The following is a 72,089-nucleotide window of genomic DNA, read 5'->3' on the forward strand; positions in this document are numbered from 1 at the left end:
TTCTAGACGAAGATATTCTGGAGGAAGAGGAACCTGTACAGATTAGAAAAAGGAAAAGGAAGTAAGAAAAGAAGGAAACTCATACTGGAAGGATGATAAAAATTTATATCGAAGGAGAGAACCTAATGGCTACCAAGATGAGGGTTTTGGAAAAGATAATAGAAGACAAGAAAACAAAGTTTTTAGAGGAACTTTCTTTAAGTGTGGAGGAGAAGGACATCATTCTTTTGAATGTAAGAAGATAGAGAACACTGGGAGAATAATATTGGTAGAAGAAATCCCCACTAGATCAGCTAGCAAACTGAAAGATGTAGAACTGTTGATGATGAGAAGAGCTTTGTGCCATGCCAAAGAAGATGAAGAGCCCTTGCAAAAGATAAATTTGTTCAAAACCAGATGTAAGATATCCGGTAAATGTTGTAAAGTTGTTATTAATAGTTGTAGTTCAAATAATGTTGTTTCATAAGAGATGGTGAATAAATTAAAGTTGGAAAGATTGAAACACCCTAAAACTTATCAGATAGCATGGATTTAGGATGATCATAAGTTGTTAGTAAGTCAACAATGTTTGGTAAAATTGAAAATTGGGAATTATCATGCTGAAGTTTTGTGTGATATTATGCCTATCGATATTTTTCACCTCTTGTTGGGTAGACCTTGGCAGTTTGATAGATAGGCAATACATGATGGGAGAAAGAACATATGAACTATTGTAGAAAATGGGATGAAACAAACCTTGTTACCCTTGAAGGAACCCCTAAAGAGTGAAGTCTATACGAATGATAGAATATGTTTGGTGGATGGAAGGAAATTCTTTGATGGAATGAGACATGAGAATGTGTGTTTTGCCTTAGTTCCTAAAAAGACTAAGAACCTGGAGCATGAAGAATAACTAGAAGAGATAAAGAATTTACTGACAGAGTATGAAGACATCATTTTAGATAATGTGCATGATGGATTACTACCCATGAGAAGTATCAGTCATTGCAAGGATCTAATTCCCAGAGCTAGTTTTCTTAACAAAGCTACACACTGGTTGACATCGACAGAGAATGAAGAGTTTAATAAACAAGTGCATTAATTATTGAAGAAAGGTTTGATCAGAGAAAGTTTGAGTCCTTGTGTAGTACCAACAGTATTAGCACCTAAGGAGAATGGAGAATGGAGGATGTGTACCAATTCCAAAGAAATAAACAAGATCATAGTGAAATATCAGTTTCCTTTACCTAGGATGGATGACATAATGGAGTATTTGAATGGAGACAAATACTACACAAAGATAGACTTAAAGAATGGATATTATTAGATCAGAATCAAAGAAGGAGATGAGTGGAAGACAATGTTCAAGACAAATGAAGGATTGTATGAATGGTTGGTGATGCCTTTTGGGTTGACTAATGCACCGAGTACTTTCATGAGATTGATGAATACGGTATTGAATAAATTATTGCGTAAGTTTTTTATTGTATATTTGGATGACATTCTGATTTTCGGTAAGACAAACGATGAGCATTTGTTACATTTAAGACAAGTTTTGCAGAGGTTGAGAGAAGAAAAGTTGCCGATAAATATTAAGAAGTGTACTTTCATGAAGGAAGAGTTAGTCTATTTTGGATTTGTGATAGCTACAGATGGATTGAAGATGGACCCTAAGGAAGTAAAAGCAATTGTTGAATGACCTACACTAGAGAGCATTGGAAAGGTAAGATCATTTCATGGATCAGCTAGTTTCTACTAGAAGTTCATAAAAAAATTTAGTTTAGATTGTAACCCTATGATTGAAACAATGAGGGGAGATGGGAAGGAATTCAAGTGGACCACCAGAGCAAACAAAAGATTTGAAATATTGAAGCAGAAAGTGTCTGAGCAACTTGTGTTAGCTTTACCGGATTTCAATAAAGTATTTTAAGTAGATTTTGATGCAAGTGGAAATGCAATTGGAGTAGTCTTGAGTCAAGAAGGGAGAACAATATCTTATTTAAGTGAGAAGTTGAATGATTCCAGGAGGAGATATTCAGTGTATGATCAGGAATTTTATGCCATAGTTTAAGCCTTGAATAAATGGAGACATTAACTTTTGCCTAAGGAATTTGTGTTGTATACCAATCATCAAGCCTTGCACTATTTGAACAGTTAGAGTAAGTTGAATAAGAGACATATGAGATGTGTAGAATTTTTGCAGAGTTACACCTTTGTGTTGAAGTATAGGAGTGGGAAGTCAAATAAAGTTCCTAATGCATTAAATTAGAAGGAGAAATTTGTTGACAAAAATGAGAGTGACAATGCTAGGATTTGAGTTGAAGACCTTGCATGGTGATGACTCTGATTTTGCAGAACCTTAGAGAGCATTTAGAGAACCAGTTATGGTAGATAAAAGAAAGTGGTTGGATTACTTCATTCAAGATGGAATGTTATTCAAAGAAGTTTAGTTGTGCATACTTAAGAGTTATATGAGGGAGAAACTGATAAAGGAGAAACATAGTGGAGGATTAGCCAAACACTTTGGTATTAACAAAACAATAGCATTGGTAAGTGAATATTACTTTTGACCTCAGATTCATAAGGATGTTAGGAAATTTGTGCAAATTTGTAGCCTTTGTCAAGTTGTAAAAGACAGTAGTCAGAATGTGGGATTGTATAAGCCTTTCACAGTACCAAAAAGACCTTGGGAGTATATAAGAATGGATTTCATACTTGAATTGACTAAGACATAGAGAGGGAATGATTACATAATTGTGGTAGTTGATAGATTCTTGAAGATGGCTCATTTTATACCTTGCAAGAAATCATCAGATGTAGTGCATATAGTTAACCTATTTTTCAAAGAAGTGGTGAGATTGCATGGATTACCTAAGATAATAGTTTCAGATAGAGATACTAAGTTTGTTGGTTATTTTTGGAGAACACTTTGGAAGAAGATCAAGACAAATTTGAAATTCAGTTCTACTTTTCACCCACAGACTAGTGGATAGATCAAAGTTGTAAACCAAAGTTTGGTAAATTTGTTGAGATTCTTGGTTGGCAAAAATATCTGAAGCTGGGATTTGATTCTTGCACAATAAGAGTTTTCCTACAATAATTTAGTGAACAGGAGTATCGAAAGAACACCTTTTGAGATTGTTACTAGAGCACACCCTAGAGATATATCATAATTAAGAGATGTCAGTAATGAAGACAAGTAGAGTTCAGAGGTAGAAGAATTTGCAGATCACATTAAGGCCTTGCATATTCAAGTTACACAACATTTGGAGGACATGAACAACAAGTATAAGGAGAAAGAAGATTAGAAGAGAAGACATAAGGAATTTGAAGTTGGAGATGAAGTGATGGTGTATCTAAGAAAAGAGAGATTTCTAGTTGGAACCTATAACAAGTTGTAGATGAGGAAGTTTGGACCTTGTAAGACCTTGGGGAAGTTCAATTCTGGAAATGCATATGAAGTGGAGTTACCGGATAATTTGAGTATTTTACCTATATTCAACATTACAGAACTACATCAATATCATGAACCCGAATCTAGTAAGGATAGTATTGCAGACTTGGAGAAACAGGTGCCCTCAAAGAAGCCAAATCAAATTGAAGACATTTTGGACAATAGGATTGGGCGTAACACCCAGAGCAGTTAGTATAAGGAGTATCTTTTAAAATGGAAGGATAGATTAGTTGAAGATTCATCGCATCCTTAGTTCTTAGCAATCTTACATCAACCAAAAATATTTATTTTCTGTTTGTTTCTAGTTTTGTAGTTTCAACATTTCATTCTACATTCGCTCACTAGATCTTGCGGAGTTGGATTTTTCTTCAAGACGTGATCATCTTCCTTATTCCTAAACCATAGATAATTTGGATCATTTTTTGACAAGTTATCAATTCTGGATTCTGAGATAGTTTTTTGGTACTAGAACCATTTGGACCTATTTGCATTGGTGAATCTATAAGATCCCTTCTATAGCTTGCAGATCCCTATGCATTGATTAAAATGTTCATTGGCATGTGGACGACCTTCCCTTTGATTTGCACTTCATCCTTTGGATTCTCCAAAGCAATATCTTTGGATTCTCCAAAGCAATATCTTTGGTGGAGGTTGACCTATTGGTTTAACACAATTGATCTTGTTCTTTGGCATTTCATCCTTTTTGGGTTGACTGGACCTTCTTGGATTATATAAATCATTGTAATTGAGCATTAGAAGTTAGTTAGAAGGAAATCAGATAGAACATAGTAGAAAAATCTTAGGTTTGGAGGTCCAGGAGTGACCTATTCTATAATTAAAAATGTTTGTAATAGGCCAGTGAGATGAATCTTGTAACTTAGATTTTATATAGCAGCTGAGAGGTTACTTAGATTTAGCCCATTACAACTTAGGTCATTCTCCCCTAACTTGGCCTTATGGGCTACTTGGGGAGATAGGCCATCTACCTAAAAAGAAAAATCAAGCATCGATAATACTTTTCTCATGTACCTAATACCATGAGGGCCGAGGAGAGACAATAGTGTGTGTTAGTTGTGGGATTGCTCACATGCACAAATGTGCCCAAGCAAAGGAAACACAAAAGATAGATGTTCTTTTTGATGCCCAAATCAAAATGTTTTCTAACTACTAAAATGAAGACAATATGTTTCAAAATTTATGTCTTCGACAACGTCCGACATTAGATTGCATTATTAGTTTGTGTTTTAGGTCTTATCCCAACAATCACTAAATCAATGTACATAGATTATTAGTAACATAAAAATTGAAACCTGAAAATAAAGAGAATCTGCATGCATATAAGACTATAATTTGAAGTGAAATGCAAATGTTCTTTCCTTCAATACCCTAATTTGGCTACAATGTGTTTTTTTGTTCTTTCTCATCCCTAATTAGGCTATGTGAGTTCATTTATCCTTGAAAAATTCTAGTTAGACTAATTGCAATCAAATTGAAAGATTTGAGTTCATTTTATACCAGATTGTGATCAAATTCGTTGTTCTTTTTAAAGCCAAATGCATGAAAAAGTGAATATGATATTTTTTTGTTCATTAAACCAAACACTTAATTAGGACTATGTGAATTCATTTTAAGTAATTTTGAATACTTTAAATTCCTAATCTAACCATGCAACTTTTGAAAAAAATAAAAATAAAAATTCAAAAACCCTAAAAATTAGAAAAATATCAAAATCCAAAAACAATCACTTTCATTTTCTTAATAAACTATCCTATTTGTACATAGACAAAAAATTGAGCAAACATCCAATAGAAAATGTATAGAACACTACTCTTAATGAAATCACACATCAACAGATGAACTATTCAATCAACCAAGCATTTAAGTTGATTCAAGTCGTCCTATCAAATTACATCAATATCTCCGTCCTTTTGTCAATATTATCATGAGTCTTATATAGGGTGTAGTATACTTGAAAATCGATTGTGCCTTGTCTTAAATGAGGTAGTGCATTCCTTGAAACTAGACAGCATGATGATCCTTTTATCACAACATTATCACTTTTGACAACGTAGATCAAAATGGTTGTTTGACTTTTTTGAGTTTGTGAGTCTTATAATTCACAGATTTTACCTTCGACCATGTTCTTATGTTTCTCGATGATGTCACTGAGCGATTTAGAGTGGTTGGTATGGCTCATGGTCTTTTGTTTCTATTTTCTATAAGTGGAGTGTTTCATAGCATTCTGGGGCAAGTATGTATTGGGTGTCTATGTAGGCACGTCCACATTGTGGTTGTCTCGCATATCTTGACCTTTGACACAGTTCACATTTTAGGATGTTATGACTCATTCCTTGTCTACGACATGTTTGGTTTATGCAAAGGCATTACATTATCACCTTGACCTTCATTGCCATGATTCACTGCATCCATTTTGCCATAATAAATAAAGGTTCTCACCTACTATTTTGTATTTGTGAAAGCAAGCTTTTTGTCATCACTAACTATTCTTGGTATGATTTCCTCTTACTATCACTTCTTCCATTATTCCTTACAGTCACTTTGATCTAGTGCTTCGGTATGCCAAAAAAAATTTGCATCCTGCATCCATTGGTTAGTACATATGCATATCATCATTATTCATTACATTGCATAAAAAACCAAAACAGAGCATTTGCATAACATTATTATTCATTGCATCCCATAAAGCATCATAAAACCTTAAGTGCATCTTTCATTTATTATGTTACATGAAATGCACATAAATAATACATACATGACATCATAAACATAGAAATGAAATGCATATCATAATATAGTTGCATATCATATGTATATCAAAAGTGTCAAAGTACAAAATCGGACTGTTTGTCCCAAGTATCGCTTGCAGGCTATGTACATAATAGAAAAAGGTCTCTAAATTATAATGAGAAGCTAAGTCATTGTCATTGTGTTCTCCCTTTGTCATCCTAACCTCTATCCTATCCTAAGGATGAAGCTCCTCCTATACTTGTTGTTGTTTCCTTTTCTCTATGAGCTCCAAATTCTCCAAATTGAAAGGTCAAATGACCCATTTTCACCCCTCTCACCTCCTATTATAGCCTTTTCAAGTGTCTAGATGGACATGTACCCTTCCTAAGTTGTATTGGTCATGGTTTTTTTTGCCTTGTAATTCTTATATCTTATGCATTTGATCTTTGATTTTCCGTCTGTTTGAACCAGTGGTTTTCTGTCATCATTGTCGATCAATTGGCCTCTTTTCTGGATTTTTTTCTAGCCAATTCCTTGAGGGGGCATACATATACCCTATTGTCATCTTGGGCATATTTCTTGATTGTTCTTTGAAATAATACTTAGAATCACATTCTCTTAAAGAGGAGAAAAATGTAGGCATCTAAAAATCGTCAATGCTTGTGGCACCATACCTTAACATGTCTCCATGACATTAATTTACATTTTTCACATCTTATTAACATTTCTTCTATGTCACACATTCGATATTTAGAATTTATCAACATTGCATCATTCTTCTACATTTCTTCCCTTCTTAGTTCTGATTTCTCTCATTTCAATTAGGTCTTGTTGATATCATTTTTGAATGCCAATCATTGGTCGTGATCACCTTATTATATCAATTGGACATTTTCAACCCTACTAGGTGTCAAATTAGAGTTTCATCTTAGATCATTATAATTTCAATCAATTTTCAATAATCCTTGATCAATTATCAACCAATTGAATCATTTTGGATCTCGCTCAATAGTGAATTATCAGTCTCCTTATCAATTTCAAGCGATTCATCATCAATCTTTATCAAGTCAACCTTCATCAAATCAACTTTTTTGTCAGTCTTTGATCGATTTATCATCGATCTCAATCAATACTAAATTCTCATCGATTTTGGGTCGATTAGTCATTGATCTTTGTTATTTTTGTCTATAAAATCAATTCTTTTGTCATCTTTGACCAATTTGTCATTGGTCTTTTTCATGTTCAATGTTATATCATTATCAAATCTTTGTCATTTGTCCTTCCAATTGTGATCCTTATTATTTATTGACTTTAATCATGTCAAGACTTAATTCATCTCTAGTTCCTTTTCCTAGGGTTTTATGATTTACTCATTTAATCCTAGTAACATTTCTTTCCTTTAGGTTAAATGAATTTATTCATTTATCCTAATTATCTTTTTTGAGTCACAATTAAATAAATTATTTAATTGGCTAATTTGTTTCCTCTTTTGTGAGTTAATTAATAAATGAAAATTTATTAATTAATGCCTTTTTAATTTTTCTAATTTTCTAATTTTCCTTTTTCACATATTTTCTCCTAATTTTCCCCACTAATTTCTCCTATAATTTATCTCCTTCTTTTGGAGATAATTTGTCATATGTTGAAGGCTATTTTTGTGCTGAATTTGTCATTCAATCAATGAAATTTTTTTATGGTTAATATGTCATAGCTAAGTGGCTATTTTCCCTTCTAACCATATCATAATTGATTAGTAGATTTGTCATATTTTCACATCGCAACTTGCCATGAAAATTTTCATCCAATTTGTCATACAATCATGTCATAGTTATTCCAATTTTTGAATTTGTTTCCCTTTAATTGCTCATCAATTTTGGAGATTTTTGTCCTATAAATTGAGTCCTTTTCTTCAATCATTCCTAACCACAATTCAAGTACCCTAGTACGTTGTCACTTTCAAATCCATCTTTTGTAATCCAACTTTCTTCCATTTTCACTTTCATTTGTATTTGACACCCACATAATTTGAAGGAGAAAGAATGCCAATGGAGGCCAATGAAGGAAACACCTTGTGATGGTTTACATTTTTGTTTTAGTGTTTTTCCTTCAATCTTTCATTGAGTGTATTAGGACTTAAACTCAAAGATTGTTAGGTTTCTGGTTTTCTAATTATGTGCTTTTGATGCCTTTACCTAAATTCCTAGTTACAAGTTAGCTTCTAAGAGTTGATTAATAGTAATTTTATTTCTCATAGGGTAGTTATGCATATTTTGATGGCTTTATAAAGTCAACCTTAAGAAATGTAATATCATTAGATTGAAATTAATGAGTATATTTATTTCTTTAATAATAGTATGACCTATGATTTATTTACTATTTTCCATTAGCTGATTGTGTTGTGGTTTAGTGGATGTGATTTTATGGCTTGTGTAATATTCTCAATTTGTTTCTTGAGTGGTTTATTTGTTCCACAAAAGTGATTTGTTGATTTATGTTCGATATATTCAATTGTGTTATGATTTGTCATATCTGATTAACTTATCTTGATTGGATCATATTCCTTTGGTCTGGATATGTATTGGAGGATCTAATAAGAAGTTGTTATGGGTCTCACCATGGCATCTGAAGATCCATGTGAGGTATATCACATTAGAAGATGTTTTTTGGGTGATTGATTGCAATATCTAAATGTTATGTTACGTAACATCTTTGAGGAATGTATTATCTAGTATGGATCATTAGATTCATCTTGGAAGGATGTATTGTGATGTGTTTTCATTCCCTCTTTCTCATGGAGTGGACTGCTTTGATTTATTTTACTTCAGGGTGCTTATTTTGTGTAATAATGTTTATTTCGTTATTGGCCAACCCTAAATTAAGTTTTTAATAATCTATCTCATATTTAAGGAGTGTTGTTCGATAATTTGTATGATGGATTGTGTTTGAATTGATGATAAGTGTATGCAAATGATGTACACAAGAATATTTGAGATTACAAAAGTGAAAAATTCAAAGCTTTGAATATGATATATTTAGTGAGATAGTGTGTTGTGATAGTGGTGTTTGTCAAGGATTTTTTTCATGATGTTGGTTGCTAGCTCGAGTGGTTCAAAGATTATTTTATGTTCAAGAGATCCTTCTCAATTTTAGTTCAATTATTTCCTTTGTTATTGATTTAAAGTGAGTCCTTCAGTAGCAAACTGTATCTTGTCCTGAAGTAGTGAGTCTCAATTGTGAAAGTCCTTGTATCTTTTCTTAAGGTAGTGTGCCTTAGCTTTGCAAGTCCATCAAGAGCTATTTCTACTTGGTAGTGAGCCTAAAACTTTGTAATCATTCATATTCATATTATGGGTTAGTTTCTCACCATGATTTTTCCCTATTTGGGTTTTTGGCATGAATTTGTTGTTCATGTGTTGATGATTTATTTGTTATTGTTATGTTAGTTGATTCTATTTATAATTAATTTTTTTTGAAGTTCTAGACTGATTCATGCCCCCTCTCAGTCTTTTTGTGTGTTCAATATACTTTGTTGCTAACTTGGGATTATGTACACTATCATGTTTGGTATTTGGGTTGCATGGAAAGATGTAATAAGTTAGTTTAGGTCCACTCTATATCCTTTTGGAATTATTTCACTATAATTGTTGGCCATTTGGAGGAATTGATTATGTGTTGCACTGATTTTTTGTCATTGATGCCAACACTAGCTATTTAGATTCTTTACTAACACCCTTATGGTCCTGATAGGTTGAGTAGTTTCTAGTTTGTTTGGATCTGGCATGATCCGGTAGGTTTCAATATGATTTGGTTATGGAATTGGCTTATTCATGAGACTCATGTTCATATTTAGTCAATTGGTTTTGGTCTAGTGATTGGATGCTATCTTGTTTACTTGGAATCTTGGTGTGTGGTTCTGATGAGCATTTCATCGGCAAAGCTTTTGATGAATATATTTGATGATATGCATAAGTAGTGTTGGTGCAGCTTCTGTGGAGTTTCAAGATGTTGTTGGTAATCATGTTTGAGACTTGGCGAATGGAAATCATTTCTTTAGCATGTGGACCTATATTGGGTCCCATTTGGTCTAGGTTATGGATTGGTTTAATGAAGCATGTGGATTGGACCCCTCGATGTGTTTTCGGGATATCTTATGTATTGGATATTATTTGTTTGGTCTAAAGCCAACATATTTTGTAATTATGTATTTTGTTTATTATATGGTGGCCAACCTGATTGCTTATGGTCAAGGGTTTGTATATATAAATTTGTAAGATCTCATTGTAGATCAGATCATGGGAATGGGATATGGATGTAATGTTTGAATAATGTAATATCATTCAAGTAGAGGATTTGGTCAATCATTGGGATCAAATTGGGTTTATGTAGAGGATTTAGTCCTCCGGTATTGAGCTTAACCAAAACTACACTCAGGCATAGGAGATGCTATCTTTGCAGTTCAACCTCTTCTCCGAATTGTAGTCTGGATATCTATCTAGTCTATGAGACTCCTTTTATGACAAGCACTATGCTCTAGTCTGTTGGCCTTTCTACAAGTGTAGGCCCCTCAATTGTAATTCACATACTTATTGTAGAAGTATTATTTGACTGTGCATAGGCTTCCCACTGTGGTTTTTACCTTTACTAGGTTTTCCATGTATAAATATTGGTGTCATGTAGATGGTATTTATTCTATGATTATTTTTTATGCTAAATTGGTTTAACTGCTATTCCTTTATTTGGTTTAAGCATTCTGGTATTAATGCTTTGGGTTCTGGTATTAAAGTTTTAATTGCTTAAGGTTTTGGTAATCTATGACAACTGATTCACCCCCCCACTCTTCTCAGTTGTCCTCCAGTTATTTGAACTGTCTAACAATTGGAATCACAGCTCTAGTCCTCTCTACAAAAAGCTTAACCACTTGAGTAAGTTCCTATGTCGACTAATACTTCAAGTCCATCCATTTCATCTGGAGCTATCTTTCAGAGGGATATTGCGAGGCTTGATGGAACAAATTACACATTATGGAAGATTCGAATGGAGACTCATCTGAGATGTCTTGGCAAGGATATTTGGGAGATCAAAGAGAATGGTGTCACACCTTATAATCTGACATATGGAAATCCTCCTCCTACAAACCTGGATAAGGAGCTAGAGAATGATTGTAGAGAAAGAGAAACCCTATTGTGTGCACTTTCTAATCAATAAATAATGAGATTAATTGACCAATCATCTGGAAAGGCTATATGGGATAAGTTGGAGACTCTTAATGAAGATGAACCTACAGTGAAGATTGCTAAACTTGATGGTTACCACATGAGATATGAAAACCTAAAGATGGAAGAAGATGAAAGGATTATTGCATTAATGGAAAGGGTAAATGAGATTGTTATAGGAATTCAATGTTGTGGGAACTCTAAGTGAAGATGAAATTGTTTCTAAAATTTTGAGAGCCCTACCACCAACTTACAAGATGAAGGCTACTATTATTAATGAGTTGAGAACAATGGCTAATACATCTATCAACAGAGATACCTTATTTGGGAAATTATCTTCTTTTGATCTTGAAGAATTTAAACCTTCTAGAGCTGTCAAGTTTGAATCGGATTTTCATGCATCTGTATCATCAACTAGTAAACAAGATTGGAAATATTTGTATGCAAAGGAATTGGATGATATGAAGAGATAAGATGAAGAATTTATGCAACTTGAAGCACTATTTGATATAAGAGTACCTACAGGACTGATAGGAAGTAAGTATGAAGGAAAAACACCGTATAAATGTTTTGCATGTAATAAGATTGGTCATTTTGCATCTAGATGTCCTGAAAGGAATTCAAGATTTGAAGAAAGAGTTAGAAGATCATTTAAGCCAAACCCTAGATATCAGAAAAAGTATAAGTACAAGAAAAAAAGACACAAGTCATGCTACATAACGGATGAGGAAGGTATTACTGATTTTGATGATGAACTAATAGAAGACTCTGCTAGTGGTTTCTATAATGTGAAGGAATGGGTGATCTTGGCTATCAAGGAAGATGATCCAACACTAGAAGAGAATGTACCTGAAGAGAAGACACTTGTTGCTAAAATTGAGGACAAGGATGAATGGGTAATAGATAGTGGTTGTTCACACCATATGACTGGAGATAAAGGGAATTTTCTATCTTTGCAAGAATTTGATGGTAGTCTGGTTAGATTTGGAGATGACAAAGAATGTATGATAAAAGGAAAATGAACTATATCATTGGATGGTAAGAAAAATACTAACAATGTTTATTATGTTGAAGGTTTAAGGCGTATTCTTTTGAGTGGAGGACAATTGGTAGATAAGGGATTTCAATTACAGTTCAAGGATAGAAAATGCAAAATCATTAACAAATCTAGTTTGGAGATTGCAACTGGTACACAGACAAAAGGTAATATATTTCATTTGAATTACAGTGAGAGGACATGTTTAATTACACAGATTGATGAGAGTTGGCTATGGCATAAGAGGTTGTGTCATGTGAATTTCAATTGCATTGTGAAGATCAGTTCAACTAAGGCAGTAAGAGATATACCTAAGATTATGATGCCCTATAATCCAGTATGTAAAGAATGTCAATTGGGGAAACAGGTCATAACCTCTTTTAGGAGTATACAAGATAAATATAATAATGTTCTTGATCTTATTCATACTGATTTGTGTGGCCCTACTAGAGTTAAAAGTTTTCAAGGTGATAGATATTTCATGCTAATCATTGATGATTATTCTATAATGATGTGGGTTACTTTTCTAAAGGAAAAATTTGAGACATTTGAAAAGTTTAAAATTTTTAAGGCTAAAGTGGAAACTGAGACAGAATTGAAGATTAAATGTTTGAGGTCAGATCATGGTGGAGAATTCACATCCGGTGAGTTTAATAACTTTTGTGAGAAGCATGGTATAAGAAGACAACTTTCTGCTCCCCAGACACCTCAACAAAATGGAGTTGTGGAAAGGAAGAAAAAAACTATATTGGATGTTGCTAAAAAAATGATGATGGAAGCTATTCTACCTCATCTACTAGAGAGAAGCAATGAGCACAACAATTGATACATTCAATATAGTACATATCAAAGGAGAAACTGGTAAGACACCTTATGAATCATGGTTTGGCAATACACCTATAGTTAAGTATTTCAGAATCTTTGGCAGTAAATGTTATATCAGGAGAGATGATATCATTGGAAAATTTGATGCTAGATGTGATGAAGGCCTATTTCTTGGTTATTCTAATGAAAGTAAGGCATATAGATATTATAAAAAGAGATTACAGAGAATTGTGGAGAGTGCTAATGTCAAAGTGGATGAGCTAAATAAAGGTCAAATTAGAGTTTATGAGAAGGAACCAACAGTGGAAATGATTATATCTGAATTGGTAGCACCTTTACCAGAATAGAGTGTTGAACCAATTACTTTGGTAGTATCAAAGAACTCTACAGTAACTAAAGAACATGGAAGATGAACAAAGAGTAAGAGGACTCTTAGGTATGTGAGATTGAATCATTCAGAAGATCAGATCATTGCAGATACAAACAATGGAGTGATGACAAGAAGAAGACTGGCAACTAATGAGGTATATTTAATTTTATAAGTTGAACCAGTATCAGTAATTGAGGCATGTAAAGATGAATATTGGTTGAAAGCTATGGAAGAAGAATTAGATCATATTGAGAAAAATAACACATGGACTTTGGTTCCCCGACATAAAAATAAGAATGTTATGGAACTAAATGGGTTTTTAGGAATAAATTGAATGAGGATGGTCAAGTTATAAGAAATAAGGCTAGATTGATTTGTAAAGGATATTCTCAAAAGGAAGGAATTGATTATGGATATAATTTTGTACCTGTAGGTAGGATTGAAGCTATAAGATTATTTCTTGCCTATGGTGCTCATAAGAACTACAAGGTTTATTAGTTGGATGTTAAGTGTGTATTTTTGAATGGGGATCTTGATGAGGAAGTTTATATTGAGAAAACTAATGCTTTTTCACTATCAGATGATACAAACATGGTTTGCAAGTTAAGGAAAGATTTTTATGGATTGAAACAAGAACTTAGAGCTTGGTATGCAAGGTTGGATAATATCTTTTGAAGCTTGGTTTTACTAAGGGTAATGCTGAGAGTAATTTATATTATAAGGTCATTGATGATGATATACTGATTATTGAAGTATTTGTTGATGACATCATTTTTTGGAGGTGAAGATAAGTTGTGTAAGGAATTTACTAACAATATGGAGAAAAAATTTGAAATGTCTATGATTGGAGAAATGAAATTTTTCTTAGGTTTGCAGATTACTCAGATTGATAAAGGTATTTTAATCTATCAAACTAAGTAGGCTAAGGAATTGTTGAAGAAATTTGGTATGGGAGATTCTAAACTGGTAACTACCCCTATTATTACAAGTCAAAAGTTGACAAGGAAATATGTTTCTGCACAGGTAAATCCTACAAGATACAAATATATGATTGGAGATCTATTTTATTTGACTCAGACTAGGCCTGACATAATGAATGTTATTTGTATTGTATCAAAATTTTAGAGTGATCCTAGAGAAAATCATGAGAGTTCCATGAAAAGGATTTTTACATACTTGAAAGGTACATCAAAATATGGTTTGTGGTACCCTAAGGATGATAACTTTACTTTATGTGTATATACAGATGTTGACTGGGCTAGAGATGTTGATGACCGAAAAAGTACTTCCGGTGGAGATTTCTTTCTAAGACAAAGCACATATCTATCAAATACAACTTTTTGAAGGAAAAGGTTGAAGAAAATGAAGTTAGATTGGTTTATGTGAACACTAAAGATAAGATTGCAGATATTTTGACTAAACCTTTGCCTAAAGAATCATTTGAGTACTTTAGAGATAGATTGGGAGTTTCTAGCCCTCCGGTAGAGACTTGATTGATGTGGTTTGGCATCAGTCCGGTATGCATTATTAGAGATACTATTCATCTTGGCACTGATGTGGGGATGCTACTACTTAGGGGGATTAGTTAGCTTTGTGTTTTAGTGGTTTATCTTTTTGCTTTAATATTTTTGTCAGATTTCTAGCATTGATGTCAAAGGGGAAGAGATATTGATGTGAAAAAGAAAAATTAAGGAGTTGTATACATTAGGGGGAGAGATATATGTATAATTTAGAGCTTTACAGATATCATTCATAGGGGGAGTTTGGTCCTTGTTTCAAAACTTCATTGCTATATCTTTGAGTGGGAGATTGCTGGATGTCTTCCATTAGGGGAGACTTGTTTGCCATTTCTTGGTACTTAGATATTTTTCACATCTAGTGTTTCCATCAATTCCAAAGGGGGAGATTCTTGGCCATTTGGAGGAATTGATTATGTGCTTCATTGATGTTTTATCATTAATGTCAACACTAGCTATTTGGATGCTTTACCGACACCCTTCTAGTCTCGGTAGGTTGAGTAGTTTCTAGTTGATTCGGATCTAACATGATTTGGTAGGCTCCAGTATGATTTGATTATACATTTGGCTTATTCATTATACTCATGTTGATATTCAATTAGTTGGTTTTCGTCTAGTGATCGAATGCTATCCTATTTGCTTGGAAGCTTGGCTTGTGGTTCCGATGAGGGTTTCACCGGCAGAGATTTTGATGAAGATCTTTGATGATATTCATAAGTGGTGTTGGTGCAGCTTTTGGTGGAGTTTCAAGATGTTGTTGGTGATTATTATCGAGACTAGGCGAATGGAGACCATTGCTTTAGTGTGTCGACCTATATTGGGTCCTAGTTGGTCTAGGTTATAGATTAGTTTAATGAAGCATGTGGATTGGACCTTGTTGGTTCCAAAAATGGATGACGGGTTTACATTGCTTATAGGGTAGAGACCAAGCTAATTTCCTCCAAATATCTATGGAGAGCCACCTCCAACTATCAATATCTGTTCGGCTTGGACCAACAATAAAAAGGACAGAAAGTCCTTTTGCACTTTAGGCTCTATAGAACTAGGGAGGGTGATTGATTTAGTAGGAAATTCCTACTCTCTGCAAGGATACTCAGGAACTTACTAAAAACAAAGAAGATTATCTCATAATAAGATTCAATAGAAAGGGAAAATGCTCAAGGATGAAAAATCCTTCAGTGATCCTCAACCTTAAGCTGGAGTATGAGAGAGGGTGAGACTACTTTAAGAAAATAAATAAATCTTAGCAAATGATTGTTCTGATATTTATAAGATTCGCTCTGAGAGATCATAAAGAAGATAAAATTGGAAAATGATAACCTAATGAGATTTTCTAGCGAATACTAGTTCCTTATTCATTTAGGTTATAGAGTCCTTGAAAAAAGTTACTAAAAATCAGATAAAATTTTATCTAATAGTTGGTCTAGCTTGAAGCAATATTTCCTTACAATATTGCTCTGCTTGTAATCCTTTATCTGACTGCTTATCAAATCATATGGTGACCCTTATTTCCTCTGTAATCTTATTCAAGTGCTTTTAATTAACCCCTTCGACTAAAGCATTGAATAGAAGAATACATACATCATAACAATGCAATAAACAAATGAAACCCTTGAAGATAAAATCGCACATAGGAGAGTAAAGATTAGGAAAATATATTTGCATTAATATCATAAGCTATCTTTTATCAAATGATAGCCAACAAATTCAAATATAAAATGACCCTCTTGAAAAAGGGGAACAAGCAAATGTTCTATTACTTTTGTGCTTTGCAAAATAAAATTACAGTCCCTATTATTTCCTACAACTCTCTAGAACTATTTTGGACCTAACCCTGTAGAAATAAATTTATTTTTACATAGATCTTTCTCATAAAATTCAAACCCTAACTAATGGCCTTGAATTCCCTTTTATAGAAAACAAGGGAGCAACAAGCTACAGGCCATAAGACACTTGTCAATAAAATCAAGCCTTAATAGATAGAAAGGCAGAGAAATTATTTTGTTATGCCTAAAATGGTTTAATATCATGAAGTGGTAAGAGAAAATATAGGAAAAGCAATTGTCAAGAGTAATGTACCTAATAATCACCTTGGCCATCTCTACACAAAGTTATTGGAGGTTCTTCCTATTATAGCCACTATCCTTCATCTCTCACACCCCTTTTCTCTCGCCTTCTTTGTCAAAGATAGTCGAAATGGATTTTTCCCCAGCCTTCCTCTATCTATAAAACTTTTTGCCTTCCATCTACAATCTAGTTATCTCTACAATGAAGGTTTCATCAATTATATACTCCACTCCAAAAGCTACAAGGATGCCTTTATCCCAACCATTCACAAAATCCTCTGTCACTTTTGGGTCATTTCCATGAAGCCTCTTGAGATACGACACAAGGCCTCCATCAGTAATCTATATCCATAGCTCTTTTTTCTTTTCCCATTTATCATAGGAAGTAAGCTCCACTCTGTTTTTGTCACCTCCCATAAGAAAATTGCCTCTACAACAATAGATGATGGTACCAAACCCAAACTAGGCAATGAAAAACTAGATACAAAAGAAGGCTCTAGAAACCTTGGTTTTGAATTTTGAACTGAAATCCAATGAAAGATCATTATTCATTTGGCAGTCTATCATCATTAATGTGGTAAGAATGGCCAATGCATTCAACACCCTTTCTCATCAGTTCACACAATTGTATCAGGAAATTTTCCTTTCCCATCCACCATCGTATGTCCACATAATCCACATCAATGTTTGCCAAGTGGTCCATTGGAATGTTACCATCTCAATAAATGTGGGAAATTTTGAAATCATCCAATTTTGCAATTATGATGTGGCACTCTTGAATTAAATGCTTGACGGTCCAGCTAGGCTCGATTTGTTTACTCACATACTTGATGATATTTAGAGAATCACCCTCAAGCCAAAAAAATTTTAACCATTCTCTGATAGCCATGTGTAACCCAATGTAAGCAGCTTTAGCCTTGGCATAGTGGTTTGCCTAGGTGCCTAGTGGGAGTGCCACCACCGAAAGAATCCTACCATTATGGTCATGAGCAACTCTCGCATAGCCAGCCGACACAGGGTTACCTTTAGCCGCCCCATCAACATTGATTTTGATCCACCCACTTGGGGAGGAGCCCAAACAACATTATTTATCATTTTCTTTAACTTGATAGTAGGTTTACAAATATCACAGCTGATATGTCACCTATTGATAATATCCTAGTTCTATGTCAAAGTAGGAATAGGGGGTCAATCTTGCGAGAAGCACAAGAAGAGACAAAGTTCTCCTTAATGGCATTCTGGACTGTCCGAGCAATAGAAAGAGTAGATGACTCTTTGTCCTTGAAGATCCAGTTGTTTCTTTCTTTCCAAATCCCTCAAGCAAGATGGGGTAACATAAGGCACCATATCACTCTAAGAGAAGGATTATCTGAAGTGCAACTCCACTGGAACCAATAGTCCAAGAGGCTCCCAAAAGGGCACCACATAATTTCCTAGAGATAAAAAAAATGAGCTAAGACATCTCTGGACAAGGAGCAATGGAGCAAAAAATGTAAAGCATCTTAAACATCTTCCTTGCACAAAAAACATCTGTTAGGGATAGCCATACCCCTTTTGCACAAGTTGTCAATGGAAAGAATCTTATTCTGCATAATGAGATATTAATTTTGGGAATTAATAACTTATTCCAAATACCTGACCAAAAAGGTGTCAGAACAAAGGATCTTGTCAACAGGTAGAAAGAATGAGAGACGAAAAAAACTCCCGAGGAAGAACCACTCCACACCAAAGAGTCTTCAATAGGGAAAGAGGGAATGTGAATATTAGCAAGCCATAATTGAAGGGGTTTCAAGATGGGGTCCACATTGATAAAATTGATCTAGTTACTTTCTTTGATATAATCAACAACCTAGTAGCCAAACCTCTCCACAAATCTCTCTTTAAGTTGAACTCCCCATTGAAAGTCAATCAAAGGCCCATCACCAACCCACCAATCATCCTAGAAACAATTTTTTCTCCCATTTCCAAGGACCCATCTTGATCCTTTACGAATAATATCTTTGGAATTATGAAAATTAGTCCAAAGATTAGAAGCTGCCACAAGTAGATTGTAGATTGACATTGGTTGTTAGGTGATCATATGATTGGTGAAAAAGGGAAGTTCATTAGCCTTATGAAGTGGAATGGTGGATCAATTATGTTTGGTGATGGAAGTTATATACAAATTTATGGAAGGAAAATGTAAAAATTGATGGAAAGAAAAAGACAAAATGTTCTTTATGTTAAAAGACTAAAACCCAATCTCCTTAGTGTTAGTCAGATGTGTAAAAAGGGATATAATCCTACATTTCATGAAAAGTCTTATGGAATTAGAATTGGTGACTCTGGAAGAATAGTTGTAGAAAGAAATAGGACAGATGGAATGTTTATCATCTAAAGTAAGCTAAATTAATAAGATAGCCAATGGCAGAGAGCAATAAATGTTGGAAATGGCACACGAGGATGGATCACATCAACTTTGACAACTTGGTGAAGATCAACTCGATACATGAAGTAAGGGACATACCAAAGATCCTCAAGCCTACAAACACCTTATGTAAAGAATATCAAATGAGAAAATAGACTAACAACAACGAGTACTCTCTTACAAATCCCTTTGATCAATTTAATTTCCCTTTAAATGAAAATATTTTAATCTGAAGATTTTTCCCCTCGTCTTCAATGGAGCCTTAAAATGTCTCTATAAAGTATTCTTTTTGGAGCTCAAATGAGTGCCTTGATTTAATTGTTTCAGCCAATCTAAGAACAATTTGATGTCGGAGAGAACTAAGAACCTTTGCAATCAAGAACCACTAACTGAAATGAATTGTCGTGAGAAATGGATTTAACTCTCAGTGAAGCCTGCTGATTTGAGGTGAAAAGTGGAGGAGCACATCAAATCTAAACTTGCCTTGGTCTTGCCATGAATGCTGGCAATACTGTCCCATTTTTTAAATTATTGCCACTTGCATTGATCTTGTCTTGAATGCCGGCAATAGTATCCCACATTTTCAATTACTGCCATTAAATATTTCGTACACTTTGTTACAGCGTCGCTAAATGCCATGTTTTGCATAAAAGATCGCACAAATAACCTCAAAATACAAATCAGAGGTTACGTGTGAATCGGCTTTTTATTTTTGTCATTGACTGGGAGTCTGGGAGGTGGTTCATTCAATGAATATGAATACAAGAGGGAAGGGAATCAAACTATTGAAAAGCACACCTTCAAATAAACATAGAATATAAGAAAATAAAAGTAAGTAATGGTAAAGTCTTTCGTGAGGAAAGACGGGAGAAAGTGCCAATAATTGTGTCGCCGAAGACTTCCTCAAATAATTTGCTTTCAGCATTTAAATAACTTTTCCCTTCTGGATTTACAGGAAAGAAAGCCTAGGAAAATGGTCTGTATACTGATAAGGGCTCTGCATTATTAGATTCCTTTTCTATTCCGTTATTTTGGATACATGAATTAGTGAGACTTGGTTTCGTTTTAGGGATTTAGTAGCAAGATAATACTGGAAATGGCCGAATCCAATGGCTCTGAGGCATCGCTGATGTTTGGGGATGTCAACACCCGCTTTCAAGCTGTAGACGTTGCAAACATCAATGTTTTAATCGACACCATCAAAATCATCTTGAAAAGAAAGACGACTCCAAAGGTTTTTTTTCAAATATTAGTACTACTATTTTCATCATCATTTCTCTGATTGCAGAAATTTCATGCATCTCATGCATAATTTATGTTCTTGTTATCTATATATCATTTGTAATCATACAGATTTGTAATGTAATGAAGATGATTGAATTGGATTAATTCAGTTTTGATTTTTTTCTCTATTTCACTTGCAAGTTTTGCTTCTTTATTTTTTCTTTTCTACAGGTGGATCTCATTCCATCAGATTTCTTGATCATATAATTGGAATAACTTCAGTGTGATTTGTATGAGGCATCGGATGTTTATATAGAAGGTTTATCACAGTCTGATTATTAATCCGTAATAAGTATTTCAAGCTTCATGTATGCATAATCCTTGGCTTCATCATGTATAATTGGAATCATATTATGATGATGCAGCTGATCTACCCTTGACCATATCATTTTAGGCATTAATCTTTGAGGATTCATGTATGGAATGGTATGATTGTGGGAAGTGTGCGGATAATTGTGATCCCCATGTTTGGCAGATGTGTATCTTTTGGATTCCTCTTATGTTCCAGAGATGCTTGCAAGTCTTTATTTTATGATGCTAACTATTTCATTGTAAGAGTATGGAGATTTATCAACGAAGTTGTTCCCCTTGAAGGTATGACTACAACATACCTTTTCAGCAATCTGTGGTAACTAGTTTCCTTTAGGCTTCTTCTCTATAGGTTGCTCTTGACAAGTAGGTGGCCTGGGGTGTGCATGAACGCTCAGGAGAATTAAGTTTCAATTGTAAAACTTAAAACGAGCAGAGAATCAAAAACAAAACAACAGAAAATAAAACACACAACACAAGGTTTAACGCGGTTCACCACTAAGTGGCTACATCCACCAGAAATGCATGGATTTATCTTATTAATCAAATATCCAATACACAGTATATCCAGTATGGGCTGCACTCAGCCATTTATATAAATATATTAGATATGAAATGAAGACTCCAGAGAAGTCAAATGGTCATGTGACCATTGGGCTTCATATACCCAACAATCTCCCTCATGAAGGCCAACTAGCACAACCATCACTGGCATCCCCTGCTCTCCATTTCAATCCTTACAGAACTAGACCCATCAAATATTTGAGCTTTGCAAAACTTTGTTCACGGACACTGTGGATAAGTCATCTCCAAAATAGATCCAAATCAAAAACATCTTCTCTTATGCTCCCCTTCACACTGAACAAAGTGTTGGAAAGATCATTAAATTGTTCCAAAATGAACCCTCCAACCTGAAATGAATCATTAAGTACAAACATGTTATGATCATATGTGCTCCCCTACGACAGAACATTGAAAAACCTATCATCTACGAAAATAGTTACTTCAGATAGATTCTCTGCAGGCGTGAACTTCACCGAATAATAGTGTAATGCTTCTTTGACCATGTTCAGAAATAGAGGAGCATTATTATTGGTCTTCACTTGTTCCAGCTCTCCCTTAACGTTAAAGTGTTTGTTATCCACGTGGGCAACATCACCAGTTAGGGCTTGAATTATCCACTTCACCATACTCAACCACCAAAAACTGTTCCAAACAGGAAAGCCAGTTCCACCATCAGCGAGCAATAATGCTGCAATCATTCCACTGACTGCGGTGCCAATGGCCACATCAACGTATTCTGCTAGGCGAGCATTTGGATTCCTGCTCTTCCACTATAATGCCTCCTCCAAAAAAACCCAGAGTCTCCCCCCACCAAAAAACCGCACAGGACAACTCTTTATCATTTTTAGTAGCCAACTGGAGAACCTTGGCACTGAGATACTCTGAAACAACATCCATATAGACTGGGGCCCCAGTGCCTACACACTCTGCATATTTCCCTGATTCCCCACATTTAGCAGCTATAGACTTCTTGAACTTGTCGAGGGTGTCCATTAGAGAATTTTGGCCAAGGAATATGAGTCGCCACTTGTTTTCAAGATGTGTATTTTTAGGATATTTCAGTACAGTAGAATTTAGGTCCGGGGAAGTTTCATGGGAAACAAGACGTCAGAGTCTTTGATTACTTTTATTATCTTTGCTGTAAATTACACACCATTCAATGGGAAGATAAAAGGGCTTACCATCTGTGCTCATACCCAAGTCCAGATATGGCAGTTTCTTGTATTCAAAATTAAACTTTTTATCTCCATCTTCACCAAACACTAGGAAATATTGAGTTATATCTGATGTGATGCCATGAAAAGTGAACTTTTTATCTCTTTTTCCATGCGTGTTTTTGATTTTCATCCCCCGCAAGACACTTATAACCCTATTCTTGGCACCTTCAGAAAGAGGTCTACTTTCTCCAGAAACTTCCTAAGCACCAGTGACACAGATTGTATTATCCCCTTCATGGGTGGCCTCTACTGCTAAAATGGTAGCCTCCTTTTCATGCACATCCATTAAATTAGGGTGGAGAATGATATCTCACTTCTCTGTCTATGACACCTTAAATCACTTGGAGTGTTTCCCATTGTCCTTCGCTCCTATCAAAGACCACTTTCGCTTCAAACCAGAAAATCGTCTTTCATCTTGCACTTCTTCATCCAAGTCCATAGGCTTATAGGCTTCTATGAAATTATCTATGCAAAGGTTGTCCTCAGCATCACGGGAGTGCCTCTTTATTTTTGTCAAGGCCATGCCATTTGCAGAGCTCTCCAAAGCCATAATTTCTGCCAGGCTTCCTTGCCCTGCTACCTAACTCCAATCTACACCCTCCTCATTCTGGGAGTCAACAACAGATTCAACTTGGGTCTCCGATGACATACACTCTTCCTCCCACAATCTTTTGAGTTCATCCTCTTCAACAACAACCTCTTTTCCAGCATCTTTCTGCTCAAAAATTCTAGCTTCTATACAGGAACTATCACAACATTCAACCTTCACCACACGAATGCCAATAACTTCCCAACCACTAACAGTTTGGCCAATAAGTTCCAAAGCTGGCTCAAGAGGAGAGCAAATGAGAATCCCAACATCCTTCTCTTTTGCTGGATTCTGCTCTTCAACTAAGTTCCCCTCTTTCTTCCAGCCATCCCACCAATGTACGCGGTGCTTGAAGCATAGTTTTACATGGAACATAAAACTGCCATAGAAGTTATAAATTTTACCTTCTTCCTCTTCCTCCATCTCTACTCAAGCCAACATGGCTCTCATACCAATTGTAAAGATTAAAATGAGCAGAGAATCGAAAACAAAACAACATAAAAGAAAGCACACAACACAAGGTTTAACGTGGTTCACCACTAAGTGGTTATGTCCACCAGGGAATTATCTTATCCAATACATAGTACATCCAGTAAGGGCTGCACTCAGCCATTTATATAAACATATCAGATATGAAATGAAGAGTCTGGAGAAGTCGAATGGTCATGTGACCATTGGGCTTCATATACCCAACACCAATACTATGTTTTCACACCTTTTTTTTTTTTCATGCATACCTCAACAATTTGAGATGTTATAGAAACCCCATTGGGAGCCACTGATGGTTTTATAACCATGTCTCTATCCCAATTTCCTGGGAATTTTTTTCCCTTTTCTTCACTTTTTTTTTTTCCACTTTATAACACATTTGAGAGTTGGAGTAGGTTTTATAATGTATTTTATAAAGGAACTCCTATCAATATAGTTTGAGAGGTTGAATAAGATTTTATGATATCTAACAAGTGGTAACAAAGATTATATCAAGATTTTAGGTGGTTTGGACAACCTCATTCATGGGCATTGAAGCAAACCAAAGCCTATAAGAATCTTTCTTCTAATTTCTATCTATTTTGGTATCCCTTATGATTTATAAACTCTTGGAAAGCCCCAACAATCGAAGTGAAAATATTTTTTCTTGAAAGTTGACCACATTGTGTACAATAACCCATGAAATTCTATGAATTTGTTTTACTCTAACCTTTCCAAAACTTATATATTAAGTATTTATAACTTTCATATAATAGATTTTGATGAATTTAATTTGTGTTGAATGAAAAGATTCTGATCTGAAGATTTTTCCCCTCATGTTCAATGGAGTCATAAAATGTCTCTGTAAAGTAATTTTTTTCCAGCTCAAATAAGTGCTTGGATTTATTTGTTTTAGCCAATCTAAAAAGGAATTTGATGTCTCAGAGAACCAAGAACCTTTGTAATCAAGAACCACTAACTGAAATAAATTGTTGTGAGAAATGGGTGTAACACACAGTCAAGCCTGCTGATTGGAGGTAAAAAGTGAAGAAAGGATATCAATTCTGAACTTGCATTGGTCCTGTCATGAATGTCGGCCATAGTGTTTCACTTCTTTAATTATTGCCACTAAATAATTCTTAGACGTTGACACAGCGTCCCTAAACGCCATGTTTGGTATAGAGAATACCAGGAATAACATCAAAATACAAATCAGAGGCGACGTGCGAATTGACTTTTTATTCGTGTCATTGACTGGAAGGCGGTTCATTCAATGAATATGAATACAAGAAGGAAGGTTAGAAACGTAACCCAAACTATTGAAGATCACATCTTAAAACAAACATAATATATAAAAAATCAACTAATGGTAAAGTCTTTGTTGAGGAAAGAGGGGAGAAAGTGTCAATAATTTTGTCGCAGAAGTCTTCCTCAATTAATTGGCTTTTAGCATTTAAATATCATTTCCCGTCTGTATCCAGATGGGAAGAATGGGACACATATTATATAAAAAAAAAATAGCATTTCCCTTCCAGATTTAGAGGAAATAAAGTCCACGAAAATCGTCTGTATACTGATAAGGGCCCTGCATTATTAGATACCTGTTCTACTCCATCATTTTGGGTACCTGAATCAGTGAGAATTTGTTTCATTTTAGGGATTTAGTAGCAAGAGAATACTCGGCATGGCCGAATCCAATGGCTCCGAGGCATCGCTGACGTTCAGGGAGGTGAAAACCCGCTTTCAAGCTGTAGACGCAGCAAACATCAATGTTTTAATCGGCACCATCAAAATCATCTTGAAAAGAAAGACATCCCCAAAGGTTCTTTGCAAATATTAGTACTACTATTTTCATTAGCATTTCTCTGATTGCAAGTTCATATTTCTTGGGTTGTCCAGGTTTTCTAAAACTATGTTAGTAGATTTTTATATGATTACATTCATTTCGCCTCCTGCCGTCTAATGTAACGGATCTGTATTAGTTTTTGTTTTTCTTTCACACAAAAGTGTGGTAAATAGTCGAAATATGTTAAGTTAAAAGAATAGTTATGTTAAGGTAGTTTGCACGAGCATTCATGCAGTTTTCATTTTAGATTTTATTGTTTTTGCAGCACCAAGAAGATAATCCAAACAGAAGTTCTGAAATTACAACCAACACAGAGAAGCTGCCCATGTGGGCTTCATTTATACAGAGCGGAGTCACTTTTTTGTCTTCTGTCAACGATCATATGAAGAAATATTTTAAAACGGTATAGTAAATGCTAAATTTTGTTTCTTGTTTACAGAATATTCAGATCTGAACTTCATAGGTCCCGATTTCATTTGTAGGTTTTTTTCTTCGGGTTTACAGGTAGATCCGTTCAGATCTCGTGGCCAAGTATTATGCGTTATATCAGACATACTTGAAGCAGTAGGAAAAATTCATTGGGTACTAGCAGGGCTATCCGTGATAGGGCATTTGCTCACAAAAATCGCTGAAATGTCAGACAACAGAGATGAATGTTTGCATCTCTTGCAATACATGGTTGACCTTGCCGACCATATTATCAAATTAAGCGGCCTGGTCCCACAGGAAAGGGAGAAGCTTAAAAATGCTCTTGTAATAATTGTTAAGGGATCCATGCTCTGCGCTAAACAGCTTTACTCTAATACTCTTTTCAGGTTACAGTAACAAATTCACATTTCCAAGATGTTTCATGTTGACTATATATATAATATTTTTCGATTTGTCATGGTTAAATTTCTTATGTTGGCATTTACCAGTTAACAGCTATTGGGTCTTATTGAGAAGTTTTATGTTTCAGGTTTGTGAAAAGTTCTCTAGACATGAAGAATTTGAGCAGCCTCCGTGCAGAAATAAACGTTCTCTATCCAGACCTTCAGTTGACAGCTGTAATCGCCATGATGCAGCAGCAGCCCGAAAGACTACCTGTAGGGAAGACGGATTATCCACCTAATGCAGGTAGGTAGTGGATATTTGCTTGTCAACGTTTGCATTTGCATTCCTTTGGACTAGATTTAAACGAATAATGATTGTTGATGCGTGATGTTATGCGAGATAAATGTGATTTTTCATAGTAATTTGGTAGGGGATCATTTTTTTTAATATTTTTTTGTATTGATCAAAGTAAAATGATTATTTGAACAGTCTAAGAGAAGACTGCAAGAAGTAATAAGAATACAATATCAAACTATAGCCTTCCAGTAGCAGATATAAAACTATATACAAGACAACAATGTGGAGTAAGACTGGTATGAACAATACATAAATAAGCACATGAAAAATTTCAGACTTGTATCTTGAGAAACTGGTGTAACTGTTGTATACATTTGATCTCTTTCTTGAAGCTGCAAATATTGATATTTGATCTCTTTCTTGAAGCTGCATATATTGATATTTGATCTCTCTCTTGAAGCTGTGAATATTGATATTTGATCTCATCCAGCTGCCTACAAAATCTGTCATCATTTCTCTGTTCGATCTTCAGCTGTAAACAGAAAAAGATGAGTTGGAAAAGTACTTCCCAATAAAACATTAAAATATCTACTTGCTGAAGCAAAATGTGATTAGAAAAAATTACTTGGCATCTACTTTTTCACTTCTTTCGATAGAATACAAATAATAATGCGAAGTCCAATAAATTATTGAAACTTGTTGTTATGAAGACCCATTTCTACTCAAGCATTTATTCTGGTTCTGGTTAATGGGATGGAAAAGCTTACAAAATAATTTATTAAATTAAAAAGAGCATTATGCATACAGTAGGGAAATTTTAAAAGGAGCATGCTAAAGATTATAGGAAAGCATATGTTTTCCCCTAATATCAACGTATGTACGCATAGAAGTAACATAATACAAATAAATTTTAGCTATGCGTAATCAACACATTATAGAAGTTGAGCTATTCATAACATATTTATTCACATAATAGCACTTAATCCCAAACCTAAAATAATAGTTAAGCAACAAATATTGCTTTGGCTTTTGGAGAATTTTACATTAGAGAATAGGTTTAGTTTAAGCTTAGATTAATAAGCTTTTGCAGTTATGTTAAATTTTGGAACCGTCTGTATTGATGGATAGAGAGGCAGAGGACAAGAATTAAGAACAAAAGAGAGGAAAAAAACACAAATGAAATACAGGCAATAGAATGATTTATATTTTGATATCTCGAAATATAAAGTCTGTTTATATATTTGTCTATTCATATATAGAACTGTTGTTCATTTTCAAGTCCCCTGTTCTGACTGTTAATAGCTGTTTGCCACAGCAAATGCCTATTTTCTGCTCCTTTTTGTGAGACACCAGCACACCTAAAATCTGCCTCTGTTCTCCCCTGTTTTTGGCTATTACTTTTCTACTGCTACAGCAATGATAAGCTTCCAGAGTCTTCTACATTTTTTTACAGATATCTACCCATAAAACGTGAGAATTTAGTTGATAAGACAGAGGACAGGTTGGTGAGTTAATGAGCTATGTTATTGAATCCATGACAAAATCTATCTTGACCTGATGCTGAGATTTGTTCTGCATAAAGAGGATTTTAAGCTGACTGTACTGATGAGGTTGTTTAGATTATAACCGTATCTCTTTTTTAAGGCTGTGGCTTGAATCAATGATCGTAAAATTGTGTTTTGGCTTTTCCCTTTGACGTTTTCATATGATATTAGAGGAGCATGATGTACTGTGTGAAGATTTCCCTTTGACGTTTTCCCATAGCAGACTCGTAGGCGATTTTTGTGGTAGTACATGAAGGGTAAAGTTAGCTGCTGCAGTGGGAGATTAGTTTGAATCAATGATCGTAAAATTGTGCTGTGGCTTGAATCAATGATGTAAAATTGTGTTTTGGCTTTTCCCTTTGACGTTTTCATATGATATTAGAGGAGCATGATGTACTGTGTGAAGATTTCCCTTTGACGTTTTCCCATAGCAGACTCGTAGGCGATTTTTGTGGTAGTACATGAAGGGTAAAGTTAGCTGCTGCAGTGGGAGATTAGTTTGAAGAATCCAATTGAAATCAATGCGTATATTTGTCTCTGCAACAATTGTATGATCTGTGTTTGAGGAGTGATGTGATCTTGTGGAAGTGGTGTGAGATTTGTTTCCCAGCAGTATAAGGTGTTTGTGGATTCGATTGGCACAGAGGTTGGGGTACTCATGAGGAGTTGCATACGCTACGAGATGATGGACTAGTTCAGTTACCTTTGTGATGCCAACTTTTCCTGAGCTCAATTCAAGCCCTAATGGACAGCTCTGCATAATGGGAACTTACACATATGAATGATGTTTTGTGCTATTTTTTTTTGGAATCTGAAAGTAGACAAACCTAGCAAAACAGAGAACTTCAAGTTGAAATCCTATGCAACAGTTTAGTTATAGCTATCAATATCATTCCTGTCAGTGCGTGGTAAGGTTGGCTCTGTTGAAGTTTTGGGCATCTAGAAATTAAGGGCGCGTAGCATCTTGGACAATATTACCACGATAGGCCATATCAATGTTTATGCATTGGATCTTGTAAGGAGTTGTGCATGCTATGAGATGTCTTGGCGATTAAGGTACAAATCATTCATGGGGAAGCTTTCATTGATAAATTTTCGATTATGAATTTTGAGTAAGAAAATAATGTATGTAAATATTCAAATTATAATAATAAACACTTCATCATGTGTGGATAAGTTTGGTGAGAGATTTTAAATGAATAAGTTTAGTGAGAGATTTTAAACGCCTTCATAGGGATGTATAAAGCTTTATTTTAAAAAATCACGAGTACATATTCTTGGAATTATTTAGGTCTTCTTCTTTTTTTTTTTTTTGAGTAATTAGGTTATTAAAATAGAGAACTTAGTCATTGTTGCAAGATATAGATGAAGCAATAAAATGGATGGCTAATGATTGCAAGGCCACAACATTGATCAGTCTTAATTTATTTGATGCATAGTTTCACATTGGTCTAACAAAGGTATCAAAGGAAATATGAGATGGGCTTAATTCTTTATTTGGTTCATAGGTTTCGAGTACTAAAATGTCCAAAAATAAATAAAAAATTGGTTGAAGATGAAAGAGGGAGACAATTTATTGTTCAACATATTAGTACATTTTGTTCCCTCCTTAATCAACTTGTAGGTGTCAACTCACAAGTTGATGATGATAATGGCAAGGCAATCTTACTAATTAGTATATCCTCAAGTTTTTATCATATTATTTTTTATATTAAACCAAATTAATCCCAATTGGACTATTATTTCTTCTTTCATTGATGAAAATAGTAGAGTTAAATAGAGTCATTCAATTATAGAGAAAACTAATGTTCTTGCTAAGAGGAACTCTAACATTTCAATAGGGAAATGATTCAAATGCTATTACTATCAAAAAATTGGGCATGTACAAATGAAGTGCATTAGTTGGGCCAACGATTTCACTAATGGGAAATTGAATAAAAATAAGCCCACGATGCGACTAAAGGTGAGATACAATATTAAGGTTTTGTAGTGCATACAAATGATATGTTCTTTATTTAGTAAAGGTGATTTAATTGGAGGTTCGAAGAAATGGAGGCACGAGGAATTTTATCAACCTAGGATAGCTTCCAACTTAGGGGTGATTTATTGCATGGGAATAATGATGCAGAGCCCTACCCACACACCTAAAGACAAGACCAAACAAGGTTAAACTACTCACCCCTCAAATGATCACAAGTGTCCTACAAAGGGTCTTGCAAGGAAGGTCTCCACACCCTAGGTGAAACTACACACACATTCACTAGGCTTGGGCCTACTCAAGATGAGTAATTGCCTCAATACCTATCCTACCACATCCTATGACACCCTACTCCTAAGGGCTTAGGATTTGAATCATTTATGGATATTAGAAACTGGTCCAAGAATTGGTTTTGTGATTAGGCTCCAATTCCTTATACCTCCTTTGGAAACCTACTGCCTAGGCTTGTAGCCCTATTTGGCGATACAATGGACCTTAACTCAAAAATTTTCCACACACCCATAAAAATAAATTTCCATTTCAAACACCCTTTTGGAAGTTGTATTGATCCCCAAAATGGTTTGATCAGGTCTATAAGTACAAGGTTTGATCCCTTTATAGGCTAAGAGATGTAATAGGGGCAATTAGCCCTATTTTCCAAATCAACTACCAAACAATGAATCGAAACTGGAAAATCAACTCTATGGGTATGTGGGGAATAGTGAGTAACCTTTAATTCCAGGATTGCATGCCTGGAATCCACCGCTATGACAACTTATGATGACTATCTTAAATCTTGTCCTAGGTAGTCACATAGAGATGCCTACCTAATTTTGCTCCTTTCTCCAAACAACCAAGTTTCCCCTACAACAAACCATGGAAAATCTAAAGTACAGATGCTTATCTTGCATCTCTCCAAAGGAAGAGTTTTCTTATGGAATAGAATGTAAGATAAGACCATTTTTGTTCAAAACCCTCTCCAAACCCTCAATTTTCGGGTTACAGTCAGAAGAATGGAGGGTTATCTCTACTCCAGAATAGTTAGGACCTTAGATCATGACCAAAAGAAATATATTTCATCTCCCTATCTATTCCATGGATGGTGGGATTCAAATCAATTCATACAGGCACGTGCAACTCCTGCAAACTCAGAATTTCTGGGAAAATTGAAATATTTTGTGTATTATTGCTTCACAAACTCTAATTACAACAATAAAATTCTTGGTAATCATGTCCACAAGGATTACAAAACTCTTCAATGTTTTCCCATTAAACTTGGACTAGGTTGGAGCCATTGAAAGGCTTCCCCCAACTGATTTTAAAAAAGTTGCACTTTTGCACCCAAAAAGTTGCAGTTTTGTAATTTTTGCACAAAAAATTGTCATATTGACTAAGGTTGCAGTCCACATACATGGATCAACCAAAAAATCATGAAACATGTCTAGAAACCTATCAAACACAAATCTAGACCCTCTATTACCCCTTTTGACCACATTGTCCCAATTGGCTTCTCAAATTGCCTAATTGGTGGCATGGGCTTACATGGTGCGGTTTATTTGCATACATGAAACACAAGACACACTAAGACACCCTAATGATCCTAGTCTTGATCCTTAGGGTCATGAATAGCTTGTTGATGAGGTGCTCCTGCACCAGATAACCTTTCACATCTATGTCCCTAAAGAAAAGAGGTGACTTGGTATGATGTTGGTCCCTTTAAGAAGCAAGGAAGGTCTAGTCTGAAATCAAAATGTTCACCATGATCTCATGCTCTACCGGTAACTATATTCCACCTTCTAGACTTATGCCTTATGAAAAATATGACTTTTAGTAAACCAATTCTATGTACACCAGATGTGATCTGTGAACTAAGTTTGCATCAATGACAACCCCTAAACATCTATCATGCACCAATCATTACTAGAACAATGTCTCTTTCCAACAATGGCTTGAATCAATAATCATAAAATTGTAATCTAGAATTTCCCTTTTGAATTTTCATTGTGATTCTTTAGTAAGTCAACACTAAATTATTTATACATAAAAATGACCATGGTGAGATTTTTCTTTTATTAAAATAATTTAGAGTTTATGTATACTTTCATAAATATGACATGAATATATAGGTAATTTTAGAATTGTCACTAACTCATACTTAATATCTGTTATAGTTTTATTTTTTGAAAATTCAAGTCAATCTTTTATAAATCTCTATATGATTAATTTGATAACTCAATGATGAACGAATAGTACCAAACCGGTACTGAGACGGGGGGGGGGGGGGGAGAGGGGGGGTGAATCAGTACAAACAAAAACATACTCTTGAATTGGTTTGTTAGCAGACATTGTGCATTGACAGACAAACAGTAACACTGGTCCTCAAACAGAGTACGACTGGCAAAGCCCAGAAAAATTGAGACAAGCATAAACCAGTTGACACTTATCTTCTCATACAATCTAACACTTCACTTCCATTTCACCCTAATGCATGAACAAGTAATCTACCATCAAAGATATACATATAAGCAAATAGATCAGCATGATTCACCACTTGACCAAAAAAAAACATAACATCACATGAAGAAAACATCACACACACTTATTTTTCATGTGGAAACCCAACTGGGAAAAACCATGGTGGGGATGAATACCCACAAGCTTGTTTTTGAACTCTTTAGAAGTCCGCTCTGTTAGGAGCCTTGTCCGGTTAAAGACTGATACAATAGGTTCTGTTAGGAATCGATCCCGTTAGGGGTCACCCGGTTAAGGGATGGCTAGAATACCTGGTTAAGGGTTAAACCCTGTTAAAGGTTACCTTGTTAGAGGATTTCAAGAACTCAATGGTTTTGAGTCACCATGTTAAAGGATTTACAGCAAGCCAGTTTAGGCTACCCCGTTAAGGGATTTTCCAACTGTTGAGGTGGTTAGAGATCAACAGGTATTACAATGATCTGGTAACAACACTCAATGCCAATGTAGATCCACTTAAGCTCCTCTTCACCTTCTGCACTTACACTCTATAGGTATCACTTCTCTCCTCTGGTCTGGCAAGAATCACGTATCCCTTCTCTTGGATACACACACACAACTTTTTCCAACAAGCTCAAAAAGAGACACAACATCGACCTTATAGGAAAACAGATAGGTCGGTAGCATAAACCCTAAACCCTAAACCTGTTAGGTTAAGGAATTCAAACTGTTCAATCCTGACCGTTGAGCATATTGCATTAAATGCAACAGTTCTTGATCCAATCTCAAGACTTTCTCCATCGTCCATTTTCCACCGATTTCATGGTGGCTAATAACCCATCACACGTTATCACCGTTTACAGACTTCGCACATTCCTGAGGTAGATAGGAACAATATCCTTCATGCAAGATCCTTCACGTGCACAAGGCTTACGTGGAAACACCATTTGTTCTTCGTTATCATGCTAACTCATCACATAAAGTCACCGGTTGAGCCACACAGGCTTGAAGCACTTCAACTGGAAACCCTGAAGTTGAGACTACCAACCGATAATCATACAACGCTTCCATGTGCTAATTCCCATAACGATATGTCGGTTCACCTTGAACAAACACACCGCTTCACTTTGGCACAAATATCGGTTCACAGTGTTATATCGGTTCTCACATATGCTAGTTCTCAACTCTTCAGCATATTGACATCAATGACAACATACAATGTCATTATGTCCTCATATCAGTTCACATAATGCCGACAATCTCCCCCTTTGGCATTGATGGCAATATACAAAGATATCTCTCCGCTTCACATCTTCTCCCCCAATTTCTACAGATATCTTCTTCGCTTCACATCTTCTCCCCCTTTGACAACAATGCCAAAGTGGAGGCACGAGCTTCCATGTTCCATTATGCTGCTCCCACTGAGGAGTAGCATCCTTCAACACATCAATCCTAAAGAAAAATTTGACTATGCAATACCTAATTGATGTGGAGCATATATCTTTAGTTTACCTCCTAAAGGGGAAACACCCCTAATTCACCTCTTAAGTACATAAATGTAGCCTTTGGGAGAGGCTTGGTGAATATGTCTGCTAACTACTCCTTACTGGAAACATGTTCCAATGCAATCTCTTTGTTCTGAACCTTTTCCAACAAGAAATGATACTTAAGCTCAAAGTGCTTGGTTCTAGAATGTAAAACCAGATTCTTGGAGATGTTAATTGCATTAGGATTGTCACAAAATATACTTACTGGTTCAGATATAGGAACTTTGAAGCCATTTAATACATGCTTCATCCAAATTGTCTGACTGCAGTTCATGAAAGTTGCAACATACTCTGCTTCTGCTGTAGACTAAGAGATACAACTCTCCTTCTTACTCATCCATGAGACCAGTCTACCACCGAGAAAGAATGCACCATCGGTTGTGCTTTTCCGGTCATCTACATTACCTGCCCAATCAGCATCTGTGTATACTTTTAAGTTGAAATCCTTTCTATATGGATACCACAATCCATAATCAACAGTTCCCTTTAGATATCTCAGAATCCAATTGATTACAACCAAGTGGGATTCTCTTGGGCTTTTTTGGAATCTTGCAGTAATGCCAATTGCATGTGCAATATCCGGTCTACTATGCACTACATAATACAACTTACAATTCATTGATCGGTATTCCTTCTCATCAACCAATGCTGAGTCATCTTCTTTGGATAGTTTACAATCGGTCACCATTGGTGTACCAACCAGTTTGCTATCTTCCATGCCAAAGGTTTTCAACACCTCTTTGACATACTTGGACTGAGTGATAAAAAATCCATCTTTCATCTGCTGGATCTGCAGTCCAATGAAGAACTTAATCTCTCCTATGAGTGACATCCCAAACTCTTTCTTCATCTCATCTGCAAACTCATGACTCATCTTGTCATCTCCACCAAAGATAATGTCATCAACAAATACCTCACAGATCAGGATCTGATCTCCTTCAGACTTCAAGTAGATATTGCTATCTTCACTTGTTCTCTCAAATCCAATCTTCACAAGATGGGAATGCAGATGTTCATACCATGCTCTAGGTGCCTGCTTTAGACCATATAAGGCTTTATGTAGCCTACATACCATGTCACTATCTTCAGATAGGGAAAACCCATATGGTTTCTCAATATACACCTCCTCTTCAAGTACACCATTTAGGAATGCAGATTTTACATCCATTTGATATACTTTGAAACCTTTAAAAGCTACGTATGCAAGAAGCATACAAACTCCTTCCAATCTAGCTACAGGAGCAAAGGTTTCTCCATAGTCTTCTCCTTCTTCTTGAGCATATCCTTTGCACACTAATCTGACTTTCTTCCCAATCACTGTGCCATCCTCATTCAACTTATTTCTGAAAACCCATTTGGTACGAATGACATTTTTATGCTCCGGTCTGGGTACCAAAGACCATGTACCATTTTTCTCTATCTGGTCAAGTTCCTCTTCGATTGGCTTGATCCATTCTTCATCTTTATGTGCCTCTCTGAATGATTTAGGCTCAAATTCAGAGATCATACATGAGTTTTCTCTGACCTTTCTTCTTGTAAGGATTCCTACATCCTTATCTCCTATGATCTATTTAGGATCATGATTCATCTTGACATACCAAGGAATGGTCTTGATAGATTCCTCTTGCTTTTCTTCTTCATCCTCATCTCCATCAGTATCAACATCTACATTTGCTGGTGTAAGAACACTATTATTGGTACTCGGTTGGCTGACAACTGGTTCCCAGAAGGTTACAACTGGTTCATTTATCACTTGCTCACTGCTAGTTTCCTCAGTTTTCTCAGAGGTTTCATCAACTCTTACATTGATGCTTTCCATAATTCTCTGAGTCCTATTGTTGAAACACTTGAGAGCTTTGCTCTTGGTGGAATATCCTAGGAATATTCCCTCATCACATTTCGCATCAAATTTTCTCTGGTGTTCACTCCTCTTGATGTAATATTTTCTACCAAACACTCTAAAGTAGCTAACCACAGGTGTCTTACTAGTCCAATACTCATAAGGAGTTTTATCCTTACCTTTCTTGATGAGTACTCGGTTAATTGTATAGACTGCAGTGCTCAACATTTCTCTCCAAAAGGTGTGGGCTACCTTTCTTTGAATCAACATGGTTCTAGCTGCTTCAACCATAGTCCGGTTATTCCTCTCTACTAGACCATTCTACTATGGAGTGTGGGGGGTAGATAGTTGCCTCTTGATGCCATGTTCTTCACAGTACTTGTTGAATTCACCAGAAGTGAATTCCCCTCCTTGATCAATTCTCAGGCACTTGATCCTTTTACCACTTTCCTTCTCCACTAATGCTCTGAAAGCTTTGAACTTTAGAAAAGCTTCAGACTTATCTTTCAAGAATGTGACCCACATCATTCTTGAGCAGTCATTAGTGAGAATCATGAAGTACCTATCACCTTGCACACTCCTAGTTTTCATAGGACCACACAAATCAGTATGCACAAGATCAAGCAAATTGTCAGCAGTGAAAGATTTACCTTTAAAGGTTGAGGAAGACATTTTCCCCAATTGACACTCTCTGCACAAGGTGTTATCCAGTCTGCTTAGCACTGGCAACCCTCTAACTGCCTTGATCTTACTAGCCTTCACAATGTTATCAAAGTTTACATGGCAGAGTCTCCTATGCCATATCCAACTATCATCAAATTTAGCCATAAGACATGTACTTATATTTGCATTTAGTTGAAATAGGTTACCTTTGGTCTACATGTCGGTGGCCACCAATTCACCATTCTTTCCTTTGATTCTGCACACTCCATTCTTGAATTCCAGAGTGAGGCCACTGTCATTCAGCTGGACAACACTTAGAAGGTTGTGTCTAAGACCATCAACCCAGTACACATTGTCAGCACTACTCTTTTCATTCAGAGAGATGGACCCTCTGCCTTTGACCAAGCATGGGGCATCATTACCAAAGCGAACCACACCACCATCATACTCTTCCAAAGATAGAAACTTGCTCCGGTCACTAGTCATATGGTGAGAACAGCCACTATCAATGATATACTCATTAGAATTATCAAACTGGGAGACAAGAGCCTTCTTGTCTAATAAATCTTCCTTGACAACAACAAACACAATATCTTCATTTTCTTCATCCTCTAATTCCTCATCTGTGACACCTTCATCAACTACCACAAAACAATTTCTTCGGTTTCCTCCTTTGAATTTCTTGAACCTTTCTGGTTTGTCCTTGTTGTTGCCATTAGGATAGTTTAGAGCAATATGTCCTATCCGGTTACAAGAAAAGCATTTCAAAGGAAGCTTACCTCTATATTTGTCAGTTCCTTTAGGAAGTTTCCTGGCAAGGAGAGCTTCAAATGCCATCACAATTTCCTCATCATCCATTTCTCTACTCTATCTTGGTTCACCACTAGTGCTAGCTTCTTTTCCTTTTCTGGATGGTACAACAGAAGCTTTAAAAGCTGATTTAGTCTTTTGAACATTGCCATCAAAACTATTTAGTTCATAGGCTGTCAACTTTGCACTGATGGAGTCTAGGGATACCTTAGTCTTGTCTATTGATCTTAGCTCCTAAATAGCAGTAACCCTTATTGCATAGACCGATAATAGGGATCTCAGGACTTTTCTTACCATAGTGGAATCTTCCATTTTACCACCTACACTCTTGATATCATGAACAATGATTTTGATTCTTATCCCATACTGTTGAATGGTCTCACCTTCAACCATCTGCATGTCTTCAAACTTCCCTCTAAGGCTTTCTTCCTTAGCTTGTTTTACATGCTCATCACCGCCACAGATATTTTCAAGAGTATCTCATACCTCTTTGGGATTTACCTTATCTTGGACATCAATAAACTCAATGTCAAATAAATTACTAATTAGGGCTTCCATGACTTGCCCATTCTCTTGCATCGCTCTCTTTTGGTCATCGGTGAGAGTACCGATAGGGGCAGCATAGACATTCTCAACATAGCTCCAATGTTGAGCACCCATGCTTCTGATGTATATCTTCATTCTGTCTTTCCATATACTAAAATTTTCTCTGTCAAACTTTGGACCTTCCCTCTTCATCATTAGACTGGGATCTTTACCTCAAGCAGTTAAGCTTCTAACATAGAGGACCCGGAGGATGCTCCAATACCAATTGATAACTCAATGATGAACGAATAGTACCAAACCGGTATTGAGAAGGGGGGGGTGAATCAGTACAGACAAAAACACACTCTTTAACTAGTTTGTCAGCAGACACTATGCATTGACAGACAAACAATAACACCAGTCCTAAAATAGAGTACGACCGGCAAAGCCCAGAAAAATTGAGACAAGCATAAACCGGTTGACACTTATCTTCTCATACAATCTAACAATTCACTTCCATTTCACCCTAATGCATGAACAAGTAATCTACCATCAAAGATATACATATAAGCAACTAGATCAACATGATTCACCGCTTGATAGAAAACAACATAACATCACATGAAGAAAACATCACACATGACACACTTATTTTTCACATGGAAACCCAACTGGGAAAAACCACAATGGGGATGAATACCCACAAGTTTGTTTTTGAACTCTTTAGAAGTCCACTCTATTAGGAGCCTTGTCCGGTTAAAGACTGATACAATAGGTTCTATTAGGGACTGATCCTATTAGGGATCATCCGGTTAAGGGATGGCTAGAATACCCGGTTAAGGGTTAAACCCTGTTAAAGGTCACCTTGTTAGAGGATTTCAAGAACTCAATGGTTTTGAGTCACCCTGTTAAAGGATTTACAGCAAGCCGGTTAAGGCTACCTTGTTAAGGGATTTTCAAATTGTTGAGGTGGTTAGAGATCAACAGGTATTACAATGATCTAGTAACAACACTCAATGCCAATGCAAATCTGTTGAAGCTCCTCTTCACCTTTTGCACTTACACTCTACAGGTATCAGTTCTCTCCTCTGGTCTAGCAAGAATCATTTATCCCTTCTCTTCAATACACACACACACACAACTTTTGCCAACAACCTCAGAAAGAGACACAACATCGACCTTATAGGAAAATAGATAGGTCGGTAGCATAAACCCTAAAACCTAAACCTGTTAGGTTAAGGAATTCAAACGAGTCAATCCTGACCATTGAGCATACTGCATTAAATGCAACAGTTCTTGATCCAATCTCAAGATTTTCTCCATCATTCATTTTCTACCGATTTCATGGCGGCTGATAACCCATCAGACGTTATCACCGTTTACAAACTTCACACATTCCTTAGGTAGATAGGAACAATCTCCTTCATGCAAGATCCTTCACGCGCACAAGGCTTACATGGCAACATGATATGTTCTTCATTATCATGCTAACTCATCACACAAAGTCATCGGTTGAGCCACACAGGCTTGAAGCACTTCAACCGGAAACCCTGAAGTTGAGACTACCAACTGGTAGTCATACAACGCTTTTGTGTGCCAGTTCCAATCAGTATATGTCGGTTCACCTTGAACAAACACACCACTTCACTTTGGCACAAATGCCGGTTCACAGTGTTATATCGGTTCTCACATATGTCGGTTCTCACCTCTTCAGCATATTGACATCAATGACAACATACAATGTCATTATGTCCTCATACCGGTTCACATAATGCCAACATTATTACCATAAACCTCTCTCCTATAATTTTTCAAATGTTATATACGTTTTGATTAAATTATATTCTATTTTAAAAATTATGGTGGCATGATCTACTAATTATATTATTTTATTAAATATATTTATCTATTTACTTTTCTATTTGAAATTTTACTTCATTATTAAAATTTGAGCAAAGCTCTGATCTCTCAAGTTTGATGGCATGAGATAAAAAAAAATGGTTCACACAATTTATTTATTAGGAAATCTATATTTAGACTCCAAATGGGTATCTTCTTATCACATAGGATTCATCTTCACTCGTTTCCCTTTTGTGTTAATGTTTATCCTATAATCTCCCTGCTACTCAAATTTATAACTCTATAAACCCTAAAGGACAAACCAATACCTAAACATAAAGAAATACAAGTTAGGATGATGGGTGGATACATATTATTAGCCAGTGGAATGCCATTAATTAACTTATATAGTAGAGAATATAAATTTTCTTCTTCAGACATTGGTTAATCAAAGGTGATGTTTTTGATAAGGATAAACAAGTTTTGAGGGGACCTGAAACCCCACAGGTTTTGAAGGGACCCAAATCCCTCATATTTTGATAGGATCTGGAACCCCCAATACAACAGTGATAAAAAGATTGGTCATAAAAAAACCAGCAGCCAATCAAAAGAAGGATTGAAAAAATCAGTCCCTAGGACAAACTCAAGGGACAAACACCCTTAAACATCAGACTTGTGGTTTTGAAAGGCTCCCCTAACCATCATCTTGGGTTTTAAATTGGCTCCTAAAAGTAGCAGAGAAGGGTTTTCCTAACACATTGGTTAATCAAAGGTGATGTTATTAGAGGATAATTGGAAGATAGTTGAAGAAAAATCACAATATACTAATGGTGTTGAAGCTAAATAATTTCTTATCATACTAAGTGAATCCAATCCTAATTAATTATATTCAATGCTAAATTATAGTTTAATATCTTTCAAGTGTTCAACAAAAATTTGTATGTAATCCTAGATATTATAAATTATATCCATAATAATTCTTACAAACAAAGAATTTACTTCAATAATAATTCCTCCATGAAATCTTGGTAATGAAATGACTACACTGTCATTGCAAATGAATAACAAAATAGAGAGATTAAAATTTACTTAGGATTACACAACTTTATTCGAAGAATACATTGCAATGGATTTGTAAAGATTCATTATTTTGTAGACCAAATAAATATTAATTTATTATTCACTAACTACTAATTAACATCAACCTCAATTTTTTAGTATATAGGAGAGCTTGAGATTTACCTCTATGCTCATATTCTTTTGTCATTTATTTTGACTCATTTGAAGATGATGAAGCTATTTATGCAATGGGTTATTGGAAATGGGGCGTCCACCCAACCCCCCCCCCCCCCTCTCTCTCTCTCTCTCTCTCTCTCTTTGTCTACCCCTAGTTTCCCTCCTTCAACCCCCTAAATGAATCTACAACTATCTCTCTAATATGGATAAGTCTTCCTTACCACTCTTTCCATTATTTGTGTAATTCTACCAATGAGGCTATTGGCAATATGATGTGCCTCTTTCTCAAGGTGGAGCCTAATATTAGAAACTTTTCCCACACCTCCTGCACCCATATCTAGGTAAAAATTAATATTTCCAAGGATTTTCCTATCGAGATAATTTTGAAGGTGGTCAAGAGCGACTTTGAACATAAACAATGCACTACGAGGGGATCTCTTCCCACTTTATACTATATTTTTCTATAGGTCATTTGGCTTCCTCTTGCATTGTGGGTCTCATCCATATTTTTCCCCACTTGGTGGAAGGATGTTAACTATTTTCATATCACTCTTTCCTATTATTTTAGATGGTAACCCAAAGTTCTCTACTAATTTGGTGTTTCATTCTTCCGCTACTTTCACTAGTTTGGTCACTTAGGCTATTATTTACCCCACTATTGAGGACTCAAGTTTCTATCATATTCCTTTGATGGTTCTTAACTCCACATCTCTAGATTGTAAGGCTCCCCACTCAAAATAGGGTACCCATAAAGGAGGTTCATTTGTCTATTTGGAGGGTACCTCCTTCCCTTCTATGAAATATTCTACGGATAAAGATGACGCTTCTTGGACTAGTTTTTAGGTAAGAAAAAATACAATTCCTTAGTATTCCTAGCATTCAAATTGTTCCATTGGGGCCAAATTTGGGCTCCAACTCTAATGTTTAGCGATTGACTGTCTTACTATTTTTTCTGGTTGTGCTATATAAATTTTATCTCATTGTAGCTCTATTATCCTCTTAGGTTGATTTTTTATTGTTCCATCTTTGGTTTTGTTTCTTACCCCTTTGGTAATTGTCTAAGGTTTGGGCCATACCGAAAACCCACTTATCTAAGTCAAAAACATCTAAATGTTAATTTATTTAATTTATTCTAAGCTATATAAACTATTCAACCAATGTAGAATTTGAGAATTACACCCTTATTATATTAATCTAAATGATGGATGGAGCATTGCAAGAGTTTAATGTTAACCTTATTGAGTCTTTGATAAAGAATTTTCACCAACCATTGTTGTTCAACTAGTAAACATTAGACTAACTCCATCAATAGATTTCCTAATTATTAAACCTAAAAAACATATGTACAACTTAAGAGAGCATAAAATTTCCCCATCCTTCTTGCACAACAATAGAATAATTTTCTTACAAAAGTTCACATGTATTTTGAGTGTGTCAAAATTTCTCTTCTAGTGTTGCACATGCAAAAATAACTCTCCTACAACACTCAACATCTCCTTTTTATGCATTAATTTCCCTCATCCAAAGATATGAAAATAATTTGTCCATATTTTTGCTAAAAGGCCTTGACAATTGTAGATACATTAATTGCATCCATAAAGAAGATTGAGATACCAAGCCTCCCATTTTTCCATCAAGTAAAACATATATAATTAGTTCTTCTTATGCAAAATATCATATTTTAATAAGAGTCTATCCCAAGATGAAAAAATTCCTCCTTTAATTGTCTCCAACATCCGATTTGATCTCTTAGAACATAATTACCAAATACAATATTAATAGGTTTCGATGTATTACTTATATAAGAATAAAAGTATTACAATAAAGTATTTAATGCATTTGTGATTTCCACTCTATTTTCCTTGTGATATGGATGAGGAACTTCTACATAAGCCTTTAACCTAGTGAACATCAGTTCCCCTCACTTTGTGTTCCAAAAATACCTCTACAAGCTTATCACTTCAATTAAAAAATAAATATCAACTCCATGCATTCATTTCAAAAGAAGCACAAATCTTCAAAGTTGACTTCCTTTTACACATTTTTTAACTAACAAGCCACTTGCATATTAAAAAAATATAGAATAAAACTCTAAACTACACAAAATTAAAGTATTATACATAATTTTGTCTTCTAATACAAGCTAGTAGTAAATAAGACATAGAAAAAATGTGCAATAATGATTAAAAGAGGAAATTAAGTAGCTATTGGGATATAGAAAATAACGTAGGTTATATCAAAGATAAAGTAACATTTAGAAATCCTAGAAGAGTGACTTTAACAAAATAATAAGGTTAATTGAAATACCATTTAGGAAATTCCACATAGGTAGGACTATAACATATATTTGTATCCACTTTTATTATAATCACTAACTTATTACTCTTCAAATTCATCAACAAGTTTTGAGAATCCATTAGTCTACTACGCCAAGTATCTTCCAAAATGATTTCATCCTACTACCTCAATGATAACACCAATAGTCATTTCACTACACTGACTCTCATACCAATATGAAAACTTGCAAATGAAATGACTACACCATTATTGTAAATGATAAAAAAATGGAGATATTAAAATTTAATAGGGATTGCGCAACTTGAATTGACAGTGGATTCTTCAAAGATTTGTTTTCCTATGAACTGTAAATTAACCTATGTGAATGTGGGTCTCCAAATAATGATTTATTTATTATTTACTAACTATTAAATAACCTATCAATGTTGCCTTACATAAACACTATGAGAAGAAGAATCAATAGGATTGAGGCTCCAATTGAGGTGGATGTGAGGGCTAGGGATTGGTCCTCAGAGGATGAAGATGAGAGAGCGTGGGTTGAGGCTAGTGATCTACTAGAAAGAATCAACAAATGGGATTCCTTAGAAGAGGAGGTGAATTTTCTATTTAAGAGAATGTGATGTCATAGGAGGAAACGAAGAGTATGGAGAGGTATATCTTTGCTCTTCTTGCTAATCAAGATGCACTGAAGGTAAAATTGGATGAGATTGTTTCCTTCAATAAGGTGATTCCGAAGAAGACATCAAACTCAATGCATGTTTTTTAGGATGATTTGGATAGGAAACATTCCAAGAGGAAGAGGTCCATTGAGATTGTTTCTATCACTTTGGAGCTATTTGGTAAAATAGTTAAAGTTAATCTTGATTCCTTGGATGTTAATCATACTATGGAGATCACTAAAATAAAAAGTCTCTCTTTTTGGGAATAGTTGAATGTTCCAAGTAAGGAATGGTAGGTTGTGAAAGCATCCAATTAGTAAAAAAATCTATTTGTGTTTCTTGGGGGTGCATTTTGGTGGTTCAGTTCTCAATCCATTTTTTGTTTTCTTTTTGGCTCTATTTTTTTTCTTGTTTTGGTTCTTATTGCAATGTTGTCTCACAGCTCACAAGACCCCTCTTTACCACTAATGAGTTTCTATGTTAGGGTTTGGTCCCTTTCCCAATTTACTTAGTCATAACTATTATATATCCTATAAATTAACAAATAAACGTAATTTATTTTATTTATTCTAAGTTATAGTTAATATAATATTTTAATGCTTCAATTTTTTATGTAATTATAGTTTCATTAAGTTATGATTTTGCAAGAACAATGGACTTGTAAATTTTTTTGCGTAAATAATTCTATCTCTAATATGAGTGGATTAGTAGTTTGTGTTAAATATTTTGAGGGGGAAATTGAAGTGGCTAGTACAAAGTAGATATCTATAATGAAATTTATATGCATGAGTAAAGAAAGTGATCACAAGTTTAAAGGAAATTGTTGGATAGCAATCTAAATGTGGAAAACATTCATTCCTTTATGACCATATTCACCCTATGTGAATAAACAATTGAAGATAAATTTACTTCTATTTTTCTCTCCCTATTATCATATGTATGCATACAAGTGACCAACATCAAAAAATCAGTTATGTATAACTATTCAACACTTTATGTATGATAAAGAATATCCTTTACAATAATTGAATAATTAATAGCTAAGGTAACACATAACATATGTGTCTCCCATCGTGTACTTAGACAAACCACTTTGCTAAGGCAAATGTGGCCTACATTGGGCTTCAACTTGCTATTCATGGACGGTATAAAAAATTATGGTTAGAAAGTCACTCTCTAAATATCATTAATTTCCTAATTAAAAAGATGCCTCCCAGTTGGACAATCAAGCATTTAATCCAGGAGTGTAATTGCCAATTTGGACAAAATATAAATCACCCATATCTTTAGGGAAGGCAATAAGCCGGTGGATTACATGGAAAATATTGGTGTACTAAATGATGAAATCAAATGGTGGATGGAGAGGGATCCCTTCCCAAGTCACTTGTGTGAATTATCTCTAAAGGATGTCAGAAATATTGCTCAATGAATAGATATTAATTATGTCATCAATTCACATGTGTAAAGTCATTTCTAGAAATGAGTGGAGACAACTTTCTAGATTTTTCTTACTGGTCTAGTTTTGTATCCACTGATTCGTGTATGGTTTTGTATCCATTGGTTCGGGTCTAGTATTATTTTTGTGGATATCAAAATTTGTAGAGGTATTCCTTTTATGGGGAAAGATAAGAAACAAATGGACTCATCTTCATGTGGGAAGTGGAAACAAAACAAGGAACTTTGGACAAAAATTATGGATGACAGTCTAGAGCCCTACCTCAAAATTTTACACGGCCAGGAGCACAAGATAATGAAAGATTTTGTGAAGGGCTGGAATAAAGCCATTCGCAGCATGTATGGTACCAAATTCAGGATTGATGAGCCTTTCATAGCAGAGATTACGTGATTGAGTATGGAAGGAAAAAAAATCATAGAGAGAGAGAGAGAGAAAGAACTTAGAGGAAGCTTAGTCAATCTTCTACAACAAACATAGCAGAAGAAATAGAATAAGGAAGATGCCTGATGGGGGTTACAATAGGAAAGATATTTTGAAGCTTTGTGTGGATATGGAAAAGGTAATAATGAGATACATTACTCTGGATGGCCATTATGTCAGCATTTTTTCATATCATTTCACAATTTTAAATCATTTTAAGCATGATAAGAAAATATCTCTACCTTTTAATTTAATGTCTTCACTTTAGCATAGTCTTTTAAATCATGCTAAAAACAATGAGAATCATATTTTGCATGAGGATTTAATCCTCCTCATTATGGAATATGACAAAGCGCATGAGGTTAAGCCCTCCCCTATTTTGAAAAACCCAAAGTCCTTGGCGAGTCATGATGTGCATGTGGTTTTCGATATCGAGTTTGATGAGAAGGAGGTGGGTGAAGTGGCTATGGATTGGAATAATCTCCACCTATCTGATGACTCAAAATATTAGCCTTCACAGGATGAGGTCCCCCCACAAAAACTGACTTCTGATACTAATAGTAGCAGGAAAAGAAAAAATCCTCCTAGATTTGCAACCAACAAGTTGAAAACCCCCTTTATAAACCCCAAGACCTGGGCCCTCAAAGCTCTGAAAAGCAAAAAATTAGGAGAGGTGTAGAGAAAAAGTGTAAAGGTGATGATGAAATCAAACTAGACATCCCACTTAATGTGGACCTGAGAGATTATAGAAAGGAAGATTTGGATTTTGATATGCTCCTTGCTAATTCTAGCATCAACCAAGAAAAATGTTTTCGCTGGGTGAATAGTGAAATTGCCCTTCTTAAATAGGGCATGACAGATATAATTAACACCTTCACAGAAAACCCTATGCCTGACAAAACTGACAAGCTGCTTAAGATGGCTCAAAAATTAACGGAAGATGTTAGGGGTATGAAAATTGAGCATGAGTCAAGAATTGCTCTTTTGGAAAGGAGTATGGAGGATTTAAATGACAACCTCAGGGGACTGGTGGAAATAAGAAAAGAGGCGATGAATAATAGCGTGGAAGGCCTTAAAAGGGTTAATGAGAAAATTGCTATCTAGAAAGATCAACCTCTCAGTAGTGTTTCGTCTTCAGCTGCCAAGTCGAGTAGGAGGAGTTTGGAGATAAACACACAAAATATTGATATGCATATTGCTACTAGACCCTCTACTGGGACCAAAAGTAAGAACGAGGAGAGGAGTAGATTGAGATTCATAATGGAGGAGCTTGCGGATATTAACAAGAATATAATCCAGAAAAATAATGAGCTCGTGAAAGCTCTTGGATAGACTTTTGGTTCTGTCTATTTATGTTCTGCTTTGGTTATTTTTCTTTTTGTTAGGTGTTGTGGGGTGTTTCCTCTGTTTTTGTAGCCGTTTGGTTGTTGGTTAGACTCTAGTTCACGACTGTTTTTTCCTTTTTCTATTGGATTTGGGTTTTGGGTCCATGTAAAACCCATATATCTTAATAAAAAACACATAATATATGTTTGAAATTGATTTAATGAGTAAACACTCTTATTTATTCCAAAATAAAAAAATTGCTAGGTGGTAAGCTTTGTATATCTTTATTAAATGATGTAGTATTATAGTAAATTTTCAAACCATACCACAAGTATATAGGAATTTAATATTTTATGCACCTAAAACTCTATGTTATTTATTTCTATAAATTAAAGGGAACTCACAAATATTTATATTATTCATCAATTTAAATTTCTCTATATACCTTGATTTTCTCTATGGAGTCATGTGAATTGATTAGATTATATACTATTTTTATATTTATGCTAGTGTGTTTCACTATTTATATTATTTGTAGTGTTCCTAAAAAACATTAGCATTTAATATTTCTATAGGAAATTTTATTTATCTTCTTTATAAATCTAGAATGTCTATCGGATATAGAGTTGGATGGTACAATATTTAAATAAATGGTTCAAAAACCTTACTTTCTCAACTATTTTTTAGATTATAAGTGATTATTTTATTGTCATATATAATGGACCCTCATTCCTTTCTATTTCATATTAATTCAGATTTCTTAAATCTTAGTGGCACTCAATATTTTGATTTCATAATTTTTGTTTCTTTAATCTTAATGGTACTCAATTGTGATTTCATGAACCTGAATGAACGATTCAAGACTTAAGTTGCTAGAAAGACAAATTTGGATTATAGATAAAATTTATGATGAGTTGTTGGGAAATGATAGACTAATTTATATGGGATGAAAAATAATTATTTTATTTTAAGATTTCCATAAATTAATATAAATATATTTTCAATTATAATCAAATATTTATATTGAATGAATAAAATACTAACGATATTGAACCTAAACCTTACCCTGTTGCATTAGGAGACTCCAAGAGTTTTTCCTTTTGTAATAAAACCTCTTTTAATTCAATTAACGAACTCTATGGAATCTAAGTTATGATGAATATCATCACTAATGATATGTTGCTTAAAAGGATTTTACTTTAATATTAAGTCCTTTGATGACATTTCTAGGTATAATTTCCTTGATACTTAATGTTAGCATAAAATGGTTCTACAATTTATATGGAAAATGATCCTATCAGTAATATGAGTGAAATTTATAGTTTAAGTATGTGAGGTAGAAAAATGAGAATATTTCTATCTTTTTTTAGTTTTGTCTTATAAATAGAAGTTGACAAGTGAAAGATATGCGCATGAAAAGAGATAGTGTTCATTACATTTAAGGGAACCTATTGGATCCCACTCCATTTTTGTGAAATATTTCTTCCTTTCTGACCATATTTACAACAAGTAGATAATTTTGTAAGATAAATTTTCTTTAGTTTTTATGCTTTGTTTTCCTATAAAAATGTTCTTATATATGTTTTTCCCATGTTTCTAAATATGATTGATCATGTAACATCATTTGATTGGTTGAATTACTTTTCCCTTTAAAGCCCAATATAACCAACTCACAACATAACATTCACTATTAATGAGAGACTTAAAAGAATCCACCTCTACAAGAATATACATTAGATAACTAATATAGTTATTATTAAATGATCTACGACATAAGAAATAAATGAGTAAACTAAAATAGATCTCACGGAGAATTAAGATTTCTAAAATGATTCCTACGATATAAACAAACTTAACATATAAACAAGATCTACTAAATGAACTAATTAGATAAATTACAAACATGATCTCTTGATTCTATGATCTGTCTTATCAATATATAGTAATCGCTCTTTGAAAAAATACACTCCAAAGCTTCCTAGTGAATAAACTCCAAATTTTTTGCTTCAGAATCTTTGTACGCCTTCTTACAGATATGTTTCTTACAGTTGGAATTGAAGAACGAGAAAGAAAAGTAGAGGAATTGCTGCACATGGATCCAAGAGACGAGTCCTTCAGGGCTGTGGTCATTTATGGCATAGGTGGGATTGGGAAGACATTTCTTGCTAAGGCTGTACATTCAAAATTAAATCTGAACGGCTACAACTACTGTAGAGTTTTAATGGATATAGATCCTCAGAAAAATGACATAAAAAAGAAGCAGGAGCAGATTTTGAAGGATGCTTTCCCCAGCTACAACTGTGGAAGAGCAATAGATTTGAGAGACCAAGAAGAAGGTAGGGAGCATTTAAGAAGAGCTTTTCAAGAATCGAATAAGCCTGTGTTTCTGTTTATTGACAATGTTCTGGGAGCAGAAGACCTCATAGAGCTTTTGCCACAAGACTTGGAACGCTTTGGCAAGCATATTAGACTTCTTTTAACAACAAGAAACTTGAATAACACCAATATGTTCAAGAAAAGGTTTCGCCATGGATATCTTGTCAAACCCCTCCCCAACAGCGATGCAAAGAAAATTCTTTGCAACGAAACAGAGAATCTTATTCATATCAAAGATGATGTTGACAGGATCCTGGAAATTTGCAATGGAGTACCTCTTGTTCTTAAGATTGTTGGTGCTCATTTGGAAAATCAGGAATACAAGGTGAAGAATTGTAGTCAGTTACTAAATGCTTTGGAGAAAGGGGATGAAATTAGAGAACAGAATCTGAGCGAATGTATGGTAGATTTTGTATACAAGAAGTTTGAAAATTTTACCCAAGAAGCATTTTTGGACATATGCTGCTTCTTTAATGGTATGTATCGTACACTTGTGGAGTCCGCTGTTGGATCGCAGGCACTCAAAGCACTTGAAGATGCCGCATTGATCACAACTAAGCTAGAAAAAGAATATTACGCCCCAATGCAGGAGAATGAGGAGATCGTAGTTGTTCATGATGTGATCATAGCAAAAGGGCAAAACATGGCAAAATCTACCAGACTCAGAGATATCAAATCTTTTGAAACCGCTGTAGAAGAAAAGGTAATCGTATTTTTCCATAGATATAGTTAATACTTTTACACTATTGACTTTGCCTAGTGAGTTTTATTTGGATTTGATTGTGTGTATGTTTTTTTGCATCGATTTTTCGGATCACATTCTGTGATTCATCACTCAGATGAAAGAGTGTCAATTTATTTTTACATTTCTTGACTCTCTCGACACTCTCTTTCATCTTGATGATGGATCACTGACTGTAATCTGAAACATTGATGCCCAAAAGATACACACAATCAAATCCAGAAAAAAAGCTCACTGATTCTGGATTATAAAAATTTGATCAAACTAATTTGGCTAACGAGTTTGTGTGATGGTTACACATTTTGCAGAGGCTCGAGAATATCAAAGGAATTGAACTCTGGTGCGACAAAGACCCATCTTCTTACATCTTAAAAAGACAGCACTTAAATTCAATGAGCAAATCATTACGAGTTCTGAAATTGGGACCGAACATCAGCGTCAGCCATGAGAGTAAAATGGGATTTCCAGAATTGAGATATGTTTATCTGGATCACAATATTCCTTTTGTACCCTTCAATTCAAAGGCCCTGACGAAATTGGTTGTATATGTTGGTCCTCTCCTCAAACGTGGTCTTAGCATTTACATGGTATGTTATTTTATTTCATATCATTGTCTACGTAATGTGGGTGTTGTACCATTTTATCTTTCAATGACAGAAAATTGGCATGCAGTTACCGGAAAATTTACGCCAGATCAGCACATTCCAGTCCGATGAGAAATGCAGAAATTGGGATGAATCAAAACCAATGCAGGTGGCTCCAAAGTCTTCTCTACAAGAGTTGTCTTTAACTTCTTTTTCAATGAAGACGCTACCAAAGGGACTTCAGGCTTTCAGTGCATTGAAAACTCTCACGTTAGACGATTGGTATGAAATGGAGGAGCTGCCAGAGGTAATTTGTGGACTGCATTGGTTGAGTACACTCAGTCTGGTTAAATGTAGCTTGAAACATCTTCCACAGTCGTTTGGAAATCTTACAAGTCTAACGCATTTGTCGTTAGAAGCTTGTGACAGATTAGAAGAACTGCCTTCCAGCTTGCAAAAGCTGAAAGCTCTGCGTTTTTTAAACCTGAAGAGATGTACTTCTTTGAAGAAATTGCCTTCCAACTTTGGGGAACTTAGGGCTTTACAAGGCCTGAATATGAAGAAATGTGTTCGCTTAGATGAGATACCAGGATTTAAGAAGCTCACAGCACTAAGATATTTGAATATCCAGGATTGTCCAGCATTAAGGCGCGACTTTAGTAGCGCGCATAAGGACTTGCAAATTGAAGAAAAAGGAAGTGAAGAGGAAGAGGAATTACCCAATAGATCACGTATAAGATGTCACGGTATGCCAAGTCACGGTATACCAATACTAATACATGAGTTACTACTACAGGGTGCACCAAAACTTGATATGCATAATAACAAAATACAGAGTAACAATAGAGGAAAGTGGTCACTAGTTGTGGGGAGTGTTATAATGTTGAGTTTATCTAGGTATTTATACTATCAAATGTTGTTAATAGATTCATATTTGGACACATGAAAATTTATGAATGTTATATAGAAAGAGAATAAATGTATTTATCAACTAGTAAACTAATATAATTTTGTTTTTAATAAAAAATCATAATTATTTATATATGTTATTTATATAAAACATGTTCATTTAAGCAAGTATTATTTTCACAATGAAAAAATATTATTCTTATATGTACAATTATTGATGTAGCAATGTATATGCATTGAAATATTTCAAATTAACAATTTATCTTATCACAAATATGAAAGGTGAGAAAAATAATCACCTCCTATTTTGCCAAGAAATGTGAAGGATTATCAAGAAGTTTTATTGTTCAATTATTGGTCCACTACTATTTTGATTAGATTAGCATGGGAAAGGGCATAGACCCATTATAGGTCTGCCATCAAGGCAAACAAAACCAATCTCACAAGGAGTGAGATTGATCAAAAAACAAGTGTTGAAAATGAGATGGACAAGAAGACAAATAGTACAAAATGATTGATGGAAAAACTAGTGAACTAATTTTTAGTTAGAGACTTATGACCCTCACTGATTGCCATTCTTTCTACATCAAATCTAGCCACTATTCAATAGAGACACCTTTAGAACTTTAATCCTTAATGGCTTATGTAACCTAGGTGGGAGAAATAGGAAAATCAATTGGGCACATCTGTATTTTTTGTCCTTTATGTGCGAAGCTACTCTGAGTCGCACACACTGCTTCACTTCTCCTTCTTTTCATCTCCTTATGTTGCTCTAGCTCTTGTTACTAGACCTTAATGTTGGAAATGTGCCTCTAATTCACTTGACCTTTGTTCATACTAATCGGGTTAACTCTGGCCGATGAAACAGTGTGAAGAAAATCTGTGAGCTCTATCGATATAACCTTTGCCGATGAACTCGACATATCAGAGTAGGTATCGGTCATCAAGAGTGGTCTCGTTTTGCTATACCAATACCCGATGAGTCTATCTTCCTATGTCTTGAAGTGTAATGGAGTTCAGAGAAGCAGGTTTGAAGTCATCCCGATGACCTGATGAAGCCATCTTCGGTCATCGGGGTAGCATCGGCTATCGGGTGGACTTGTTTGGTGTTACGCCAATACCCAATGGAGTAACCTATCCCGATGGGCCAATGGAACCCTCTTCTTGTGATCGACTATCGGGTGAGCAAGTCCGAGATGATCCAATGGTTGTCACTATACCGCGATGGGAAGATGATTGAAAGTTATTCCCCGCGGCTTGGAGACAAAGCACATGCAAAAAGAAAAAGAAGAGCTTCATTTTGGGCAGTTAGTGAGGTCATGCTAAGGTGGCAGGGAAGGGACTCCGGAGCCAATCAAGGGGTGCCACATGGTGGAGTACAGAAAGAGGAAAGGGGTATCATCGGAGATCGGGAGAATTGGTTGTTTGCTATATCAATACCCGATGAGGTCACCTTTGGTGATCGAGTTTATATCGATGATTGGGTTGACAAGATGGAAGCTATCTCGATGGCCTGATCGAGTCGTTGTGGTGTCATCAGGAGATCGGGTCTACTTGTTGAAGGCTATCTCGATAAGCCGATGGAGCCGACCTATTTGGAGCCACATTAGTGGAGTCGCTAGTTTATAGGTGATTGGGATGACATGGTTTGTTGCTACACCAATACTCGATGAGTCCACCTTCATTGGTATTGGGGATTGGGGTAGCCAGTTTGGTTGTCTTGTTGATGACCCGATGGAGTCGCCTTTGGTGATCGAGGTATCATCGTTTATAGGGAGAACCTGTTGGGTGCTACACCGATGGACCGATGGACCCGTCTTCTTGGTCATCTGAGAATGGGGTAACTTAGAAGCGGTCTCGCTGATGATCTGATGCTATGCCAATGAGTTGGGTGGGTCGTGGGCTCAAACCGGTTAGAGGTAAAAGATGAGCTCGTGGTCACATTAGAAGTTCCTACCAATATATTTGAATATGAACCAATGTGATTCTTGGGTGCATGTGGGATAATTGTTTTCTCATGAATACAGGTCGATGCAGGTAGTTAGATGTCTAACAGATTGGTGCAAACTGATAGTTGAATAGTCGACATGGAAGATGTAATCAGATTAGCCAAATGTTGGTTAGGTGGATGGATGTTACTGAATGATAGACTGTTGGACTCCATAACGATTATGCTTAACCGATATGTTGTAATCGATGGCTGATATATATGTTTCTAGACATGTAACGGAAGAGAGGGAGTGAGGTTACTGTGTGATGTATGGTGTGGAGTCCTGTTGGAAGCTTGCATGTTCTGCATAGATGATGACTGTGATCCGAACATAGATTCTGAGAGAAAATGCCTGTGAAGAGGATCTATAATTTTATTATAACCTTCTGTTAACTATGAATAAAGTGATCTCTCTTTGGTGGTGGGCTTTTTACCTGTAAGGGTTTTCCCACATAAATCTGGTGTTAACTCTATTGTGTTTTTTGTGTGATTAGTTTTTTCATTAGTGTGTGTATATCTTAATGTTCTACAACGGAATTTAAAGACATACTTGCTTGATTCCCCTTAGAATTGGTGTTAGGAGAACATTTTCCGCATTGTGCTTTCTTTACACTTAATCTTGATAATCATGTTCTTCACAAAATTCCTATACTATTCCATAAGCTCCCTAATGTTATTCATGAGGACCTCCACTAAGAGTCTTGGTGTTATTCTTTGTGAAATTAGCTTTTAGTGGCATTTCTTCTTGAACACCATGATGTCTTCAAGTTCAAATCTACTAGTTTCATGTAGACAAGTGTTGTTATGTACCTATTTTTACAAAAAAATAGATTTAATTTTTCTTTCTTCAGAGGAGATTTTCATGCATTCTTACTTGTTTAGATGCTTCAATATGTCTACATTTCATGGAAATGTGCCTAATCACTATCTATTTCACAACACTGGTGCCTATATGCCTTCTTGTAACCTACAATGTAAAGCTAACAATATCATCCCAAACAACATGGCTACAACAAGAAGCAACCATTTTCAATATTCTTACCACCCACCCACCCTTACCCAAATTTTATTTCACCTCCAATATGCTCATAATCATTCTTACATAGACAATTTTATTCCAAGCCAATAGGGAAATTATCATAATTGGATTCAAAATGTTGACAACATGGTCACCAAGGATATGACACTATACTTTGAAGAGAAATTTGAGGTTGTTGGGAGAGAGCAAGAGTTTAACTTGTAGTAGGAGATGGTGTTAGAAAGAAAAAAACATGAAGAATCTCTTGGAAGAGAGATTGTTGCTAAAGAGGAGTAGGTGAGAATATTACTTGCTCAAGCTCAAAAAATTGAAGCTTAGTCATTTTCTTGTATTCTTAGTTTCAGACCAACATCATTTGAAGCAATTTGTTAGCTTCTTAAAGAAGAGTTTCCTAAATACAATATTTTGAGCTTCAAGTAGGGTGAACCTCCTAAATCTTTCAATTAGCCACTTAAATTTTAATATTCTAAGATTTAGGAGTTTTCAACCTTTAAAGGAACCTTTACTAAAGTAAAACTAGTCAATGTTTCCTTTAGAATAGCCTGCTAAAGGATTTTCCCTACCTCAGGAAACTCATCAATTTCAACTTCAGGAAAAGGTATCAATACCCATGTTAACAAATCAGTTGGGATAGCATGGTTGTAAGAAAGAAGTGATGAATCTAAAGTTTTAACTAATTTATTCAATGAAGGGTTGTCTTTTGTTCACAAATATGATGAGATAATTAATGTTCAACTTAATTAATAATATTCCTCTGAATGTTGTTGATGATGAAGAGAATATGCCTAAATTAACATTAATAACTAGTTTAGAAATATAAGGAGATACAGATGAGCATGATAAAAGGTTGCCCTATGAATTATAGAATGATGATACTCTTTTGTGCTAGGAATTGTTGGTCAATTCGAACAAATTCCCAAATTATAACATGTGATTCAAGAGTACATTTTTGTTATCTCATCAAACATTGAGAGGAGTTGCAATGAGGTAAAAAATAGTCCTTTTATGCCAAAAAGTAAAGAAGAGTTTTAGGAGAATATTTTGGGGAATATTTTGAAGGCTTTTTTTCAAGCTTAGACATCAAACTTATTGGTAATTTGAGTTATATTGTCATTGGTATCAAACTTGTTGTTTTGGATAGAGTCTGGTCCAGATATGGTCCTGTACTAATGTAGGGCTCTCTATCTAGTGTTGATGTTTGTTGGAATCCAAGAATACTGAGAGGGGGGGGTGAATTAGTGTTCTACTGGAATGACCAATTTTAACCCTATTAAAACATGCATTCACCAACCCGTATACTGGTACATATAGAATTGAAAGAAGTAAAGCAACCAATAAGCCAATCACACAAATGAATACTATAACACGAAGAATTATACATGGAAAACCTCAAAGAGGAAAAACCACGGTGGGATTTGTGACCCACAATATCAATCTACTTGCCATATGAAGAGATATTACAAAATATAGGGGACTGCACTTGCAGGAAGGCTTATAGCCTAGAGCACACTGATCAATCACAAAAGGAGCCCCATTTACTACATACAAATCTAGACTAGAATCCAGTGAAATGATTGAATAGCAAAGATAGCATCTCCTATGCCTAAATAAAATTCTGATTAAGCTCTGTATGTTTCGATCTGAAACTCTAAACCCTTACCAGAATAACCCCTTAGATAAATTTCCTCACATACATGATCTCTCTCATATATCTCACATATCCTTCATTATTTCCCTACTCATACATATTACAAAATGATCTAATCAACTAGCCTATATACCCTTTTACAATCCATCATGCCTTATATCGGCTTACAAAGATAATTAGAATATGAATATACATGTCAGCTCAATAACATAAATACATGAATATCAAAATCAATTGCTGATGCAGGATTTTCCAAATGATGTCGGCCTCCAATATCGATAACCTGATGAAGTCATGTCGGCTTGCATTGCCGATAACCAAAGAATTCCTTCCAACCTATCAGTGGTGGTGTCAATGCCGCTGAAGTGTCTGTCAGTACACTACTAAACCAAAATACGAAGCTGGAACATGTTGCCATGTTTCCATCAATGAAAACATAATGAAACCAATCAATTGAGTGTCAATTGCCAACAATCTCCCCCTTTGGCATTGATGGCAACACTCATGTGAAAAATGATCATGGTTTCCATTTGTCGGTTTCATCCTAAGCCTGCTCCCCCTGAGCTGAATATTCATCTGAACAAAATACTCCATACCTCCATATCTCTTGAATATTTTTCACCTATACACCCCCCTTTAACATCAATACCAACCAAAAACTGGGACAAAAAAATGAAAGACTATACAATGAAAATATCCCAAAATACCTTACTGGGGCTGAATATATTTGAAAATTTTGAGATAGGCCTTCTCCAAAAGCTCTAGATAAGTATCCCAACCTAATTTGAAAGTGCCAGAAATAGTTTCACGTCCATTTAGCATATGGAATATGAATCTTTCTCATCAAGCTCTACCGGTGTGGGCTTACCAACCATATCTATACACTCCTTCTTATGTACACTTAATGAATCGCACCGAGGACTCAACAATTCTCTAAGACTTCTGGCTCTCCTTATGATTTTATCTTTATCCCTCTCAAGAGCTAAAACTTGGGCTTCCAAAACCAAAATCTGACCATCAATAGATGTAATCAATGAATGTGAACCATCAAAAGAATTGACTATACCTACAATCTCCTCCTGAATATCCTTAATCCTTTTATCTTTCTCTATTGTAAGTAAACCTGTGTTACAACATACTTTGTAAATATTAGTACACTGCCTCAATGCATTACCAATCAACTTCAACTTTTCATTAATCTCCTTCCTCTTCGACTCAATCATCCAATCAAGTGTAGCTCTCTTAGCTTGTGTAAACCTCTCCAATGCCTGTCAATTTGATATCTGTTGTAAAGACTAAAATTCATTTGAAATATGCTTGGTGATTATCTTAAGCTTGTCGGATGGGCTCACTTCTTTGACAAATTTGCACTATGGGATAAGTCTATGCAAAACTGGGATAGACTAGTCAATAACTCCTTTATCCATAGATCCTTCCTTCATCATTTTCTATGTAGCCATCATCATGAGCTCAGTAGAACCCATCTTAGTTATGCTTTTCTTTTCAACCTATGATGGGCTCCCTACTGGTTCCCTTTCGGATTCCCCTTTCTCCTCCTCTGATGGTTTAACTTTTATAGCTTCCTCACTTTCACCGGTGGCTTTGCCACTTGGTGTAGTGTCAATAATTGTTGGTTCCTCCTTAGGAACTATTTCCTCATCCTATACATTTTGATCTGAAGGACTATTATCCTAAACATTAGTAGCTTGTACACTTGTAGCCTTTACACTCTTTGATTTTGTCACTATCTCAACATTTGCATGTACATTAGTTTTTGTTGAGGGCTCTATATCTAGTGTCTTAATATTTTTCAAAATTGAGGGTGAAGTACACACAATACATTTACCTTTCCCTTCAACCGAGATGTCTGTAGTATCTATCTTAGGTTTCGGTGAAGTATAAAAACCAGGGTTTTTTGCAAGGAATCAAACCCATGCCTTGTGGGTCTCCTTGACTATCTCATTAGCCCTACCTAACATAAGACTTATTATTTTGTGTTTGCTGTGAAAAATCTTCCTATCTACAACCTCAAGTGTCTTGTCCATCTCCTCTGGAGTAATAGAAGCACAAATAGATAACAACTCCTGAATCTTTATATGCTTGTCCTCCTCCATTTCTAAAATCTTCTAGCATCTAATATGTCCTATAACCGTGTCGATATCTAATTTTCAATTTCTAACAAGGCTTTCTTATAAATATCAAAATATAGTAAAACTGCTTCCTCAACTTCTCTCTATTCATTATCATCCAAATGATTATAATAAAATTGTACTTTCTTCAGCATACCATCTTTAGTTATTTCATCAACCATTTCTACACAAGTCTTGGGTGGAATAATAGTTACATTACCAGATACAAGTAAAAGATCTATGTCATCTTTCATCTTTCTTCTTTCTTCTTCCATTATTGGATGGGGCAGAAGGTGTTTCCTTAGGAGCATGTTTTTGTGTCGGTACCTTTATTGTAACCTTCCTAACCAGTTGGTTCTTTTCTTAAACCTTAGTCTCTTCAGTTTTCTTCCTCAATACCCTTTTAGATGCCAAGGGTTTGTCATCATTAGATCTAGGTCTGATGGAATAGAGTTAATAAATATTTCTGGTTCTTTTCTCTTCCTTCCATTCTCCAGAATAACATCAATTAATGCTTTGATGTCCCGAGATATCTGTTCCACAAACTTGCTTGCCTTTCCCTATTGCTTCTCCCTCTTCTTCCGATTAAACTTAGTTTCAACCTCTTTTTTCTTTTGCTTAGCAATACCAAAGGTTTTTATAGTTTCATCAATAGGTGCATCAACTAGCAAATGTGCATAAGCATCTAGAATCTATGCATCAACTTCATAACCCATTTCCTCAATCCAAATCTTCTGGGGCCTGACTGCCTCCATCAAAGTTTCATCTTTCTTAACCATGAAGCATATTTCGGTTGAGTACTTCTCAACAATGTGCTTTGGAACCCTCTCTCTAGAATTCAAATCCTTTTTAAATGCCTTAAAGTAACCCCATACTTTGTCATCTCATTGACTACCCAATGTAGCAATATACTGTTTCAGTTGTCTTCTTACTGGGATATCAAACGCCCATTGTCTCTTCCTAGAACCAAGAGTCTCATTAATGAAAAATAGCATTAAACAGACAATAAGATTACCATATCGGAATGTTCCCTTCTTCTTTCCTTTGATCTTTTCTCAATTAATTAACAGTTCATCCAACATCTAACCACAGAGATCTAACCTCTCATTTTCTCTCATCATTTTACATGCTTCTTAAATGCAGGAGCTAGAAATAGAATTCAGATGGTTTGATTGAGTTACCTTGTAACCAATAATCATGCTTCCAAATCTGATCTCTTTTGGTGATTTCACTAACCCTCATTGATCACTTGTCCAATATTGCGTCGGTGATCTTGTTGACCTAATCATTAGAAACTTTCTTCTCGAGATGTTGTTCAACCTATGGTAAATCAGTGATTTCCTTGATGGACTCCTTCAAGATCTTATACGGTCTATCCAACCAGATAAATTCTACATGCACTCTACTCAAAACATATCTAACAATCTCATCTTCAAATTCTAGAATATCCAGAATGTCGGTAAACCCTAGATCCTCGATATGCTGGTACTCAGGCTTAATCTTTATAGAATCTCCCATTAACTTGTTAATGTACATGGTATTAATATACCTCATCCAAAAATCCTTAATACGGTAGTGAATGTAATCTCTGATATCTTCAACATACACAACTCCTTTTGGGACATGGGAAAAAGCGCCAACCAAATCATCCAAAGTAGCAATATGTGGATATCACTTGAAAATCAGCCTAGGACGATCCTTGACCTCAACTACAGTAGGATTTGTAATATAAGTAGGTACTGTAGACACCTAAAATTGTCATGTCTAATTAAATAAATATTTTATTTATTTAATTACTTTAGCCTAATTCTTTTATTAATTAAATAAATTTTTATTTATTTAATTAATTCATTTATCCTCTTCTAGCCTTAATTCTAATTTAAATAAATACATTTATTTACTTAAATTACCCTTTTCCCAAATTAAATAAATATCTTATTTATTTAATTGATCCCACTTCCTCTATTAATTAAATAAATCTTTATTTTTTTAATTAATTCATTAGCCTTTTCTACCCACGACACATGTCATTCATCTCTTAATTCTTACACTACCTACCCCTTTCATTATTTTATTATTTTCTTTACCTACCCTCTAATCAAAGCCGACCTCTTTTACACATCTTAATCTTATCCCTCCATTTCATATAGTGTCTTCTATATAAGGAGATGCTTCCTTCATTATCAAACCTTGACTAACTCACTATGCATTCAGCCCCTCTCGACTACTTGATCAATTGACTACACTACGCTTTTGAACTTGCATATGCAATCAATCCTACTTGCAACCACATTCTGTTCTTTGTTGAGCTCTTGTGCACATAAAATTTGAGAGCAAATATATCAAGCAAGATCAATGGAGATAGGAAGAATGGAGATCTAAACCCTATTGGACATGTGATGGTATAATCTTTGTGATTTCATTTGATTTGCATTGTCTTAGGTAATCTTCATCTGTTATGGTGGATCTTTGTTGTTGTTAGGCTAGAGTTTTGTGGTTGAATTCATATAGTCTTTCAATATTATTGTTAATCCATTTTCACCATATACATTTTGGCACACCTAGTGGGACCCTTGTCCCTTTTGCATTTAACATCTTTTGTTGCAGGTTTTGTTTTGAAGTTGTAGATCTGACATTTTCGACAAAATTTTGACATTTTCACATTTGCGCACATTCGGATTGCGTTTTTGATTTTCTGTCGCGTCTGTGACATCTGGAATCACATCTGCGTCTTCGACATTATTTCACTTTTTTTGGCAGATTGCAGGATCGCATTTGTGTTCCCGAATCGCGTCTGTGAACCTCTGAACCGCGTCTGTGTTTCCGACAATATTTTCATTTTCCAGATTGCAGGTTTTCATTATATGCATGTCTATGGGAACTTTAATCGCGTCTGTGAGATCTAGTCGCGTCTGTGATCATTTTAATCGCGTCTGTATCTTGCAGGATTTTCTATTTTGCATTTTTTTGTAGAAACACGTCTGTGAGGTGTTAAAATGTGTTTGTGTTGTGGAATCACGTCTATGTAGGGTAGAATCACATCTATGTAAGGTAAAATCACGTCTATGTTTTCAAAAAAAATAAAAATAAAAAAATTAGGTTTTCATTTTTCGCCATTTGGTCTTGCATTTAATGTTTCAAATCTGGTTTATTTTGAGCTAACCTCTTCAGATCTAGCTAACGAAATTGGTGTAGCTTTTCTTGAAAGCAAAATCATTTTGTTGGAGGCCCCTATTTTCACAAAGTCTTTTGGGTTTAAAATTTACCTAACTTGTGTGCTTGCAGGAAGGGTTGATTATTTCAAACAATCCAAACTACTAATAAATCTTTGTTGTAGGTCCTTGGCAAGGGTTTTTGGATTCTTATTGTGTGTCTTGTTTTCATAGACTAGCAAACACTTCAATTGGTGCACTAAAACTGAATCATTGTCTTTTGTGTCTTGAGCAATAGGCTCTTTTTGTTTAATCTTTAGAGGGCCTGTGTTCCCATGTGGTCATTAGGACTACTAGTGAGAAGAGAATGACCCAAGTGGTAGTGAGGAAAACCCACCTCTTTCGAACCACTATAAACAACTGTATTCATGGTGAAAACTATGGATAACGTGTGCTGATTAGTTCATACCGACACTATGTCTCCCCATAAACTCATTTGATCAAATTTATTTGATCAGTTGGAGGGCATAACCCATACCGGCTAGGAGCCTTCTGTATTTACAGAGCTGAAAGTGCCGCATGTATGGCCACACGAGTGGATGCCCTTACTAGCACCTTTTTGTTTTAGAAGCCAAAATCCTTCTAGTTGTTGGGGCAGGAGGTCGGACCTCTGGTAGCGGCCCACACACATACGGTTCTTAGTAGAGATACAAAGTTCACCACGGGGAGTTTGCATGGGGACTGATACTTGGTTGAACCGAGAAGTGAGTGCCGAGGGTGGAGCCAGTGAGGTCAAGCATCTAAGTATCCGCTTTGAATAGCGTAGCCTTGGGGGTAAAACCTCATGTGGGATCAACAACTATCGTCTTGGCCAGCCACAAGAATTGTGCTTGACTTATTTTAAACATTCAAAACATTGTGTCTTTTGTGTCTTCAAGTGTATGCAAAACATTTTTACATCAAACAACACACTTTCTTTGAGTCATATTTTTTAGTCTAGACACTTGCAAACATTGAGTTCTCATCAACACTGTGTCCTCTTGTCATGAAAAACAGTTAAACATTAAGATTTGGTCACAACAAAACAACTTCATAGATTGGAAAAAATTGCACAAATTTTGCAGAAACGTGTCTCTGTCTGACATAATAGCGTTTGTGTCGTATAACCGCATCTGTGAAGGGCAGAAAATGCGTCTGTGTTCTCAAAATCAATACTGCATTGACAAAATCTCATAAACATGTCTGTGTTAAACAGAACCACGTCTATGTCAGGAAATCGCGTCTATGCAGTATACAGGTGCATCTGTGTTCAGAATTGAAAAACTTTTATAGTCCAGCAAACAAACACAGTCAGTTTCAAAATTCTTGAGCTTCCTAGGTTATTTCTCTAGGTTTTCATCTAGCATTCAACCTGTCTTTGGGTCTCACACAGTCCATCATTGCTTTACACCTTACATTACATTCACATTTGTCTAAATTTGAGTCAAAAGGTCACTTGCTTGTCCTCATCATACTTTGTCAACACACTACATGCAACAACATTTTTCTAAGTGGTCCCTCATCAAGGTCTATCACCTTTGGGTCTCATTTGGTCTTACTTAGAGTCAAGGTCAACTTACCTCATCAAGAGAAACTATCATCTCTTTGGAAGCCACACCTACTCTACCACATACATACTTGGTTTTACACTTTGGACATTGCAAGTACACCTCAAATTCATTTACATTCCATCCAACTCTTGGTCTTCCATACTCTTTCCATTTTCATCTAGTCTCAAATATCTCAGTCAATACCTAGTTCATGGTTGAAACCTGTTCTCAAAAATCTAGGAGAGAAGCTAAAGAGGCTCAAGAGTCCACAAACATGAGTGCCTATGAGTATGACAATGATATCTTTTTCAATTCTGATCATGCTACATTACCTGACATGGATGCTTATAGAAACATGCCAAATGTTGAGAACATGGAGACTACAAACAAAAATGATACACACAATGACAATACAGACAACTTTTTTGTACATTCAGTAGAAGTGGAAGACACCATTATGAATCCTCATTTTAATCGATTGGTTGAGGAAATAATGAGGAGAGATAGACAATACTTCTTACAAGTGATGGCACAAAGTGGAGCCAAGATCCCTCATGATTTTGACATGTCTCAAATAATGGAACATAGACCTTTGCAACAATCTCAATCCAACATGGATCAAAGGAGACCTAATAGTGGATGCAATAGAGGACCACATATGGTGCCTGAATCACCATCATCTTTGTTTCAAAAACCAAAGGTCCCACATACACATGGTCAAGCATATGATACTCACCTTCGTAGACCACTATGGAAGTCTTATGCAAACAAATATGCTCAATCACATATCAATGCTAAGGATCAACCACCAAAGCAATTGGATATTCAAAGGCATGCTCAAAAATTGGACACAAGGAAACCCTGTGTCAAATTTGGGGGCAACACATTAGAACATGACATGCCTGTAGAGTATGGTATACATGGACAAAGAAGATATTTCATTCCTCAACATGACTCTATACCAAGTGGTCCATATACAGCATCATTATAGACCTCCTCCATATGAACACGTGTATGATCGATATCATCCATATATGCAACATGCTCCTCCTCCAATTGGTGCCTCAAGCATGGGGTATGGTCCAAGAAGTCGATCTCCACCTAAGAGCAATTTGGAGCAACAAATCAGGGACTTACAAAAGAAAATGGAGGACATAAATACACTGAAGCCAACATACACAATGAGAGACATATGTCCTTATCCATTTGACAAGAGCATTCCAATGCCTCCTTTTCCTACACACTTTGTGACACCTAAGTTTGATAAGTATAGAGGAAAAGGGGATCCTAAGGCACACATAAGATAGTTTTTCACAGCTTGCATTGAGGTAGCAGCAGAAGAGACATATTTGATGAGATTATTCCCACAAAGCTTAGGTGATCAAGCTATGGAATGGTTCTCCCAACTTCCACCTGGTATTAAGTCATGGGGTGACTTAGCAAAGGCATTTATTCAAAATTTCTCCTACAACATAGAGATAGACATATCAATCACTACTTTGTGCAACACCAAGCAAAAGGATGGAGAAATCTAGCTAGCAGATGCTCTTGTGAAATTCCACAAAAACAAATGGTAGAGAAGTTCACCCAAAATGTTAACAAAGACATTGGTTATGACCTAAGAAAAGCTTGTTTGTCCACCTTCAAGGACGTCATTGAAAAAGACTTAGCGACAGAAAAGGTCCTAATTGAACAAGGAGTCATTAAGATATTCAAGGAAAACAAAGATGACTTTAAAGGAAAAGACAAGCCAAGATTTTGGAATAAAAACAAGAACACAATCAATGATGGTGTTGTTGATGCCAATACAGTGTGACCCAAAATCATTTTTTCAGGATCAAGCTCTACAAACAATCAAGTGAATACTCAAACAACTTCTAGATCATGAAGGAAGTACACTCCATTGGGAGAACCACTTGAGTCAGTCTTCAAGAAGCTAGTGGCAAACAAAGTAATCACATTTCCAGATTTTCCTCTATATGAACCAAAGTTCAAACCAAATTGGTGGAATGATGATGAATATTGTGAATTTCATAAGAGCAAGGGTCATAAAAAAGGAAATTATCATCGACTAAAGAACATCATACAAGATCTCATTGATAGAGGTGACATTGAGATTGAAGGACACTCATCCAATCAAGATCATGAGATGTTTAAGGAACCATTCCCAAAACAAGACAAGGGAAAAGCTGCAGCAACAGATGACTAGACCAACTATACCAAAGCATCTTATAACTACGACTCACTATCAATCACATTTCAATGGACAATTATGTCTCTACTATTATCATCAAGGACAAAAACCCTGAGAATTCTACCCAGAGACCCAAGATTGTCCTAAAAGGCATTGGATTTTCTTTCGAACCTACCTCTGAATGTCATGTTACAACCCATCGAGGTAAATTCACTTTGCAAGGTGCTCCAACTAAAAACACTGCTTCCTCATCAACCAAACCTGAGTATGACCTTGTAGAACAGTTAGGGAAGACACCTGCACTCATCTCCATCCTTGAGCTTTTACGCATATCCCTCGCACATAAAGCCATTCTTGACAAAATCTTGAGAGACACCTCTGTTCCTACTGATCTGAATGTGGACCAGTTTCAAGCCATGGTGGGATACCTTTCCATTCCACACTCTCTTACATTCACAGAAGCTAATGATGCCTCTGTAAGTCAGCCACATAATGCACCATTACACATTGAAGCCTTCATACACAAACATCGAATAAAACAAGTCCTGATAGATGGAGGAGCTGGTCTCAATATATGTACATTGAGAACTATTAAACAATTGGGATATTCTGATAAAGCTGTGAATGCTACAAATAAAATTACCATCAAGGCATATGATGATGAAGAGCGTTCATCCAAAGGTGCAGTTACCTTACCTCTCAGAGTTGGGCCAATTACAAAAGATGTGGTTTGTCAAGTCCTAGACCTCGATTTCACATACAACATATTGCTAGGATGCAATGGATTCATGAGATGAGCACAGTCCCATCTACATATCATCGATGTATCAAGTTTCCTCACAATGGAGTTGAAGTGACTATCAAAGAGGATCCAAATCCATTCATATATTGCAACAATCTGCAACCTAGATCAGAAATAACAATACCAATCAATCGAGAAGTTGTTCCATCTTTAGCATATGTGGATCCAGAATCATTGAAAACTTCTACATCAAAACAAGCACAGATCAAATAAAAGTTCAATTTTAAAGACATGGGATGTGGTGAGTATATCTTTCATGTTGATCAACTCCCACAATATCCTAAGAGATTGAGTCGACAGGAACAATCTATAAACAATTTGCAAGGAATTGGGTGTGAACCACCTAGTGTTGTGGCTACTGAGTCTGAATGCAAATCTCCTCTAGTGGTGCAAGTAGCTCTTGATATCAATAGTCCTAAGAGTGGTTCCAATGAAGAATCTATTGAGCATATCACCAGCCCTCTTGAAAACTCACATAGCTTTACCATATCATCCGCTCATTCCATTTCCATGCCACTTCCAGACTTGGATCAACAAGAATCACAAAAGCCCTTACTTATTGGGGATCAAAAATCAAGCTTTGAAAAGAAAAATCTACAAGTCAAAAATAAAGAAAAGTCCTTTATTCCAAATCAAAATCAAAAGCTATTGGACTCTGAAAAAATCAAAGTCAAGGATAAAACTCCTATAAAAGAAAAAGAACAAGAGTTGATCTCCCCTAATATCAAAATAACTAGGGGCAAAAGTTCTAAAATTTCAAATCAAAAAGCATACTTGTTGATCCTAAGTCTCCATCATGTCATCCCACTTTCACTTCTTTTCACAATCATAAGCCTTCATCACTCATCCACTTGTTCTGCACATCCTTTCCCTTCTGGCGATACATCATGGACCTTTAATGGAGCTTCCTTGAAGGACTTTGTTATCAGGGATGCCCAAACTTCTTTAGGTGACACACATATGGGCAAACATAGTCCACACATTAGTAATTATATCTCAGTTCCTTTATCAAGGAAGATAGTCACTCAAGCTACACATCGTTCAGTCAAGGAACAATGCAATTACAATCATAAAGTCAAGCCTTGTACATTTGAGGTGGGTGACTTAGTTCTCAAGGAAATTCCTAAAAATCAGCAAGATAGAGAGAAGAAGGGAAAATTCGAACCTAACTGGCTTGGTCCTTACATCATCACAACAGCATATGGATCTAGTGCATATCAGCTCTCAACTACAGAGGGTGAACCTTTGGAGGATCCTATCAACAACATGCACCTTCGTAGGATTTACACATAGCTCTTAAGAGTATCCCAATTCAAAAATAAAAAAAATAAAAAATACAAAAAAAAATCATGAAAACATAAAAATTGTTACTTGGTGAAAACCTAGAAAACAGGCGCCTTGTGACAACAAAAAAATCAAAAAGTCAAAAAAAGTAAAGAAAAACATTTCATCCAATGATGAAAACCACTTTGGTGGCACCCTGGGCAAGTACCATGGTGAAAACTGGGTCACTAGCGCCATGCGTAGAGACATTGCTCCTCCCTCCTTTAGGATTCACTTGCATCCTTTCACTCTGCACACACTCACATCCTATCCATCCATAATAAACTTACACATTCCCATCATGGCTTGTTATTGATCTACCCAAGATTGGTTCACCATTCATAATAAACCTCCCTTTTCACTCTTTTCCATCCATAATAAATCAAATCCTATCTATGGCTAAGGCAAATCCTATGTCTAGTGATGGGTGTGGAACTAAGAACATCACATGTTTTGAGGAGTACAGTTTCTTCCACTTTTCTTCAGTCTATTCGCGCACAATATGCAATAAAACAACACTTTGCATCGCCAATCCACAATAAAGTTCCATCTTCTCCGCAATAATGTATCAGTTTCATGGATTCAGTCAGTTTCAGATGATACACAGTAGCAACAATGTGCTTCAACAAATCAAATCTTTCAATAGACTTAGACAACATATGGTTTAGTGCTATCTATCCTTTTTGTGAAAGTAAACATTGTGACCACAATCAAATAAGACTTATACAAGTGACAAGAGACACTAAACTTGAGGACTACAGTGAATGTTGGTGTCAAGTCTTGGTGTTATTTTGATTTTTATCTTTTGGTGACATGTCTTTTAGCGTTTTTGGGATGTCTTTGACTAGAGATTCTATCTCCAGGATGTCTTGGACTAGAAAGGTGAGGATGGGGTATCGTCACCTATTTTTCTTTGCTGATTGTGGTTTGTCTCTTAGTAATGCTATGACTTGTCCAAGGATATGAGGACACTGAGAGTCTAGTGTGAACCGGGGCATTCCTTGTTTGCAACTGTCTTATCTCCATGCAAACGGGTACAATGACTTTCTGGGTTGAACATATGCCTTGATTGTCATAACCTATTTGCCATAATAAAGCTCAATGATGATAATGCACAAGAAGCTCTTTCAGTTTCATATCATCTATCTTTCACCCCCCTTTCTTGATTGACTTCCATCATCCTTCTTGAGTCCATGTAGCTCGCTATCACATGACTGAGTATAATGACACGCCAAAAATATTTGCATTTCATGTAGTTGCACCTGCATTACCACATATTAGCATTTCCTACACACATATAGATATCACAATTGCATCACATCCTGGACACAACACATATTAGCACATTTTACATTCTCATCATGTAAATAATCATTTGCATTTCATACATTCACATTCACATATGCATAACATATAAAACATAAAAGAACAAAAAATATTGCATTTCCTCATGTACATATTTGCATCCATATCATAAGCATCACATAAAACATACATCATTAAACATCTCATCACATAGGTACACATGCATATAGCTGCCGCAAAGATGAATCATCTCATATATATATATAAAGTGTCATGATACAATGATGTCAAAATCATATGGATACAATCACTCGAGGGTGTCTACTTCATCATACAAAATGGTACAAAATTGATACATAGTGAGCCCTCTATGGCTATGATGAAATCCCTCCCTCGGAGCCGGCTAGCCTTGACAGAGTCTGAGCCCTGGAAGGACCTGCCCCAAGATCATCTCTCCTGGCCCCTGTGTCCTCTGTATCGCAAACCCATGCCCTCAATGGTAGCTTTGTCCTCGAATTTCAACTTTGGTCGCAACCTCTGAGTCGATGGGAATCTCTCTTGTGACTCCAGCATAGGCAAATACTCCTGCAGTCTAGCAAATCAATCATATCAGTCATAGTGGCATTCATTATTCATCACAAAATGTTACTTTTTTATCTAAGTGCATATGGTACTCTATCCTAGTAACACTCACTGTTCGTCACAAAGTGTTGCTTCTATCCTAGTGACACTCACTGTTCATCACAAAGTGTTGCTTCTATCCTAGTGGTACTCCCTGTTCATCACAAAGTACTATGCATTTTAGCACTCCCTGTTCATCACAAAGTGCTGTTCATATTTGCACTCCCCATTCATCATAAAGTGCTGCTCATATTTTAGTACTCCTTGTTCATCACAAAGTACTATGTCTTCGTACTCACTGTTCATCACAAAGTACCTTGACCTATCCTATCCTAGGGCCTTTTCTTGAGTGAATCCTCTTGAGTAGTTTCCTAATTGGCAACATATGTTCTATCACAGAATTGTCAATCCTAGCCCTATTTTCTATCCTAGTCTTCCCTAGAGGACCTGCTTGAGTGTATCCTCTCAGCAGCTTATCCAATCGACAGCATATGTTCATCACAGAACTGCCGATTTGCCCTAGAAAACATAAATTCACATTTTTTACACAAATGCACTTTCATGACATAAACGCGCTCAGAGATTGCATAAACACGCCTACCTAGCACAGACGCACCTGAAACACATAGACATGCCTATGCTCTACCTAGACATGCCTAAAAGACACAAACGTGCCTACCTAGCACAAATGCGCCTGCACAGCGCATACGTGATCGCATCCTACACAGATGCCTTTTCTGGCATAGACATGCCTGGCACAAACACAAACACGTCTAGCCAGCATAGACGCACCTGGCACAAACATAGATGCACCTACATGTTTTGGACACATTTTGACATTTTCCTAAAGCACATTTATTGCACTACCTAGCATGCATTAATGGCAACAATTAATACAACAAAGTACAAGGAGGTTTTGCGATACTTACCGGCCCTCTTGCATCTGCTGACCTCTGATATCGGTGAATGCGATCGAATCTGTGCACCAATGCCATTGTTGCTGACTGCTGCTGCTCTATCTCACTTTGCACTCTGATCTCGTGGATGTGTGGATGACAATGAGGATGTTTTCCCCTCATGCTCTATTTATAGACTGCCCTAGCCCTAGCCCTAGCCCTTGTTGCCTGAGTCAATCTTCTTTATCCTATGACTCTGTCACTCTATCCGGTCAGTCCATTCTAGCCTTTCTTTCTTATCAAGAGATTGTCTATGATCTTTTCAGACATTTTCATCCAATCTCTCAAGGGGGCATATCATTCCCATCTTGGGGCAACTTTGTATCAATTCATCTTATCTTCTTTGAAACAACGCGACAAGACGCATTGTCTCAAAGAGGGGCAAAATATAGACACCTAAAATTGTCATGTCTAATTAAATAAATATTTTATTTATTTAATTACTTTAGCCTAATTCTTCTATTAATTAAATAAATCTTTATTTATTTAATTAATTCATTTATCCTCTTCTAGCCTTATTTCTCATTTAAATAAATACATTTATTTATTTAAATTACCCTTTTCCCAAATTAAATAAATATCTTATTTATTTAATTGATCCCACTTCCTCTATTAATTAAATAAATCTTTATTTATTTAATTCATTCATTATCCTTTTCTACCCATGACACGTGTCATTCATCTCTTAATTCCTACACTACCTACCCCTTTCATTATTTTATTATTTTCTTTACCTACCCTCTAATCATAACCGACCTCTTTTACACCTCTCAATCTTATCCCTCCATTTCATATAGTGTCTTCTATATAAGGAGATGCTTCCTTCATTATCAAAACCTGACTAATTCACTATGCATTCAGCCCCTCTCGACTACTTGATCAATTGACTACACTATGCTTTTGAACTTGTATATGCAATCAATCCTACTTGCAACCACATTCTGTTCTTTGTTGAGCTCTTGTGCACATAAAATCTGAGAGAAAATATATCAAGCAAGATCAATGGAGATAGGAAGAATGGAGATCTAAACCCTATTGGACATGTGATGGTATAATCTTTGTGATTTCATTTGATTTGCATTGTCTTAGATAATCTTCATCTGTTATGGTGGATCTTT

General features: G+C 35.6%; 1 protein-coding gene across 2 annotated transcripts; it reads left to right on the forward strand.

Annotated features, from left to right (window-relative positions):
- Positions 1 to 20,552: 20,552 nt before the first annotated feature.
- LOC131034398 (probable disease resistance protein At5g66900) lies at positions 20,553 to 52,356 on the forward strand. 2 transcript variants are annotated; one of them, XM_057965866.2, is made up of 7 exons: positions 20,553 to 20,849; positions 26,158 to 26,295; positions 26,397 to 26,707; positions 26,851 to 27,008; positions 49,661 to 50,691; positions 51,039 to 51,317; positions 51,403 to 52,356. In XM_057965866.2, the coding sequence occupies exons 1-7, from the start codon at positions 20,712 to 20,714 to the stop codon at positions 52,258 to 52,260; spliced, it is 2,913 nt and encodes a 970-aa protein (XP_057821849.2). In that variant the 5' UTR covers positions 20,553 to 20,711; the 3' UTR covers positions 52,261 to 52,356. The 2 variants fall into 2 exon arrangements, with proteins under 2 accessions (XP_057821849.2, XP_057821848.2); XM_057965865.2 differs by lacking the exon at positions 20,553 to 20,849 and adding an exon at positions 25,452 to 25,868.
- Positions 52,357 to 72,089: the final 19,733 nt, after the last annotated feature.

This window comes from Cryptomeria japonica, chromosome 4 (genome assembly GCF_030272615.1).
Source record: "Cryptomeria japonica chromosome 4, Sugi_1.0, whole genome shotgun sequence".
Taxonomy (NCBI): domain Eukaryota; kingdom Viridiplantae; phylum Streptophyta; class Pinopsida; order Cupressales; family Cupressaceae; genus Cryptomeria; species Cryptomeria japonica.

Coding starts and splice junctions, on each gene's coding strand:
- LOC131034398 (XM_057965866.2), top strand. CDS start 20,712: ATGGCCGAATCCAATGGCTCTGAGGCATCGCTGATGTTTGGGGATGTC. Junction 20,850..26,157: donor AAAGAAAGACGACTCCAAAG/GTTTTTTTTCAA, acceptor TTGTTTTTGCAG/CACCAAGAAGATAATCCAAA. Junction 26,296..26,396: donor TGAAGAAATATTTTAAAACG/GTATAGTAAATG, acceptor TCGGGTTTACAG/GTAGATCCGTTCAGATCTCG.